Source organism: Nicotiana sylvestris, chromosome 8, assembly GCF_000393655.2.
Source record: "Nicotiana sylvestris chromosome 8, ASM39365v2, whole genome shotgun sequence".
Classification (NCBI taxonomy): domain Eukaryota; kingdom Viridiplantae; phylum Streptophyta; class Magnoliopsida; order Solanales; family Solanaceae; genus Nicotiana; species Nicotiana sylvestris.
In genome coordinates, this window is record NC_091064.1 from 180684893 (window position 1) to 180756981 (window position 72089).

Sequence of the window (72089 nt, forward strand, 5' to 3'; positions counted from 1 at the left end):
GAGTCATTCTTCTATGGTTGGATATATTTGAATTGTTGCGCATTGGTGCACGGATTGCACGACTTGTGGTTTAAGGTCGTATTGGTGTGGCATGTCTGTAGAGTAGATGGTATTTGATAAGGCGAGGTCGTTGGATCTAGGATGGGTGCTATCAAATTTCATTGTGGTATATTTTAAAGGATAATATCGGAAGTCGGCTTAGAAATTGGCTACAGTTCTTATCGAAGGAGAGAGAGTTCAATGACTTGTTAATCTGATGATTGGTTTTGAGTTTTGCATGTTAGTGTACGGAGGTCTTAGAAGAAGGCTTTGTTTGATATGATATTTATTACTAGTATTGGGTTATTTTGAGCAGCAATTGTGATTTGAAATTATCGCTATGAGTATTTGAGTTATGTGGTATGTCATATGATTACATCTTGGGTTATGATTATGGCTTGATACAGCTTGTTCAGACTTATACAGTGTGTAGATGCTAGATTCTTATCTTGTAGAGATTCCGGATGTTGGAAATTGGTTTTAAGGTTTTAGGGCTATGGTGAATTGAAAAATTTCAGTTAGGTTGTGTTATTAGACCTATATGGGATGAGGTGATATGGGATCACCCCCGAGTATGTGCATGGTAAGGTTACACGGCAGTTTGATGGCTTTGGGAATAACTCCGGGCACGTTCGAGGATGAAGGTAACAATGGTTTCAAACATTAATTCTTTTCTTCATTTCTTAGATAACTCAGTAAAATAATTACTTTCAAAAATTGATTTCTAAGGCTTAGGACCTCGGAATTCATTTCAGGACATACGCCCAAGTCCCATATTTTACTACGGACCTCTCGGGATCGTCGAAACATGGATCCGGGTCCGATTTCTCAAAATGTTGACCAAAGTCAACCATAATCAAATTATAACTCTAGAAATTTCTCATATTTTCACATAAAAGACTTTCCGGATATAGGTTCGGACCACGCACATAAATCAAGGTAAGGTAAAAGGGAGGTTTTTAGGCCTCAAAACGATAGGGATAAAAGATAGGGATAACGGCTCTGCCTATCGAACTCGGACTCCCAGGTCGATGCCTCAGCAGGCTGACCTCTCCACTGAACACGAACAGAAGGGAAACTCTTCGACCTCAACTAACGAACCTGTCAGTCTAGAATAGCTACCGGCTCCTCCTCATATGACAAGTCCTTGTCCAACTGGACAATGCTGAAATCTAACACGTGGGATGGATCGCCATGATACTTCCGAAGCATGGACACATGAAACACTGGATGTACGACTGATAAACTCGGCGGCAACGAAAGTCTGTAAGCCACCTCCCCCACTTGATCAAAAATCTCAAACGGGCCAATGAACCTAGGGATAATCTTTCCCCTCTTCCCAAATCTCATCATGCCCTTCATAGGCGACACCCGAAGCAATACCTGCTCACCGACCATGAATCCAAATCACGAACCTTACGGTCTGCATAACTCTTTTTGCCTAGACTGAGCTGTACGAAGCCTATTTTGAATGATCCTGACCTTGTCCAAGGCATCCTGCACCAAATCCGTACCCAACAACCGAGCCTCTCCCAGCTCAAACCATCCAACCGGAGACCGACACCGCCTACCATATAAATCCTTATAAGGAGCCATCTGAATACTCGACTGGTAGTTGTTGTTGTAGGCAAACTCTGCTAAAGGCAAAAACTAATCACACGAGCCTCCGAAGTTGATGACACTCGTCCATCTGAATAGTCCGCTCGGACTGCCCGTCCGTCTGAGGATGAAATATTGTGCTCAACTCAACCCATGTGCCCAACTCTCGCTGAACTGCTCTCCAGAAATATGAGGTAAATTGCGTACCTCGGTCCGAAATGATAGACTCGGGCACACCATGAAGACGAAAAATCTCCTGGATATAGATCTCAACTAACCTCCCAGAATAATAGGAGACAACCACAGGAATGAAATGCGCTGACTTGGTTAGCCTATCAACAATAACCCACACTTCATCGAACTTCCTCTGATTCCGTGGGAGTCCAACAACGAAGTCCATAGTGATTCTCTCCCACTTCCACTCAGGTGTGACGACTCGGCCGGTCGTCTTAAGAATTAACGCCCCGCTCCCCTATTAACTTCTTTCTCCAAGTTTATTTCTGCTATTTTGATTTACCGGGATGTTCGGTTTAAATTTTCAAAGGGTTTTGTGACACTTAGTCCCTAAATGAGAGCGTAAGTGTTGTAAAGTTGACCGTAGTTGGAACAATGTGAAGACGACCTCGGAATGAAAATTTTATGGTTCCGTTAGCTCCGTTGGGTGATTTTGGTGTTAGAAGCATGTTCGGATTGTGTTTTGGAGGCCCGTAGCTAATTTAGGCTTGAAATGCCGAAGGTTGATTTTTTGAAGTTTCCGATTCAATTGCGAGATTTTTAGTCGAGGGTCGGAATGGAATTCTGGGAGTTGCAGTAGTTCCATTGTGTCATTTGGGATGTGTGTGCAAAATTTCAGGTCATTCGGACGTGGTTTGGTTGGGTTTTTAATCAAAAGCGGAATTCGGAAGATTTTAAAAACTTAGGCTTGAATCTGATGTATTTTGGTTGTTTTGATGTTGTTTGAGGTATTTTGAAGATTGGTATAAGTTTGAATAAGGTTTTAGGATATGTTGATGCTTTTGGTTGAGGTCCCGGGGGCCTCGGGGTGATTTCGGATGGTTAACAGGAAAATTTAGAAAATGTTGTAGCTGCTGTATTTTTGTTGCTTCTGGTATTTTTGCATTTGCGGTTTGGGGACCATAGATGCGGAACCGTAGAAGCAGCTAAGGGACCGCAGAAGCGGATTTTGGCCTTTCCTTCAGGTTCCGCATCTGCAGACGGGACACCGCAAAAGCGGTATCGCATCTGCGAAAATGTAATCGCAGATGTAGTTTCTGGTATTTAAATGAAAGTCGCAGATGCGACGAAGTTTCCACAGAAGCGGGACCGCAGATGCGGTCTCAGGGTCGCAAATGCAAAAATCGCTGGGCAGAACATATAAATAGTTGTCTTCGCGAATTTGAGCTACTTTTTCACCATTTTCATCCGGGTTTGAAGCTTTTGAGAGAGATTTTTGAGGAAAACAAAGGGGAATCGCTTGGAGGTAACATCATTGACTTCATAACTCGTTTTTATGTGATTAAAGACCTAATTAGTGGTGACAAATTGGGAAAAATGGTTAATTAAGGCTTGAGCTTAAAAGGCCTTTAAATGAGGATTTGAGGGGCCATTTGGAGTCCGATTTCAGTGTTCTTGTTATGAATAGACTCGTGAGAGTACAAGGTTTCTGAAAATGTAAATTTCACCCGATTCCGACACGTGGGCCCATGAGGCATTTTGGTTATTTTACATAATTTCGCATACTAGCTTAGACTTTAATTGTAGAATCAGTTATTTGAAGTGTTATTTACATTATGCAATTGAATTAAATAGATTTGGGTCATTTGAAGTCGAGTACTCATGGAAAAAGCGTGGTTTTGGGTTGACTTTGAGCCGGTTCGAGGTAAGTGGCTTGTCTAAGCTTGTGGGTGGGGGGGGGACCTTCCCCTTAGGATATGATATATTTGATAATTGAAATGTCTTGTACGTGAGGTGATGAGCGCGTACTTGAGATAATTGTTGAAAATCCAGTTTTTCCTTAAGTATTTCAATTGAGTTATTTTTCCTATTTTATTCTACTTGTGAATTTAGCATGTTGCTAGTTCAGAAAAGCATGTTTAGTTGACTTAATTGCCTTTTTGCTTAAACTGCCTTAATTACATTATGTGAAGCATGTTATGCTAGAATTAACTGTTTACTGGGTACGAAATTTAGCTTAATCGGGTATTCTTGTGTTGCTACTATGTGTTTTTACTTTGGGACTACGGGACGGCATCCCGGTAGATCCCCTGTATGTATTTATGATATGAACGGAGGTGCAGGATACCAAGAGATCCCTGGCATATATATTGAGGATACCAAGAGATCCTCGGGATACCAAGAGATCCTTAGCCTATATTGAGGACACCAAGAGATCCTCGGGATACCAAGAGATCCTTGGGATACCAAGAGATTCCGGGCACATATATTGAGTATACCAAGAGATCCTCGGGATACCAAGAGATCCACGGTTATCATCCTTGTTATGAGCGGTACTTCCTTGTGGTTTGCCTTCATCTCTGTTTTTGTTATTGTACTCTCATTATCCTATGTAGATTCTTACTGTAGATTCTCAATTGTACTGCTTATCTTTTTCTGTCATCTTTATATTTATTTAATCTCAGTAGGGCCCTGACCTTCCTCGTCACTACCCAACTGAGGTTAGGTTTGGCACTTACTGAGTACCGCTGTGGTGCACTCATGCCCCTTTTGCGCATGTTTTTCATGTGCAGATCTAGGTACCGCTACTCAGGCCTACCATCCTTGAGAGAGGAAACTTCTTAGAGACTTTGAGGTACATCTTCCGCGTCCGCAGACCGAGAAGTCCCTTTCTATTCATGCTTTTAGTATTTATCCCTTCTATACCTCTGTTCTTGTTAGACAAAATTCCGAAGTTAGAGCTATGTAGTATTTCTTTTTCTTAGCTTGTGATTCGTGGGTTTCCGTGTCTTGGATTTAGGTATTGGTTTTGAGATCTATATAAATATGGTGTATGCCGAGCAGCACATTTAACACTGTTATTGCCTTATTTCTGTTTTTAAATTGTTTTACTTCCGCAAGTTTTGGTTATCTTTCGCATGTTTAGGCTTACATAGTCGTAGAGACTAGGTGCCGTCACAATGGTTCACGAAGGGCAAACCAGGGTCGTGACAAGTTGGTATCAGAGCTCTAGGTTCATAAGAGTCATGGATCACAAGCCGGTTTATTAGAGTCTCGTTGATCGGTTATCTACGTGAGGCTATGTAACTGTTAGGAAAATTCCTCTTCATTTGATTTCCTTGTCATGCGATATTTTGACATCACAATTCTAAACTTCTGTCTTTTATTCTCTCACAGATGGTGAGGAAACGTGCTACTCGAGATGATCAGGCACCCGCACCCCCTACAGTAGCCGTTAGAGGCCGGGGTCGGGGTAGAGGCCGAGGACGCGCGCATGGTGGAGCCAGAGCACCTGCGCGAGCTGCCGCCAAGGTACCACCAGCATATCCAGTCGGAGTCTAGGCACTTGATACGCCTACCGCTACCACTAATCTAGCTCTTCAGGAGACGCTGGCACAGTTCATGAGCATGTACACCACTCTGGCTCAGGCAGGGTTGCTTCCCCTTGCTGTAGCTACATCTCAGGCTGGGGGAGGAGCATAGACTCTCTCCGTTCACACTCTTGAGCAGCGATTGCATGTTGATCAGGTCCCTGAGATTATTCATGTACCGCCTGCAGTGCCAGTTTAGCCCGAGGACATGGTAGCGACTTCCGAGGATGAGCAGTTGAGGCTTGAGAGGTTCAAGAAGTACAAGCCCCCTGTATTTAGTGGTCTAGCATCGGAGGATGCTTTGAGATTTCTTGATGAGTGTTACTACATTCTCCGTACCATAGGTATCATAGGATCGAGCGGAGTTTCTTTCACTACCTTCCAGCTTCGAGGAGCCGCTTATGAGTGGTGGCGCACCTATTAGTTAGACAGTCCAGATGAGCCTGCTTCACCGACTTGGGCCTAGTTTTCAGATCTATTTCTGAGGGAGTATGTTCCTTATAGCCTCAGGGATGCATGGCGCACGGAGTTTGAGAATTTGCGCCAGGGTGCTATGACTATTTCAGAGTATGCTGTCTGTTACACTAGTTTGGCTAGGCATGCACCAGCCTTGGTTTCTACTGTTCGCGAGATAGTTCGCCGGTTTATTGAGGGCCTTATTCCCAAAATCAGGTCTAGCATGGCTCATGAGTTGGTGATGGATATTTATTATCAGCAGGTGGTGAGCATTGCTAGGAGGATTGAAGGTATGCATGCTAGGGAAAGAGAGGAGAGGGAGGCCAAGAGGTCTCGAGAGTCGGGCCATTATTCTGGTGCCCATACCCCAAATGTACGTCGTCATGGTAGGGGTTATATGAGTCGTCCTATTTATTCATCTCTTCCAGCAGCCAGTAGTGCTCCAGCTCCTCCTAGGCCTCAGGAGCCTTATTATGCACCTCCGGTTTCTAGCGCGCCCCCTGTGCGTGGTGCTTTCGGAGGTCAGTCCAACAGACCTGGTCCGAGCCAGTCACAACTGCCACGTCCTCCCAGAGCTTGTTTTGAGTGTGGTGACACATGCCATGTGGTGAGGGATTGCCCTAGACTTGGGAAGAGTGCACCTCCATAGACTTCTCAGCCACAACGTGCCCCGCAGAGTTCTCAGGCTATGATTATAGCTCCAGTTGCTACCCCGCCTGCTCAACCAGCTAAAGGTGGAGGTCGGGGAGGTAGAGGTCACCCTAGAGGGGGAGGCCAAGCCAGACACTATGCCCTTCCAGCCCGTACCGAGGCTGTTGCCTCTAATTCTGTCATCACATGTATTATATTGGTTTGCCACAGAGATGCATCGGTTCTATTCGATCCAGGCTCTACTTACTCTTATGTGTCTTCTTATTTTGCTCCGCATTTGGGTGTACCTCGGGATTCTTTGACTTCTCCTGTTTATGTTTCTACTCCTGTGGGAGATTCTCTCATTGTGGACCGCGTTTATCGGTCGTGTTTGGTTGCTCTTAATGGTTTTGAGACCAGAGCCGATTTATTGTTACTCAGCATGGTTGACTTCGATATTATATTGGGCATGGACTGGTTGTCGCCCCATTATGCTATTCTTGATTGCCACGCCAAAACCATGACGCTGGCTATGCCAGGTGTACCACGTGTTGAGTGCAGAGGTACTTTAGATTACACTCCCAGTAGAGTTATTTCTTTCCTTAGAGCTTAGCGTATGGTTGAGAAGGGGTGTGACGCATATTTAGCTTATGTGAGAGATGTCAGTATTGATACCCCTTCAGTTAATTCAGTTCTACTAGTACGGTATTTTCCCGATGTGTTTCCAGCTGATCTTCCAGGCATGCCACCTGATAGAGATATTGATTTTGGCATTGATCTGTTGCCGGGCACTCAGCCCATTTCTATTCCTCCGTATCGTATGGCTCCTCCTGAGTTGAAGGAGTTAAAGGATCAGTTGCAGGAATTGCTTGATAAGGGTTTTATTCAGCCTAGTGTTTCACCTTGGGGTGCTCCTATCTTGTTTGTGAAGAAAAAGGATGGTTCTATGCGTATGTGTATTGATTACCGCCAGTTGAACAAGGTTACAGTGAAGAACCGTTATCCTTTGCCTCGTATCGATGATCTATTTGACTAGCTTCAAGGCGCACGAGTGTTTTCTAAGATTGATTTGCGCTCAGGTTACCATCAATTGAAGATTCAGGAGCCAGACATCCCAAAGACTGCTTTCAGGACTCGGTATGGTCATTATGAGTTCCTTGTCATGTCATTTGGGCTGACCAATGCCCCAGCAGCCTTTATGCATTTGATGCGCAGTGTGTTCCGGCCGTATCTTGACTCGTTCATCATTGTCTTTATTGATGATATCCTGGTGTATTCCTGGAGTCGGGAAGATCATGAGCAGCACCTGAGGACTGTGCTTCAGACTTTAAGAGAGAAGAAGTTATATGCTAAGTTCTCGAAATGTGAGTTTTGGTTGGATTCAGTAGCATTCTTAGGCCACGTGATATCGAGTAAAAGTATTCAGGTGGATCCGAAGAAGATAGAGGCCGTGTAGAGTTGGCCCAGACCATCCTCAACTACCGAGATCCGCAGTTTCCTTGGTTTGGCGGGCTACTACCATCGTTTTGTGGAGGGGTTTTCATCAATTGCATCCCCTATGAGCAGGTTGACCTAGAAGGGTGCTCCGTTTAAGTGGACGGAGGAGTGTGAGGCGAGCTTTCAGAAGCTCAAGATAGCTTTGACCACAGCCCCAATTTTGATACTGCCTACAGGTTCGGGGTCTTATACGGTCTATTGTGATGCCTTGAGGGTTGTCCTTGGAGCGGTGTTGATGCAGGACGGTAGGGTAATTGCCTACGCGTCCAGACAATTGAATATACATGAGAAGAACTAGCCTGTTCACGACCTTGAGTTAGCTACCATTGTTCACGCCCTGAAGATTTGGTGCAATTACTTAAACAGTGTTCCCTGTGAGATTTATACTGACCATCGGAGCTTGCAGCATTTGTTCAAGCAAAAGGATCTAAATTTGCGCTAGAGGAGGTGGTTAGAGTTGCTGAAGGACTATGATATCACTATTTTGTATCACCCGGATATGGCCAATGTGGTGAATGATGCTTTGAGTCGCCGGGCAGAGAGTTTGGGGAGTTTGGCATATTTACCAACATCGGAGAGGCCTTTGGCGATGGATGTTCCGGCCTTAGCCAACCAGTTTGTGAGATTGGATCTTTCAGAGCCCAGTCGGGTTCTAGATTGCGTAGTTTCCCGGTCTTCCTTATTTGATCGTATCAGGGAGCGGCAGTATGATGACCCTCATTTGCTTGTCCTCAAGGACAAGGTTCAGCACGGTGATGCCAAAGATGTGACTATTGGTGATGATGGGGTATTGAGGATGCAGTGTCAGATTTGTGTACCCAATGTTGATGGGCTTCGAGAGTTGATTCTGGAGGAGGCCCATAGCTCGCAGTATTCTATCCATCTAGGTGCCGTGAAGATGTATCAGGATTTGAGGTAGCACTATTGGTGGAGGCAGATAAAGAAAGATATAGTCGGGTTCGTAGCGTGGTGTCTCAACTGTCAGCAGGTGAAGTATGAGCACCAGAGACCGGGTGGGTTGCTTTAGCAGATAGAGATTTCGGAGTGGAAGTGGGAGAGGATCACCATGGACTTTGTAGTTGGACTCCCATGGACTTTGAAGAAGTTTGATGCTATTTGGATGATTGTGGATCGGCTGACCAAGTCCGCTCATTTCATTCCTATGTGTACTACTTATTCTTCGGAGCAGTTGGCGGAGATTTATATCCGGGAGATTATTCGTCTGCATGGTATTCCAGTTTCCATTATTTCAGATAGAGGTACTCAGTTCACATCACGGTTTTGGAGGGCCGTTCAGCGTGATTTGGGTACTCGGGTAGAATTGAGTACAACATATCACCCTTAAACGGACGGACAGTCCGAGCGCACTATTCAGATTCTTGAGGATATGCTCCGTGCGTGTGTGATTGAGTTTAGAGGGTCTTAGGATCAGTTCTTGCCATTGGCGGAGTTTGCTTACAACAATAGTTATCAATACAACATTCAGATAGCATCGTATGAGGCCTTATATGGTAGGCAGTGTAGATCTCCTATGGGTTGGTTTGAGCCGGGTGAGGCTAGATTATTGGGCACAGATTTGGTTCAGGATGCTTTGGAGAAGGTTAAGGTGATTCAGGATAGACTCCGTACAGCCCAGTCCAGACAGAAGAGTTACGCAGACCGGAAGGTTCGTGATGTTTCTTATATGGTTGGAGAGCGGGTTCTGCTTCGGGTTCCGCCTATGAAGGGCGTTATGAGATTTCGGAAGAAAGGAAAGTTGAGTCCGAGGTTTATTGATCCTTTTGAGATATTGAGGCGTGTTGAGGAGGTTGCTTATGAGCTTGCCTTACCTCCCAGATTGGCAGGAGTTCATCCAGTATTTCATGTTTCGATGCTCCGGAGGTATCACGGTGATCTGTCGCACGTGTTGGATTTCAGTTCAGTCCAATTGGACAAGGATCTATCTTATGTTGAGGAGCCAGTGGCAATATTGGATAGGCAGGTCAGAAAGTTTAGGTCAAAGAACATTGCATCAGTGAAGGTTTAATGGGGGTTAGCCGGTCGAGGAGGCGACCTGGGAGACCGAGTAGGATATGCGTAGCCGTTACCCGCATCTTTTCACTACTTTAGGTATGTCTCTATAATCGTTTGAGGACGAATGAATGTTTAAGTGTAGGAGAATGTGACGACCCGGCTGGTCGTCTTAAGAATTGACGCCCCGCTCCCCTATTGACTGGTTTCCCCGAGTTTATTTCTGCTATTTTGATTTGCAAGGATGTTCAGTTTTAAGTTTCGGAGAGTTTTGGGACACTTAGTCCCTAAATGAGAGCTTAAGTGTTGGAAAGTTGACCGTAGTTGGAACAGTGTACAGACGGCCTCAGAATGAAAATCTGATGGTTCCGCTAACTCTGTTGGGTGATTTTAGGGTTAGGAGCGTCTTCGGATTGTGTTTTGGAGGTTTGTAGCTAATTTAGGCTTGAAATGTCGAAGGCTGAATTTTTGAAGTTTCCGATTCGATAGCTAGATTTTTATCCGAGGGTCGGAATAAAATTTCGAGAGTTGCAGTAGTTCCGTTGTGTCATTTGGGATGTGTGTGCAAAATTTTAGGTCATTTGGACGTGGTTTGGTTGGGTTTTTGATCAAAAGCATAATTCGAAAGATTTTAGAAACTTAAGCTTGAATCCAATGTGTTTTGGTTGTTTTGATGTTGTTTGGGGTGTTTTGAAGATTGGTATAAGTTTGAATAAGGTTTTAAGATATGCTGATGCCTTTGGTTGAGGTCCTGGGGGCCTCAGGGTGATTTCGAATGGTTAACGAGAAAATTTAGAAAATGTTGCAGCTGTTGTATTTTTGCTGCTTCTGGTATTTTTGCATCTGCGGTTTGGAGACCGCAGAAGCGGATTTTGGCCTTTCCTTCCAGTTCCGCAAATGCAGAAGGGACACCGCAGAAGTGGTGTCGCATCTACAAAAATGTAATCGCAGATGCAGTTTCTGGTATTTAAATGAAAGTCGCAGATGCAACAAAGTTTCCGCAAAAGCGAGACCGCAGATGCAGTCCTAGGATCGCAAATGCGGAAATCGCTGGGCAGAACATATAAATAGTTGCCTTCGCGAATTTGAGCTACCCTTTCACCATTTTCATCCGGGTTTGAAGCTTTTGAGAGAGATTTTTGAGGAAAACAAAGGGGAATCACTTGGAGGTAACATCCTTGACTTCATAACTCATTTTTATGTGATTAAAGACCTAATAAGTGGTGAGAAATTGGAAAAAAAATGGTTAATTAGGGCTTAAGTTTAAGAGGCCTTTAAATGAGGATTTGAGGGGTCATTTGAACTCCGATTTCATTGTTCTTGTTATGAATAGACTCGTGAGAGTACGAAGTTTCTGAAAATATAAATTTCGCCCGATTCCGAGACTTGGGCCCGAGGGGCATTTTGGTCATTTACATAATTTCGCGTATTATCTTAAACTTTAATTGTAGAATCAGTTAGTTGAAGTGTTATTTACATTATGCAATTGAATTGAATAGATTTGGGCCATTTGAAGTCGAGTACTCGTGGCAAAAGCGTGGTTTCGGGTTGACTTTGAGCCGGTTCGAGGTAAGTGGCTTGTCTAAGCTTGTGGGGGGGACCTTTCCCTTAGGATATGATATATTTGATAATTGAAATGCCTTGTACGTGAGGTGATGAGCGCGTACTTGAGCTAATTGTTGAAAATCCGTTTTTTCCTTAAGTATTTCAATTGAGTTATTTTTCCTGTTTTATTCTACTTGTGAATTTAGCATGTTGCTAGTTTAGAAAAGCATGTTTAGTTGACTTAATTGCCTTTTTGCTTAAATTGCCTTAATTGCATTACGTGAAGCATGTTAGACTAGAATTAACTGTTTACTTGAGGATACCAAGAGATTCCTAGCCTATATTGAGGATACCAAGAGATCCACGGGATACCAAGAGATCCCTAACTTATATTGAGGATACCAAGAGATCCTCGGGATACCAAGAGATCCCTAACATATATTTAGGATACCAAGAGATCCTCGGGAAACCAAGAGATACCTGGCACATATATTGAGGATACCAAGAGATCCTTGGGATACCAAGAGATCCCTAGTTATCATCCTTGTTATGAGCAGTACTTCCTTGTGGTTTGCCTTCATCTCTGTTTCAGTTTTCGTACTCTCATTATCCTGTGTAGATTCTTACTGTAGATTCTCAATTGTAATGCTTATCTTATCCTGTCATCTTTATATTTATTTAATCTCAGTAGGGCCCTAACCTTCCTCGTCACTACCCAACCGAGGTTAGGCTTGGCTCTTACTGAGTACCGTTGTGGTGTACTCATGCCCCTTCTGCGCATGTTTTTCATGCGCAGATCTAGGTACCGCTACTCAAGCCTACCATCCTTGAGAGAGGCTACTGCTTAAAGACTTCGAGGTGCATCTGCCGCGTCCGCAGACCGAGAAGTCCCTTTTTATTCATGCTTTTAGTAGTTAGCCCTTCTTTACCTCTGTTCTTATTAGACAAAATTTCGGAGTTAGAGCTATGTAGTATTTCTTTTTCTTAGCTTGTGACTCGTGGGTTTTCGGGTCTTGGATTTAGGTATTGGTTTTGAGATCTATATAAATATGGTGTATGGCGAGCGGCACATTTAACACTGTTATTGCCTTATTTCTATTTTTAAATTGTTTTACTTCTGCAAGTTTTGGTTATCTTCCGCAAGTTTAGGCTTACCTAGTCGTAGAGACTAGGTGTCGTTACGATGGTTCACGGAGGGCGAACCGGGGTCGTGACATCAGGAATCTTGATCTTCTGGAACAAACCACAAGGCCTCTGATGCTCGTACTTAACCTGGTGACAATTCAAACACCAAGCCATATATACAACGATATCCTTCTTCATTCTCCGCCACCAATAATGCTGCCACAAATCCTGATACGTCTTTGCGGTGCCCGGATGAATAGAGTACCGGGATCTATGGGCCTCCTCTAAAATCAACTCTCAAAGACCATCCATACTAGGCACACAAACTTGACCCTGCAATCTCAAAACTCCATCATCACTTAAGGTAACCTGTTTGGCACCTCCGTGCTGCACCGTGTCTCTAAGGACACACAAATGGGGATCATCATATTGCCGATCACGGATATGCTCCAATAAAGAAGAACGAGCAACCGTGCAAGCTAACATACGACTGGGCTCAGAAACATCCAACCTCTTGAACTGATTGGCCAAAGCTTGAACATCCAAAGCAAGCGGTCTCTCACTGATCGGAATATAAGCAAGACTGCCCATACTGGCTGACTTCCTACTCAAAGCATCGGCCACCACATTGGCCTTTCCCGGATGATATAAGATGGTGATATCATAGTCCTTTAATAGCTCCAACCACCTTCTCTGTCTCAAATTTAACTCCTTCTGCTTGAACAAGTACTGCAGAATCTTGTGATCCGTGAACACTTCACATGTCATGATATACAGATAATGCCTCCAAATCTTCAACGCGTGAACAATGGCTGCCAACTCTAAATCATGAACCGGATAATTCTTCTCATAAATATTCAACTGCCATGAAGCATAAGCAATGACCTTGCCATCCTGCATCAACACCGCACCAAGCCCAATACGAGATGCGTCACAATAAATTGTATATGGCCCTGAACCTGTGGGCAAAACCAACACCGGTGTCGTAGTCAGAATTGTCTTGAGCTTCTGAAAGCTCACCTCACACTCATCTGACCACCTAAACTGGGCACCCTTCTGGGTCAACCTGGTCATTGGGGCTGCGATAAACGAAAACCCCTCCACAAACCGATGATAGTAGCCTGCCAATCCCAAGAAACTCCGAATCTCTGTAGCTGAAGCTGGTCTAGGCCAGTTCTTGACTACCTCATTCTTCTTCAGATCAACCTGAATACCCTATACTAATACAACATGACTCAGGAATGCAACCGAACTCAACTAGAACTCACACTTAGAAAACTTAGCATACAACTGACTATCCCTCAAGGTCTAAAGAACCACTCTAAGATGTTGCTCGTGCTCCTCCCGGCCGGAATAAATCAAAATATCATCAATGAAGACTATCACGAATGAATCCAAGTAAGTCCTGAACACTTGGTTCATCAAATCCATAAAAGCTGCTGGGGCATTTGTCAATCCGAATGACATCACTAAAAACTCATAATACCCATACCGAGTGCGGAAAGCTGTCTCAGGGACATCGGATGCCCTAATCCTCAATTGATGGTAACCAAATCTCAAGTCAATCTTCGAAAATACCTTGGCACCCTGAAGCTGATCAAACAAGTCATCAATCCTTGGCAATGGATACTTATTCTTGATTGTAACCTTGTTCAACTGCCGGTAGTCTATACACATTCGCATCGATCCGTCCTTCTTCTAGACAAACAACATCGGCGCACCCCAAGGCGAGACACTGGGCCCAATGAAGCCCTTATCAAGCAAGTCTTGCAACTGCTCCTTCAACTCTTTCAACTCAGACGGGGCCATATGATACGACATAATAGAAATGGCATGAGTGCCCAGAGCCAAATCAATACAGAAGTCAATATCCCTGTCGGGTGGCATACCCGGCAAGTCTGAAGGAAATACCTTAGGAAACTCACGAACAACAGGCATGGAATCAATAGAAGGAACCTCGACACTAGAATCACGAACATTTTCCAAATAGTCCAAATACCCCTTCTCGACCATACGCCGAGCCTTCATATATGAGAAAACACTACGGGTAGAATGACCAAGAGTCCTTCTCCACTCTAAATGAGGTAAACCCGGTAAGTCTAAGGTCACAGTCTTGTCATGATAGTCCAAGATAGCATGGTAAGGTGATAGCCAGTCCATCCCCAACATGACATCAAAATCAACCATGTTTAAAAGTAACAAATCCATGCGAGTCTCAAAACCCCCAATCATAACTATACATGAACGATGGACACGATCTACCATAATAAAATTCACCCACCAGTGTAGACACATAAATAGGAGCACTCAAAGAATTACTTGGCATGACCAGATACAGCGTAAAATAAGATGACACATAAGAGTATATAGATCCTGGATCAAATAAAACCGAAGCATCTCGACTACAAACCAGAAAAGTACCTGTACCTCCACCTCTAATACCTGTACCTCCACATCTAGCACCTCTACCTCCACATCTAATACCTCTACCTCTACCTCTAGCTGATTGAGCGTGCTGAACGAGTCCCTCATTGAACCTCCCCACTCTCTCTCTCTTAGTGAAAAGTATAAGAAGAGCATGACAGGTCAAATCAATAAACCTGGTCTCGTATTGAGTAACAGTAATAGAACTTTGTTGGAGGCGCTCAAACTACCTCGGATAGATCTCTCTCTGAGTGATAGGAAGAAACTTCTCTAGAAATAGCTGAGAAAAATGATCCCAAGTCAAAGCTGGTGACCCAACTGGTCTATCCAAACAATAATCTCTCCAACAAGTATTGGCGGATCTAGACAAGCGAAAAGTAACAAAGTCGACCCCATTGGTCTCCACTATCCCCATGTTCCTGGGAACCTCGTGGCAACTGCTTAAATAATCCTGGGGATCCTCAGAAGATGCACCGCTGAAAGTGGTAGTAAAGAGCTTAGTAAAACTTACCAAACCTCCAGAAAGCCTCCGAAGACGTAGCTGATCTATCACCAGTTTGTGCTGCTGCTCGGCTGAAGAAACGGTACGTGACCTTGCCATTCGCAAAAGGATAAGAGTAGAGGTTTCAATTTAGCATTGAGAGAACAAAATTGCACGATAGAGAAGAATAGAAGTGAAACTTTCCCTAACTCTATAGCCTTTGGGGGATAAATACAGATGTCTTAGTACCGATCCCTCAGACTTTACTAAGCTTGTCTGTGAATTGTGAGACCTATGTAACCTAGAGCACTGATACTAACTTGTCACGACCCGGTTTACCCACCCTCGGGAGTCATGATGGCACCTACTAGGGAAAGCTAGGCAAGCCAACCAACTGAATTATTTACCTTGTTTCCATTCCAAATCCGTTAACAATTAAGAACTAGTAGTTAATAATCAACAAAATTTAATAAGCGGAGGATTTAATTTCAAGTTTTAATAACACTGCTAATACCATTCCATAACAAATCTACCCAAGACTGGTGTCACAACTTCACAGACTGTCTAAGAGTACTACAATTAAAGGTCTGAAAGAAATAATACAACACTGTCTCTGGGAATACAAAAGAAACAAGAATAATAGATGGAAGGAGATGCCAAGGCCTGCGGACACCTGCACGACTATCTCGGGTCGCCTGATGAACGCGAAGCAGCAATCTCACTATGGTCCAAAGTCTACAGTACTGTGATCTGCACAAAAAGTGCAGAGTGTAGTATCAGCACAACCGACCCCATGTGCTGGTAAGTGCCTCGCCTAACCTCAGCGAAGTAATGACGAGGCTGGGACCAGACTAACAAAAAAACCTGTGGAGTTAAATCATATACAGCGGAAAAGAAGATAAATAATGTACAGTTAAGTATGGGAGGGGGTAACATGTTGAAAGGACATCAAATAATAACCGAAGAACAACAAATAAACATAAGGATCGCCACAGTTCAATTGAAAATAAGAAAAGGGAATCATGCTGCGGGGTACAACAAGTATCAATAGGAAACCAATAATTAAATATAGAGAAACTGTAACTCAGTTATCAATAAAAATTAGGAAATCAAAGACAAGTGCATGGCATCACCCTTCGTGCTTTAACACTCTCTCACCAAAACAACACACGTCATCACCCTTCGTGCTTTAACACTCTCTCACCAAAACAATACACGGCATCACCCTTCCTGCTTTACACTCTTCCTCACCCAAACAACAATCACAAGGAAAATAGGGTAAGGGAATCTATAACACCGAAATAAAATCAAGTAACAACAGAAAATCAGTAAATAAACGTAAAGGACAACATAACCCAATTATCAGTAAGAATCAGGAAAATCAAGGACAAGTGCATGACATCACCTTTCGTGCTTTTACTCTCGTCCTCACCATAAGAATCAATAAAAATTGCACGGCATCACCCTTCGTGCTTTTACTCTCATCCTCACCATAAAATCAATATAATCGGCACAGAATTGTACATCGTGCGGCACGACATCATCGTTCGTGCTTTACACTTTTCCTCACAAAATCATACACGGCATCACCCTTCGTGTTTTAACACTCTTCCTCACCCAAACAACAATCACAAGAAATAAGGGCAAGAAAATAATGAAATCACAATAAAATCCCGGCAAGGGAACAATAGTACAACAATCAAATCCCGGCAAGGGAAACAATATCAAAACAATAACATCTCGACAAGGGAGACAATATCATGATTCTCTCTCTCCTTTCTTCTTTCATATTTACTTCACAACTCAATTCACAACTTGATCCAATGCTCTATAATGTTCAACAATTCTATTCTTAACTTGAGCCAATGCTCTACAATGTTCAACAAGTTAATTCTCAACTTGAGCCAATGCTCTACAATGTTCAACAATTCAATTTTCAACTTGAGCCAACGCTCGACCATGTTCAATAATTAAATTCTCAACTTGAGCCAACGCTCTACCATGTTCAATTAACAATAATACTTCCACAAATCATATTCCTCAATAGAAATTATCATATAGAGCATGAACAATACGAAACAAAGTCACATTAATCATAGTATAAGACTCGCGGGCATGCTTGACACCAACGCATAGATACTCGTCACCATGCCTATATGCCGTACTCAACAAATAACACATAGAAAATATGATACAACTCCTAATCCCTCAAGCTAAGGTTAGACCAAACACTTACCTAGATGCCACGGACCCAATTCAAGCCTCAACTATCGCTTTACCTCTTGATTCCACCACCAACTTGCTCTTATCTAGCCACAAGTTACTTAATTACATCAATGAATGCTAATTGAATCAATTCTAATGCATGAAAATAAGTTTTCTAAAGTTTTCCCCAAAAAGTTAAAAATCGCCTCCGGGCCCGCATGGTCAAAGCTCGAGGTTCGAACCAAAACCCGATTATCCATTCCCCCACGAACCCAAATATATAATTTGTTTTGTAATCGGACCTCAAATCGAGGTCCAAATCCCCAAAATTTAAAAAACGTAGGTTCTACCCAAAACACCCAATTTTCCCCATGAAAATCGTTGAGTCTAGGATGAAATCTTGTAAAAAGAAGTTAAGGAGTAAAGAAAATGAGTTAGAAATCACTTACTAATGTTTTGGAGAAGAAATGTTGTTTGAAAAATCGCCTCTTATATTTTTTGGGATTTTGAAAAATGAAAAATAACTAAAAATCCCATTTTAATATACCCCTCTCAGACCCCCTATGCGGACCGCACAAAATCGAGTGCGCCGCACAACTCTCCATGTGAACTGCAGTGACATGCTTTAGTATTTTAGTCATAACATTCTCTATATATGTCCAAATTGTGATTTCTTTATCTTTCTAGAAACTAGACACAAAGGTCTATAACTTTCGTTTTTGAATCATCTCAAAATTCCTTGTAAATCAAACGATATAGGCTTCCGAAGTCAGACTAGTGAACCTGTGCGGACCGCACAAAATCGAGTGCGGCCGCACAGCCCACACCGCAGACAACACTAAAACCAATGCGGTCAGCACTGGCGGGTTCAGAGATTTGCACTTCTCTGAACCTGTAACATCCATGTTTTAAGCCTAAGACATCCCGGAATCTACCCGAAACTCACCCGAGCCCTCGAAACTCCAAACCAAGTGTGCATACTAACTCAAAAGCATTATATGGACCTACATGTACGATCACATCATCAAAATAACATGTAAAATCATGAATTAAACCTCAAAACTCAATATTTTTATCAAGAGCTCTCAAAGTTCATAATTCTTCAACCGGAAGTCCAACTCACGTCAAATAAACTCCGTTTTTTACCAAATTTCACAGTTATCTTTCAAATACTATAACAAGTTTGTACCGGGATCTGGAACTAAAATACGGGCCCGATAACAATGGTTTCAAACATTAAATCTTTTCTTCATTTCTTAGATAATTCAGTAAAATAATTTCTTTCAAAAATTGATTTCTAGAGCTTAGGACCTCGGAATTCATTTACGGGCATACGCTCAAGTCTCATATTTTACTACGGACCTCCCGGGATCGTCGGAACATGGATTCGGGTCCATTTGCTCAAAATATTGACCAAAGTCAACCATAATAAAATTTTAACTCTAGAAATTTCTATTTCTCATATTTTCACACAGAAGGCTTTCCGGATATAGGTCCGGACCACGCACGTAAATCAAGGTAAGGTAAAAGGGAGGTTTTTAGGCCTTAGAACGCCGAATTATTTCTAAAACAAGTGATGACCTTTTGGGTCATCACATTTATACAGGTGTGGGGTAGAGTATCCTAATAGAAAACCTTAGTGCGCTATTGGGCTTGAGGCTTATGGGCCGATCCATTTGAGGGAAGAATGGGCTAGCCCAATTTTATTGAACTTTTATTTAAATTAATTTAATTAGATTTAAATAATGGGCTCGATCACACTAGCCCATAGTATTTGTTTGGTCTAGTATATGTCTAATTACGGTAAAATCCAAATTTTGTTTGGATATAAAATTTAATTGTCTACGATGCAAAGTTGGAGCAGTACTTATATGCTATGGAATGCATCAGTATAGTATTGGTGGAAAGGTTGTTCCTAAGATTGTCGAAGGAGTTATGATTTTTATTTAAACTTCAAAATACTCTAACCTCAACTATCACTGTCAAATGGCACCCGCCTCACACCACTGCCTTAAAAACTCAACATTGATGGAGCTTTTAAAGAAAAATACAAAAAGGGGGTATTGGGGGGGGGGGTTCGAAACCATCAGGGGGCTGGAAATTAGGATACTATAGCGCAAACTTTGGTTCACACCAATCCATATGGAATTGCTAGATCTCAAATTGGGTTTACAAATGGCGTGTGACACAACCTATCCAACTTGAAAATCGAAACTGATGCCACGGATTTACTAATCCTAATTGATAAAAATAATTGTTCCATTTATACTAACATTATTAATGATTGCAGGTCATTATTGAAGAAACTGGGGAATCCGATGATCCAGCATAACTTCCATGAAGGAAACAAGGTGGCTCACTTCTTGCAACTGAAGGATCAAAGCTACCAAACACCAACTTCTTGACAATCTTGCACCAACCACCTACAAAGTTTTTGAAGCTACTCTATGATGACAAAATTGGTGCCACTATCAATAGAAATGCTTCTATAAATGTACTTAATAGACTAGCGGAACTTGGTAATCCTAATGTTAACTATTCCACTAGTACTAGTAGCCATGATAGCCAGAATACAGGAAATCCCCCGGGGAACTCATCTTTATGTATTAATACTTGTTAATGAATGATAACTTCGTCTTTCTATCCAAAAAAAGAGTTAAGCTGCATCTTCAATCACATAAAATGGTTTTCTTGGAAGATTTGAAAGGAACATTTGATCAATCATCTTAAAATGATGAAACACAGAAACCAAATTATTGTTATATCAAGGGAAAGCAGAGATGGCAGCAAATAGGCACTCTAAAAGGATGTTATTTAAAATTAGCCAATGCATCTTAAATTTTAGTTTTTCTTTTTTGGAATACAAATATCCTAAATTGTACTGCAATTAAAAAAATTAGATAAAATATTCAGGACAAATAAGTATCGACTAAACCCTAAATAACAGCCTTAAGAATGATTGTTTGTGCACTTCGCCTTACACAACACATTGGTTGGGCTGAACTAGACATGTTGGCCCATTTAAAATAGGGTCATCATCCGGGCAAGTGCACAAATTGTTAATCTCAGGAATGCCATTTAGAGATTAGCCAGTACTTATTTTGTCCTGGAATTTTAAACTAAAAATCGTAATTTCTGAATAATTCAGGATATTTTTGTCCTAAAAAATTGAACTAAAAAACTCAAGTTCAGGACATACTGGCTAATTCCTAAATAATAACCCTTTAAAATGGTTACATGGTGTAATTTCTATGTCATCATTTGGACAAGGGTTTTGGCCTTTATTTATTTATTTATTTATTTTTTTGAACAATTTTGGAGTAAATCTCTTATGCTCACTTACAATTTGAGCATAAGAAATCATCATATAAAGATCTCATTTTTAATTTTTTACTGATCTTCTAATAAGCTGGCTTTATAATTAATAACAGTAATAATGAACTCTTGAATAATTTGTTTAAGTTCTTGAAAACTAAGCACTTGCATTGAGATAAATATTTTCGCCATCGGTGTATAAACTAAGCTTATGAATATAAGATATGTGTCTTACTCTTACATAGGGTAGATGTGACAAAATGCTTAAAACAAAATAATTATTCACCTATATTATCCATTAACAATTGGGTTGGATAACGAATGTTTTAAAACGGGTCGAATATGGATAAGAACCATATTATCCACTTAGAAAATGGATAACTAATGAGTTTAACTTTTATATTTATGAAGCCTCAAATTGGGGATTCCTCAAGGTTGGGAGACTAGGAATTCTCCCAAGAGTGATCATATTCAATTACCCATTTTCGACTCGCTCACATTCGACCTGACCCGTCCGTTTGTCACCTTTATATAGGGGTGCTCACAATTTTGGCAAAATATTTATATAAATCAAAATTAGAGCCAAAACGATTTTTAAAAAAATCATTTTTCTTTTGTTTGGGATTTTTTTTAAATAATAGTATTTGGTATTGCATAATTTTATTTAAAATTTGGAAAACTCAGTTAAATTATATACAAAAAATATTTAAAATTATATATATTGTATTAATTTTATAAATAATTTCAAATATTTTTTATACTTTTCATCCTTTTTTTACTATTAGTTTTATCTTTAATAGGCAAGTGGGATTTAGGCCTTAAGCCCATTTCTTAAAAGAAAAAAGAGCAAATTTAATTTGTAGCCGGCCAGTGGAAAGTATTATCATTCGCTAGCCATGAATTGATCCATAAAATTTATAGTCCCAAACAAATTATAATGGCTAGCCTAAATTAGTCTTCTCCACATACCGACAAACATTATTGTAAAGCCTAAATCGTTCATCCACCTTCTCATTAAAGCTGCCGCATGTTCCTTAGGCTACCGTTGGTTTAATCCAGATTAACTTCATCATTCATCTAATTTTCTTATGTTTCTTTTTGAACAAACGTCTCCTGCTCGTTCTCATTAAACAATTGTAAAGCCTAAATCGTTTATCCAGTAGTAGAAAATATGTAACTTAGCCATGATTAATTTTTGTCCTAATCTCATTATATTTGATTTTTGCTTCTGTGCCACACTAAAGCTAATAAGAAGCAAGTTTAAGAGCTGGAAATATTATGTGTTCTTCACTTTGAATGAGGGTTTTATATATGCAAAGTACTTGTAATTAATTGATTTCGTTGATGCTACCTACGAAGTTTCTGTCTTTTCAAGTTGATGGTTAAGGACTCGAAGCCTCATGTATTGTAGACTAGAATAACAAGGGGAAATATTTAATACTCTCTTCGTTTTATTTAACTACTAGTGAATATATCGCGCTCGTGAAAAATATAATTAGAATAGTCCTATAAGTTGACACAGAAGAGATTAAAACACTTCACTTAAGCAATAAAAATTAATTATCAATCACAATACAAAAATTGGAGCTTTGATAAATAACATTTTACACTATCAAAAATTCTTTCGGAAAAGAAGAAATAGAAAAAAATTTAAGCAAAATATTCAGTATAAATATATATTTATACATATATCTTTGGGTGGGGAAAAGGTAAATACATGAGTCTCTTAGTCAAATATATATTAAGGGCCTATCTAAAAGTATTTTATTTTGTTACTCTGGCTAACTGAAAAAGTGCATTACCTGTAACTGTGAGGAGAAACATTTATTTTTCTCCATTACTATTTGGGTGGGGAAAAGATAATTAATGCATTACCATTTTTATGTGATTCTCCATTACACGTGATTCTTTTAATAGTTAATTATCTCCAATAAATGACTAATGACTAGAGGTTGGTAAGTTGAGACTTATTTGGGACATTTGTGCAAGTTTCCTTCAAAAAAATCATTTCAAGTTAAATCAGATTTGAAACTACTCAAAGTAACATTTGTTACTTCCAAAAATGCTTCTAAGAAAGAGGACATTAGTTTATCAAATGCAAGAGTTCTTCTAAGTCTTAAGCAAAATCAATTGAAGATACTCAGTGAAAGAATGTGGTGAAGGAAAATAAGTTCAAATGAAAAAGCAAATAAAGAGCTACTTGCACTGAACAAAGATATGGTCATACAACTACTTCAAGTTAAAAAATAAGTATACAAATATGGATTACAAAAGCAAGCTTTGATGACAGACATATGAAAGAAATTGCTTCATCATTTGTGATATCTATCCAAACCGATTCATTAAATAACTCTTAGATAAACTATTAAATTAAATAGAACTGTGGGTAAATATATACTAAGTTCATTAACTATTAAAATGGAGATAATTCAAATGGAGAAGGAAAGATAGATTTAAGCAGTCATAAAAGAGGCAACCATATGGAAGCATCGCCTCCTGTTCACTAATTTGTAGGAGTATAATAGAAGGCATGCTCTTCACATCAATAAACTCCACATCTTGCTGAAAAAGCTATGTTCTCGATCTCTTTGCTTGCCGCAGCATCCTAGCAAATTACATTAGGTCATGATTCACACTTTTTTGCTTATAACCAAGGAAACATGAAAAGAAAACAACCCAAGGTTCTCTTGTACCTATCCATATATTAAGTCAAATCCCAGGAAGTTCTCAACCACCTAATTCCTACTTATTTTCGCTTGCACTTGAAGCCTATACCAAGATATTGAGGGACTTATAGCCCGTTTGGCCAAGCTGCAAAAATCAGCTTATTTTGAGAAGTGTTTTTCTCAAAAGTACTTTTGGTGAGAAGCAGTTTGTGTTTGGCTAATTAGTTTGAAAAGCACTTCTGAGCAGCAATTAATGTTTGGCCAAGCTTTAAAAAACTGCTTCTGATAATAGGTGAATTTAACTATATTCAGGCCCTAAATAACCGTCTTCTTGCATAGTTTTAATAATAAAAGTGATAATAAAATACTCTTATTAGTGTTTTTCATGATTTGCAGGTTATATATGACTAGGGAAGGCTAGGGAGCACTTTTGGAGTCAAAAAAATGAAGAAAGAGAGGCCAATCGTGAAATGTCCCAAGTGAACCACGCAAAAACAGGCTGAAGAATCAGAAAAATGACTCTGTCGCGGTTCCACCGCGACCGCGGCAGAACCGCGGTGAAGGATGCTCGCGGACAGAAGGAGATTCAGAGGAGCTGTTTGGCCGCGGTTCCACCGCGACCGCGGCAGAACCGCGGCAGGCGCGAGAAAAGTGCAGGGACTAAAGTGCAAACACGGGATTTTTAGCCCTAAAACCTATTTTAAACACTAGACTTCGCCCAAGAGAGGCATGTATTGATTTTTAAAGTATCTTGGCAAGAAAAACAATTGTGAGAGATCACCCAAAACATCTTTCTTCTTTTCTTTGATTTTGATTGCTAGTTTATGATGGATCTTATCTTAGTTTGTTTACCCATAGTTATGAGTAGCTAAATCTTTTGTCTAAGGTTTTGATGGAACCTATTGGGGGATGAACTTCTTGTTTATGTGAATACAAATTGCTAGTTTCAATCTTTATTTATTCAACTATGTTCTTGTTGTAGTTAATTGACAGGATCCTCAATTAGTTGTGCCTATTTAGTGTGCATAACTCGGGAGAGAGTGCATATTTAGGTTATTGTTGAATAACACCACTCCTAAAGTATAAGAGGAATCTATAACTGCGGGTTTAAAGGCATGATTAGGGATAACGAAGCCTTGAGTGCAATCTTAAGTGAACTGTGTTAATTAAAGCTAGCTAGTGTATCTCGGGAGAGTGCAATAGTATATTACTGTGATTACTCGGGAGAGATTTATGGTAAGACGAGCGTTCATGATTGATAGAGAAGTGTTGGTACATTTGTATGAAGCATAAACAGAAGGGATTCCATCAATAGGGGAAATCTTTACCTTAGCTTTATCTCATCATTGTTTACAACCTTAGAGTTTTAGTTTACAGCCGGTTTAATTTACTTGCAATCTTAGTTAATAAAGAAACCATCAACTTGTGATTCAAACATTTGGGAAGCTGGTTCTGAAGAGTTTAGTGGGTCTAAAGATTGTGATTGATAGGTTAACTCTCTGTGGGATTCGACTCCGGACTTGTAAACCGGATTATATTTGCAACGACCGCATTGTCCTTTTTATAAGGCATAGTTGGGCGTGATCAAATTTTGGCGCCGTTGCCGGGGAGTTAACGGAATTATCAATTACCATGGATAGAAATACAAAAATTCTTAGTGTAGGCAGTTTCTCTACACCCAATTTTTGATTGAAACTTTTGACGGTTGTTGACTGGGTTGCACAGGTGTATGCCTAGAAACTCTACCAGGACTGGAGAACTACTTGAAGGACTCTCAGACCCTGAGAAAATATTCAGGGCATTGAACCGTGCCAACAGAAGACTTCAACCACCTCAACAAACAGACAAATTCGAAACTGATATGGGAGACGCAATCGACCCCAACGGAAACGGCAGGCATGAGCAAGTCAACTTGATTGTCAGAGAAGCGGCACCTCTGGTGCCCGAGGGTGCACTGTATGACTGGGCACATCCCACAACTGACAATTTGGCTACTGCCATAGTTATGGCCGCAATACAAGCTGAGTCATTCCAGATCACAAATAACATGCTGCACTTGTTGCAAAACAAGGGACTCTTCTCTGGGACACAACTTGAAGATCCTCAGCAACACCTGAAGAACTTCCTGTCAATCTGCAAGACCCAGAGGCAGCCCAATGTCACTCCAGAGGCTATCAGGCTATTATTGTTCCCATTCTCGGTGACAGGAGCTGAACAGGTTTGGCTAAACTCACTCCCCATAAATTCTATAGCAACTTAGGATGAGTTAATCAAGCAGTTTCATAACAAGTTTCATCCACCCAACAAAACTGCCCAACAAATTGATGAGATCGTGAGCTTCAAGCAGAAACCGATGGAGACACTTCATGAAACATGAGGCAGGTTCAAAGGAATGTTGGTTATGTGTCCACATCATGGTATTCCAGAACAGATGTTGGGACAACGATTTTATATGGGACTGTCAGATGGGTTGAAGAATATTGTGGATGCCTCAGCTGGTGGGGCATTCCTGAGCAAGACATGGAGTGAAGGTCAGAGTTTACTAGATAAAATGGCACAGAATTCGGGATGGACATCCAGGAATGCACCCATAACTCCAGTGGTGCACTCAATGCCTCTTGATCCTTCAAACACTATGGCTGAAAATATGGCGACTCTCCTGACACAAATGAGCATCCTCACCAAAAAGGTGGAGGAATCAGGGCAGAAGCAGCAGGTACACATAGTAGATACTACCAATGGGGGCCTGTGCACATCTTGCATTAGTCAGCCAATTGGTAATCCTTGGAATACAGAGCTTGATCATCATCATCAGCACCCTGAAGATATGAACTATGTTGCTAACTATGGGGGTCAGAGACAGGGAAATCAGAACTGGGGTCAGCAGACTCAGCAGCAGTACAGACCACCTCAGCCACAATATAACGCCGGAAACATGGGAGGTATAAGACCCCCCAACAACATGGCACCGTATTCTAGACCACAGGGGTACAACAATCAGCAGCAGGGGTACCACCCTCTTCAGCAGCAGCATGGTGGAAGACAGGACGATGGGTTTGCTAGACTGGAAGCAATGATGCAGCAGGTTATTGGGTCCACTGCGAAGATAAACGAGAGAGTAGATGCACATGACGCAGCTATCAAAAATATTGAAGTGCAAGTGGGCCAAATTTCAATGTCTCTGAACAATCGTCCTCAAGGGACGCTACCTGCAGATACCCAAATCAATCCTAAAGATCAGGGCCCGAAGCAGCTGATGGCGGTGAGTCTCCATAACGGTAGGGATCTCGACGAAGAGCAAGAGAGAGCTCGTGACAATATACAGGCTGAGACACTCATTCAGGTACCCATTGAGCCATTGAGCTGGATGAATCCACAAGGTTGACAGATGTGACAGTCCAGCCTGCTCAGGAAGAAAAGAATACTAAGCAGGAGACCGAGAAAGTTGCTGAAGCAGTTGAAGAGCCGGTAGTAGAGATAGTAGCCAAGAAAGAAAAGTCCCAAGTGATTGGGAAGAAAAGACCTCCTCCACCATTTCCACAGAGGTTAGCCAAGCATCAAAAGGAGGAGTAGTACAAAAAGTTCTTTGAGATGCTCAAGCAAATTCAGGTAAAGGAGCCTTAAAGGAGATGCCTGGATACGCAAAAATGATGAAAGACTTAATGTCCCGGAAAGTTGATTTTCAAGACTTGGCTACGGTGACACTTACTCAGACGTGCAGTGCAGTGGTAACTAGACCTGTTGCTGAAAAGCTCTCTGATCCAGGGAGTTTTACTATTCCATGTACAATTGGAAACTTTGCTTTTGCGAAAGCACTCTGTGATTTAGGGGCCAGCATTAGTCTTATGCCCCTGGTCATTTATAAGAGGTTGGGCATAGGGAGAGCTAGACCCACCTCTATGTTTCTATAGCTGGCTGACAGGACTGTGAAGCGTCCATTTGGGATCCTGGATGATGTACTTATTCAGGTGGGGAAATTCGTGTTCCCTGCAGATTTTGTAATATTGGATTGCAAGGTGGATGAAGAAATTCCTATCATCTTAGGAAGACCTTTCTTGGCCACAGGGAGAGCTCTTATTGATTGTGAGACCGGGGAGCTTAAGATGAGGCTCAATGACGAAGAGATTATATTCAATGTGCAGAAATCTATGAGGCGCCCAAGTGAGTTCGCAAATTGCTCTCTTATTGATGCCGTGGATGTAATCGTACAGTCTGCTGATGAAGTGTTGACGATTGAGGATCCCCTCGCTGCATGTTTGACGAATTTGGAGGAAGTGAACGGTGAGGACTTGGCAGAATGGGTGTTGGCATTGGAAGGTAAAGGGTTCTGGGATAGAGAACTAGAGTTTGAGCCCCTACACTTAGGAAAGAGAGAAACTCCTCCAGCTAATCCATCCATTGAAGAACCACCGAAGCTAGAACTAAAGCCACTGCCAACCCACCTCAGGTATGAATTTCTGGGACCTGACTCCACTCTACCTGTTATTATCTCATCTAGTTTGTTAGATGTGCAGGTCCAACAGCTTCTACAAGTATTGAAGGAGTGCAAATCTGCCATTGGGTGGACCATGGCAGACATCAAGGGGATCAGCCCCGCTTACTGCATGCATAAAATTCTGCTGGAAGAAGGGCACAAACCTTCCAGGGAACATCAGAGGAGGCTGAATCCAAATATGAAGGAAGTAGTGAAGAAGGAGGTGATAAAGTGGTTAGATGCGGGAATTATTTTCCCAATCTCTGACAGCAACTGGGTGAGCCCAGTTCAATGTGTGCCTAAAAAGGGTGGCATGACGGTTGTGAAGAATGACAACAATGAACTAATCTCAACGAGAACCGTCACAGGCTGGAGAATTTGCATGGATTATCGAAAGTTGAATCTAGCCACCCGGAAATACCACTTCCCACTTCCCTTCATTGATCAAATGCTGGATAGATTGGCAGGGAGGTCACACTTTTGTTTTCTGGATGGGTACTCAGGGTACAATCAGATCTCCATTGCACCTGAGGACCGAGAGAAGACCTCCTTCACATGCCCTTATGGCATTTATGCCTTCAGGAGGATGCCCTTTGGCCTATGCAATGCACCCGCCACATTCCAACGGTGCATGATGGCCATATTCACTGACATGGTTGAGGATATAATGGAGGTGTTCATGGATGACTTCTCAGTGGTGGGGAGTTCATTTGATGAGTTCCTGGTGAATTTGACGCGTGTGCTGAAACGGTGCATCGAGACTAATCTGGTGCTGAACTGGGAGAAGTGCCATTTCATGGTACAACAAGGCATAGTCTTGGGGCACCGGGTGTCTAGCAAGGGAATAGCGGTAGATCGAGCAAAGGTTGATGTAATAGCAAAGCTGCCTCCACCAACTTCGGTCAAAGTAATCAGAAGTTTTCTTGGACATGTCGGTTTCTACCGGCGGTTCATAAAAGTCTTTTCCAAAATCACCAACCCTCTTTGTAAGTTATTAGAGAAAGATCACCCGTTTGTGTTTTTTGATGATTGCAGGGTAGCGTTTGAGGAGTTGAAGCAGAAGCTGGTCACAACACCCATCATTGTTGCCCCCAACTGGGAGCAACCGTTCGAACTAATGTGTGACGCTAGTGACTACGCAGTGGGGGCAGTGTTGGGCCAGCGGAAGGACAAATTAATGCACCCAATCTACTATGCCAGTCGAACGCTGAGTGGAGCTCAATTGAACTATACGGTGACTGAAAAGGAGATGCTAGCTGTGGTGTTCGCATTCGACAAGTTCCGGCCCTACCTGATAGGATCAAAGGTAATTGTATACACTGACCATGCTGCTCTCAGGTACGTAATAGAAAAGAAAGACTCTAAGCCACGCCTGATTCGTTGGGTGTTGCTGCTGCAAGAGTTCGATCTTGAAATACGTGACCGCAAAGGCACTGAGAATCAAGTCGCTGATCACCTATCACGACTTGAGGGAGCTGAAAATGCAATTGAAGTTGAGGAAATTCTGGAAACTTTTCCAGATGAGCAATTGCTCGCCATCACTCATCAGGAAGCGCCATGGTATGCGGACTTGGCCAATTACCTGGCCAGTGGTATAGTTCCTCACAACCTTTCATCGGTCCAGAGGAAGCGATTTTTTCGAGAAAGCCGCTTGTACTATTGGGACGAGCCCTATCTCTTTAGAATATGCCTGGATAACATGATATAGAGATGCGTCTCCGAGATAGAACAATCTTCTATTTTGCAGGCTTGTCATGCATCGACTTATGGTGGACACTTTGGAGGGATCAGGACAGCAGCAAAGGTGCTAGAGGCCGAATTTTTCTGGCCGACTATGTTTAAAGATGCCCACTCATGGGTGAAGGGTTGTAATGAATGTCAACGCACCGGGAACATTTCCCGGCGCCACGAGATGCCCATGAACCCAATTCAGGAGATAGAAGTGTTCGACGTCTGGGGATTGATTTCATGGGTCCCTTCGTCAGCTCTTATGGTAATAAGTACATCCTTGTTGCTGTAGACTATGTGTCCAAGTGGGTGGAAGCTGTAGCATTGCCCACCAACGATGCGAAAGTGGTGGTGGGGTTTCTAAAGAAGAACATATTCACCCGCTTCGGGACACCACGAGCGATTATCAGCGACGGAGGCACTCACTTCTGCAATAGAGCCTTCGAGAAGTTCCTTACAAAATACGGTGTGCGCCACAAGATGGCTACTCCTTACCACCCGCGGACTAGTGGACAGGTTGAGGTATCCAACAGGGAAATCAAGAGCGTGTTAACGAAAACTGTGAACGCTACGAGAACTGATTGGGCGAGGAAGTTAGATGATGCACTCTGGGCCTACAGGACAGCTTTTAAGACACCAATTGGTATGTCACCATACAAGTTAGTGTTTGGGAAGGCCTGTCACCTACCTGTAGAACTTGAGCATAGAGCGTGGTGGGCACTGAAACAACTAAATTTAGACATGGAAGCTGCGGGCACGTCAAGAGTCACAGAACTGCATGAGCTTGAGAAGTTCCGGTATCTTGCTTTTGAGAGCACAAGGCTGTACAAAGAGAGAATGAAGAGGCTACACGATCAGAACATCGTTGAGTGGAACTTCAAACCTGGGAATATGGTATTGCTATACAACTCAAGACTGAGGTTGTTCCCGGATAAGCTGAAGTCACGATGGTCTGGACCATTTCGAGTAGTTGAAGTTTTCCTGTCAGGAGCGGTTGAAGTTGCCACTGAGAATGACTCTCGTACATTTAGAGTCAATGGTCATAGATTGAAGTTGTATGTGGGTATGAGCGAGCCTAAGGAAGGGGCTGAACTGCATCTGACTGAACCACAGAGGTCGAGCGAGCCTTAAATGCGCTCTTCCTGCGTCGTGCAGCGACGTTAAATCAGGCGCTACATGGGAGGCAACCCACGAAATTGTTGTAAGTGTAACATAAAAAAAATGTCAGAATCAGAGACGCGGTCAAACCGCGGTACTGACCCTTCTCTGAACCCAGGCCATCGCGGTTATACCGCGATCGCGGTAAAACCGCGGCCAGGGAGACCCTCTGAACTTGGTCTACCGCGACCACGGTAGAACCGCGGCAGACGCAAACGGGGTCCAGGTAAGTTTTTCGTTTTAATTTTTTTTTCTTTTCACCTTTTACCCAAAATACCCCCCACCTACCACTAAACCCCCCCAATTCGCCCAGATTCAGCAAAACACCCCTCCCCCACTCCCTTCTCTCTAATTTCTCTCCCACTTCTCTCTATCTTCTCTCTTCTCTTCTCATCTTCACATCACTCCATTATCATCCTCCCCTACTATCCACCTTCTTCATCCACTTTCCCTCAACCAAACAAGTAAGTTGCTCTTTCTCTCTCTCTCTATTTCATCTTCTAACTTAGTATAATTTAGCATAATTGTATTTAGTTTAACCCTAGGTAGGGTTAGTATAACTTTTGTCAATTTTTGCTTTCTTTCATGATTTTTATTGTTGTATGGTACTGTTGTGAAATTGTTTGGTGTCATAGTGTGTGGGCCTTCATGGTGTTTATGATGTTTTAGCCTAGAAATCATTTTTTTGGGGTGTAGTTGTTATTATGCACCATGCGGGTCGAAATATTGGAGTTTTTGTAATATTATGGGGCGGGTTATACCCACTCCTAATTAGGGGGTGTTATACTTGGTGATTGGGGGTGTTGTCACTGTTTGATAATATGTGCAGGAGTAGTGTGGGGTGGTGTAGGCCGAATGTTGTACGTAGTTCTGTTGTGAGGCCTCTGTGGAGATTGTAACCTTCCCTACCTTGCTTATGTGGCTAGTCTGCCAAGAAGAACTCAATGGGGATGGTGTTTTGGTGCCATCGGGTGGCGAAGTCTGAGTACCCATCTGACGGACACTAATTAGGATGAATTTGATGGTTATGAATTTTCTTGACTCATTGCAGGTATTATGGCCCGTAAAAAGCAAAAGAGAGGGGTGGGCACATCCCAACAGCCGACATATGACGAGTCCAGGTTTGAATCAGAACGAGCGGAGGACGATTTTCATGCCACTGCTGGTAAGAACTTCATTCATGAGTTGCAAATTGACCGGGCAGACCTCTGCGTGGAACAGGAGGAAATGTATGAAGAAATTCGAAGGTGAGAAATGGAATTCCTCTTTTATGACCCCGGCCCAGCGAACCAGATGATGGTTAGCGAGTTCTACGCGAACTGCCCAGCACATATGCTGAGGGAGGTGACTGTGCGAGGCACAAGGGTAGATGCCTCAATTGAAACTATCCGCCAGGTATTGAGGCTACCCCGGTTCACGGGGGATATTGACTACTACCACGACAGACCAGGTGTCACGTGGGAAGTTATGACTGATGTACTTTATGCTGGTGGGCGACCAACCTGGATCAAGGACCACATCACCCTGAAATCCAACTCTTTCACACACTTGGCTAAGTGTTGGTTGACTGTCATCTGCAGCCGGTTCATTCCATCCAGCAACACCACAGACGTGAACTTCAACAGAGCCCTATTGACTTGGTGCTTCGTGACGAAGAAGGATTTTGATGCAGCACAGGTAATTGGTGACGAAATGGTCTTGCGGGGACCGCTGCTGTCAAAGGGATTTTACTTCCCTTCCTTGGTGACTGACTGTGCTTGCGGAGGAGGGTCCCCACCGATCCTGCTGATGGAGCATTGGCACCTGAAGCACCATTCCAACAATTGTGATAGATGTTGAGGCTGATGACCCGGTTCCTCTTGCACCGTCCAGGAGATCTAATGACAATGCCGGACCCTCTCGGCACCCCCATACTGGGGAAGGCTTTGCCAGATCTCAGTCTACCAGGCCTATGCTGCATTTCATGGAGGAAGAGGTCGCGGATCTCCGCACCTCAGTGGATGGCCTACACACACGGATGGATGCCATGTCTCAGAGGCAGGCCCGGTCTGAGAACAGGTTCATGGCCTGGTTCCGTGCTTTGGGGAGAGCTTGCCATGTCGACCCCAGCACAGTCTCCGACTCTGATTGAGTCTCAGGGAAGTCTTTTTACCCTTCTGCTCTTTACTTTCGTGATATGACATGGGGACATGCCATGATTTTAAGTGTGGGGTCGGAGACTTGCTCTAGTTATATGTGTACTGTACATAGACATTGTGTGTGTTGTAGCATGAAATTGATGTTATTATATATAATTGACTGTAATTATATTAGGAGTCTAACTTGGCCCAACGACGGACACTTGTCGACGGGTCTCTTGAGGGTCCAAGTTGGATATATTTATAAAAAAAATAAAAAAATTTAAAGGTAGAGGACTCTTCCTGAGGACGGACCACTGGGACAGTACTCTTGAGGGAAGTAGTCCATGAAGTTTTTTTTTTATTTATTTATTTTTCTTTTTAGGTAGTGTAGTAAGTCCCCCTTGGTTTTTCTTTTGGCCACGGTTCTTTTCCAAGGGTTTTTCTTGAACCGGGTTAGGTAAATTTTTCTTTTGTAGTTAAGACTAAGATGGGTAAAGGCTAGAATGCTACCTCTGATGTACACACCTGCAACCAACTAAAATGAACTTGAGAGTGTGACGTCTAGGTTCAGATGTGGACTTGTAAATCTATGCCTTAATTTTGCACATCTTGCTTTGCTTGAACGCTCGTATGAGTGTTGATAGATTGATCCCGAACGAGTTACATGCTAAGTGTGTGTGAGATTTTACTTGCATTCTGTGCGTGCGTGCGATACCTAGAACTTGCCCTGTGTGTTTGCAAAGCGAAATAGAAGTTGTTGGGTTTTAGAGATGATTGAGGCATTTCTTTGTGTAAGCCTACATATAATGGTGAATCCACCTGTCTATATTGCCATAGTTAACCCCTTTGAGCCTGAAGCTTGTTCTCTGATAACCCTATAATGACCTATATCCCTATGTTTGAATAGTTGATTGTTTGAACCTATACCTCCGAAAAGCACTTGAATCACTAAAGAACATACAAAAGTTAAAGTGTGGGGTGGTAGGGAGTTAGCGAAAAAAAATGGGGAATCAGGAATGAATTATTTGAATGGTGCACTGGTACCTTAAAAAAAAAAGAAGCCAGTTGCACCTAAAGGAAAGTAGGGGTCACTTGTGAAACAAAAATGTGGAGGAATGATTAGGCTAAGCAGGGAAATTGAGATAAAAGGAAGTGTGTATTAAAAGTGCTTAGGGAGGTTAGTCACTACATCCAAATGTATCCTACCCGTCCCTTAGCCTACATTACAACCAAATAAAGACCTCTTGATCTTTGACTAAAACAGCTCGATTAGTAGAGTACTATACTAGGGGCAAGCTTATGGTGTGTCTGTGCGGCATGTGAATGTTCTTTGCTGAGAGTGAGTGAATTCTTTCTATCTTCAGTTCCTTGTGTTTGAATTTTATGCGTGTGGAACTTCTCTCAGACTTTTGATGTGAGGGAATGTGACTCGGGAAGGAAAAGTAAGTCTTCACCTCTATTAGAGTAACTAGAGTGAGCGCAAGTGTGTCATGGCAGTAGAGTCTGCATCTGGGGTATGACCGACACATTGCTTAGGTTGTTCCGTCAAAATGGTGGGTGTGACATATTTGGGGTAAAGCATCAAACGGTTAGGCTTTTAAGTGTGGTTTAGCTTGCTCGAGGACGAGCAAGGGTTTAAGTGTGGGGTGTTGATAATAGGTGAATTTAACTATATTCAGGCCCTAAATAACCGCCTTCTTGCATAGTTTTAATAATAAAAGTGATAACAAAATGCTCTTATTAGTGCTTTTCATGATTTGCAGGTTATATATGACTAAGGAAGGCTAGGGAACACTTTTGGAGTCAAAAAAATGAAGAAAGAGAGGCCAACCGTGAAATGTCCCAAGTGAACCACGCAAAAACAGGCTGAAGAATCAGAAAAATGACTCTGCCGCGGTTCCACCGTGACCGCGGCAGAACCGCGGTGAAGGATACTCGTGGACAGAAGGAGATTCAGAGGAGCTGTTTGGCCGCGGTTCCACCGCGACCGCGGAAGAACCGCGGCAGGCGCGAGAAAAATACAAGGACTAAAGTGCAAACACGGGATTTTTAGCCCTAAAACCTATTTTAAACACTAGACTTCGCCCAAGAGAGGCATGTATTGATTTTTAAAGTATCTTGGCAAGAAAAACAATTGTGAGAGATCACCCAAAACATCTTTCTTCTTTTCTTTGATTTTGATTGCTAGTTTATGATGGATCTTATCTTAGTTTGTTTACCCATAGTTATGAGTAGCTAAATCTTTTGTCTAAGGTTTTGATGGAACCTATTGGGGGATGAACTTCTTGTTTATGTGAATACAAATTGCTAGTTTCAATCTTTATTTATTCAACTATGTTCTTGTTGTAGTTAATTGACAGGATCCTCAATTAGCTGTGCCTATTTAGTGTGCATAACTCGGGAGAGAGTGCATATTTAGGTTATTGTTGAATAACACCACTCCTAAAGTATAAGAGGAATCTATAACTGCGGGTTTAAAGGCGGGATTAGGGATAACGAAGCCTTGGGTGCAATCTTAAGTGAACTGTGTTAATTAAAGCTAGCTAGTGTATCTCGGGAGAGTGCAATAGTATATTACTGTGATTACTCGGGAGAGATTTATGGTAAGACGAGCATTCATGATTGATAGAGAAGTGTTGGTACATTTGTATAAAGCATAAACAGAAGGGATTCCATCAATAGGGGAAATCTTTACCTTAGCTTTATCTCATCATTGTTTACAACCTTAGCGTTTTAGTTTACAGCCTGTTTAATTTACTTGCAATCTTAGTTACTAAAGAAACCATCAACTTGTGATTCAAACATTTGGGAAGCTGGTTCTGAAGAGTTTAGTGGGTCTAAAGATTGTGATTGATAGGTTAACTCTCTGTGGGATTCGACTCCGGACTTGTAAACCGGATTATATTTGCAACGACCGCATTGTCCTTTTTATAAGGCATAGTTGGGCGTGATCAAATTTTGGCGCCGTTGCCGGGGAACTAACGGTGTAGCTGTAGGTGTACATATACCTCAATTTTTGGCCAAAAGTGCTTTTAGCAAAAAAAAAATACTTTTTGCCAAAAAGAAGCTTACGACAAACAGACTATTAGTTAACTATCAATTGCTTCTCCAGCTAAAAAATGCTTCATTACCATCTTTCTATACCAAATTGGGCGCTTCGACAATCTTTATGAATTTCATTCCAATCCTAAGCTTAAGCCATATAAATACTTCAAGTGAACTTTTAAGCACATGCACATGATTTTGATTCTGAAATTTGTGAAAATGTTAAGGTTCTATACAAACAGACAAATGCCTCTATTAGATTTAAGTGATGGAGAAGAAAATAGATATAGGCTTTACTTGAATAGAATAAGTGCTACCTTCCTTGTTCTTCCAAAGGTGTTGCAGCAGGCTATTAAGAGGGCTCTCAATATTTTGTTCTGCAAAAGAAATTACAGTTAGGATAAGGTAAAAATATTAAATAAACAACGAAGGGGAGGCGGCGCAGAAAAATCTCGAATCTCCTAATAGACTTTGGACAAACAGAAGAATCGTTCGACAATCAAGAGCTGAAGACATCTTGCACTGCAAAAAGACAATGAAATAATCATGTTAAATGAAAGGAAGGTGGCTTTTCTGATGACATAACATGCACTATTTTTCATTGAAAGACTACAGGCAAAGGAATTGGATTCCTGTGATACTCTGCAAAAAATTAATGTAAGAAGCCGGTAAATAAAAGTTTAATAAGGAGACACATGATCAAACACCAATCAAACATGAAGAATTTTGTACCACGGATATTTTTACAGAGAGAAATTGCTTCTCCGCAATTCATTTCTTCCTCTATCTTTAATAGATTTATTCTCCGTCCTGGCTGTAATTGGAATTGAAGACCTCAAGGTTTTGGTTGAAACGCTAATATGTTTAATTCTTTCACCCCTGTTGATTTATTGGTAAAAGCAAACGGCTGCCATATTAGGGAAAAGAAACGACGCTTATTAGAGAAACGGTTTAAAAAATATAAAATTGGGTAGCAACCGTTGTTCATTCAAAACCCCCCAAAAAAGGAGAAAAAAGAGAAAAGCAAATCCTGATAAGTGAGCCTAGCCACGTCACCGGAGCTATGTCCTTCTTTTATATATTTATATAGATTTTAACAAGAAATTTAATAAAGAAAGAAGTATATTCAAAACCTGTAGTCTTAAATACGTCATGTATTTTTGTTTGGATAATAACGTTCGGGATAATTTAATGATATATTAAGGATATATTGTAAAATGTACGATATATTTTATATATATATATAAAATTTATACATCTAGAACAGTCTATACACTTTGGATACATAAAAGCGCTCGAGATACATTAGTGATATATTATAGTTACATTTCAAGATGCACGATACACTCTATATATAAATTTTATGCAATGTATATACTAAATAGACTGTCAATATACAATTTATATATAATAGACTGTCACTATACAAAATATATATAAAATAAACTGTCACTAAATCAAAATATACTAAATAAGCTGTCACTATACAATTTATATATAATAGACTGTCACTATACCAAATATATACAAAATAGACTTTCACTATACAAAATAGACTATCACTGTACAAAAATATACGAAATAGACTATAACTATACAAAAAATATACAAAACAGATTGTCACTATATAAAATAAACATTTTGGGGCTATTAGATGTAATATGTTTGGGCCGAAAGACCATTTCATGCCAGTGAAAAAAATGAGCTATTAAAAGTTTAAGGGGCTATAGAGAGTAGTTTTTTCAAGAAAAAACTAAATCCTAGCACATTTAAGTAAAGAATCAAGAAAAATATAAAGAATTAACTTAAGTAGTCGTTCATCCAATTGCTTAAACTAAAAATAGTTGGTAAATATGTAATATATATAATTTATATTTAATATGTATATTTTTGTGTATAAGTTATATGTACCGATTAAAAAAAGCAAACAATAAATCCCCAACTATTTATGTATAAGATCCAAAAATTATAACTTCAGTGAAGAAACAACAAAAAGCGTTAACTTATAAATTCATATAGCAAATTTACCTTAGCCCATTACCGTCGGCCTGTACCGCTTGTGGTGTTGATCAGTAAAAATAGCACAATATAGTCAATTTTTGGATTGGTCATTCAAAATGGCCAGTGTTTATCAAGTCAATGAAAAATATTCACTATTTTGCTGCAACAGAGACTGGTCCAACATAATATATTGGAGTTCGGTGCACCTGTGTATGAACTCCAGCATATTATGCTGGACCGGCATACTTCGCTGGCTCCAGTATAATATACTGGAGACTGGAGCACCGGTGCTCCAAACTCCAGTATATTATGCTAGACCGATATACTTGCTGGAACTCCAGTATATTATGCTGGAGTTCTAGCGTACTTATGCTGGAACTCCATCATATTATGCTGGAGTTCCAGCATACTTATCCTGGAACTCCAGTATAATATGCCGAGTTCAAGTATACTTATGTTGGAACTCCAGCATAATATATTGGCGTATTTTCCAGGTTTTGAACAGTATTTTCGCTCAAATTTATCTTTACATGAAAAGTGGCTAAATTTCGATTACTTTTGAAACTTGGCTATTTTTGAACGACCAGTTGTAAATCTGGCTATTTTTGAATTTCACCCTGTTGATCATATGGGTGATTTACATGAATAACCTTATAAGGGACTAGTTTTTAAAAATTGTCCATATTTTTAATGTATTTAAAGAATGACCTCCGGCAGCACATACACTTATTGCTTAACAGAGATTTCTCTACCGATTAGCAAATTTTATACTATATTTATTCTATATATTGTTAACTGTTCATAAATTTTACCTAGTTGGCATGATTTTGTGATTGCTCAATCATTTCAGCATGACTTTATATTATTTGCATTCGACATACTTTTTAAATTGTTCACAAACTTTACCCGATTGGCATAATTTTGTGTTTATTTAATATTCACCAAACTCTACCAAATTGGCATGACTTTGTGCTATTCGCAATCGATTTATAAGTTAAATTGTTCATCAAAGTCCACTCGATTGGCACAATTTGTCTATGTTATTCAACAAATTCTTCTATATTGCAATTCTAATTTCGATAAAATTACCCCAAATCTGCTTCAAATAATGTCAAATTTAAAACACAACCTCCAAGTATCAATGCAAACGATCCACAGTCACCAATTTAGTCGAATAATACCAAATCAAGAAGATCCACTTTGTCTACTTCAACACTTTCTAAAGACCAACATTGAAGTTTTGAGATTTCTAAAGCAAATTAATAAATTAGTGTCTGAACTAAAAATTTAAGAATAAATTATCAATATGCAAACGATTTTAATAACAACCAATTATTAACTTCTAGTTTTCACCCTTGTTTGCCCTTAAAACGAATAACAATTAAATTTGCATGCGGTTTTAAGGATATGTTGATTGATTCAATACAAATAATCAAGAATATTAGATAAATAAATTAAAGAAAAAAATAAATAGTCAAACCAACTATAGTGTTTACGGCCTGGCTCAAACTTTTGCCCTTGATCGGACCCTCGGCGCGAAACCAATTGTGAAAGAAGAACAATAATGTACAGTTAAGTATAGAAGGGGGTAACATGTTGCGGTGACATCGAATAATAACAGAAGAACAACAAATAAATACGAGAATCACCACAGTTCAATTGAAAATAGGTGGGGGGGGGGGGAATCATGCTACGGGGTACAACAAGTATCAACAGGAAACCAACAATTAAATGTAGAGAAACCGTAACTCAGTTATCAATAAAAATCAGGAAATCAAAGACAAGTGCACGGCATCACCCTTCGTGCTTTAACACTCTCTCTCCAAAACAACACATTGCATCACCCTTCGTGCTTTAACACTCTCTCACCAAAACAATACACGGCATAACCCTTCGTGCTTTACACTCTTCCTCACCCAAGCAACAATCACAAGGCAAATAGGGTAAGGGAATCTATAACATTGAAATAATATCAAGTAACAACAGAAAATCAGTAAATAAACGTAAAGGACAACATAACCCAATTATCAGCAAGAATCAGGAAAATAAAGGACAAGTGCACGGCATCACCTTTCATGCTTTTACTCTCGTCCTACCATAAGAATCAATATAAACTGCATGGCATCACCCTTCGTACTTTTACTATCATCCTCACCATAAAATCAATATAATTGGCACAGAATTGTACATCGTGCGACACGGTATCACCCTTCGTGCTTTACACTCTTCCTCACAAAATCATACACGGCATCACCCTTTGTGCTTTAACACTCTTCCTCACCCAAACAACAATTAGAAGAAATAAGGGCAAGAAAATAATGAAATCACAATAAAAACCCGACAAGGGAATAATAGTACAACAATCAAATCCCGACAAGGGAAACAATATCAAAACAATAATATCTCGGCAAGGGAGACAATATCAAAATAATAACATCTCGGCAAAGGAGACTATCATGATTCTCTCTCTCCTTTCTTCTTTCACATTTACTTCACACTCAATTCACAACTTGATCCAATGATCTACAATGTTCAACAATTCAATTCTCAACTTGAGTCAACGCTCTACCATGTTCAACAATTAAATTCTCAACTTGAGCCAACGCTCTACCATGTTCAATTAACAATACTAATTCCACAAATACTATTCCTCAATAGAAATTATCATATAGAGCATGAACAATACGAAACGGAGTCACATTAATCATAGTATAAGACTCACGGGCATGCTTAACACCAACGTATAGATACTCGTCACCATGGCTATACGTCGTACTCAACAAATAACACATAAAAAATAGGACACAACTCCTAATCCCTCAAGCTAAGGTTAGACCAAACACTTACCTCGATGCCACGGACCCAATTCAAGCCTCAACTATGGCTTTACCTCTTGATTCCACCACCAACTCGCTCATATCTAGCCACAAGTAACTTAATTACATCAATAAATGCTAATTGAATCAATTCTAATGCATGAAAATAAGTTTTCTAAAGTTTTCCCCAAAAAGTCAAAAATTGCCTCCAGACCCGCATGGTCAAAACCCGAGGTTCGAACCAAAACCCGATTACCCATTCCCATACGAACTCAAATATATAATTTGTTTTGTAATCGGACCTCAAATCGAGATCCAAATCCCCAAAATTTGAAAAACCTAGGTTCTACCCAAAACACCCAATTTTTCCCATGAAAACCATTGACTCTAGGATGAAATCTTGTAAAAAGAATTTAAGGAGTAAGGAAAATGAGTTAGAAATCACTTACTAATATTTTTGGAGAAGAAAGGTTGTTTGAAAAATCGCCTCTTATATTTTTGGGGTTTTGAAAAATGAAAAATAACTGAAAATCCCATTTTAATATACCCCTGTCAGACCCCCTGTGCGGACCGCACAAAATCGAGTGCGACCGCACAGCTCTCCATGTGGACTGCAGGGACATGCATTAGTATTTTGGCCATAACATTCTCTACAGATGTTCAAAGTGTGATTTCTTTATCTTTCTGGAAAGTAGACACGAAAGGCTATAACTTTTGTTTTTGAATCGTCTCAAATTTCTTTGTAGATCAAAAGATATAGGCTTCCGAAGTCGGACCAGTGAACCTGTGCGGACCGTACAAAATTGAGTGCGGCCGCACAACCCCCACCGTGGACAGCACTATTACCAATGCGGTCAGCACTGGCGAGTTCAGAGATTTGCACTTCCTTGAACCTACAACATCCATGTTTTAAGTCTAAGACATCCTGAAACTCACCCGAGCCCTTGAAACTCCAAACCAAGTGTGCATACTAACTCAAAAACATTATATGGACCTACTCGTATGATCACATCATCAAAATAACATGTAAAATCATGAATTAAAACTCAGCATTTTCATCAATAACTCTCAAAGTTCATAACTCTTCAACCGGAAGTCCAACTCATGTCAAATAAACTCCGTTTTCACCAAATTTTACCGTTATCTTTCAAATACTATAACAAGTTTATACCGGGCTCCGGAACCAAAATACGGGCCCGATAACAATGGTTTCAAACATTAATTCTTTTCTTCATTTCTTAGATAATTCAGTAAAATAATTTTTTTCAAAAATTGATTCCTAAGGCTTAGGACCTCGAAATTTATTTTCGGGCATACGCTCAAGTCCCATATTTTACTGTGGACCTCCCGGGATTGTCGGAACATGGATCCGGGTCTGTTTGCTTAAAATCTTGACCAAAGTCAACCATAATCAAATTTTAACTCTAGAAATTTCTATTTCTCATATTTTCACATAGAAGGCTTTCCGGATATAGATCCGGACCACGCACGTAAATCAAGGTAAGGTAAAAGGGAGGGTTTTAGGCCTCGGAATACTGAATTGTTTCTAAAACAAGTGATGACCTTTTGGGTCATCACATTTATACAGGTGTGGGGTAGAGTAGCCTCATAGAAAACTTTAGTGCGCTATTGGGATTGAGGCTTATGGGCCGATCCATTTGATGGAAGAATGGGCTAGCCCAATTTTATTGAACTTTTATTAAAATTAATTTAATTAGATTTAAATAATGGGCTCGATCACACTAGCCCATAGTATTTGTTTGGTCTAGTATATGTCCAATTATGGTAAAATCCAAATTTCATTTGGATATAAAATTTAATTGTATACAATGCAAAGTTGGAGCAGTACTTATATGCTATGGAACACATCAGTATAGTATTGGTGGAAAGGTTGTTCCTAAGATTGTCGAAGGAGTTATGATTTATATTTAAACTTCAAAATCGTCTAATCTCAACTATCACTGTCAAATGGCGCCCGTCTCACACCACTGCCTTAAAAACTCAACATTGATGGAGCTTTTAAAGAAAAATACAAAAAAAAGGGGTATTGGAGGAGGGGGGGGGAGGGTTCAAAACCATCAGGGGGATTGGAAACTAGGATACTATAGCGCAAACTTTGGTTCACACCAATCCATATGGAATTGCTAGCTCTCAAATTGGGTTTACAAATGGCGTGTGACACAACCTATCCAACTTGAAAATCGAAACTGATGCCACGGATTTACTAATCCTAATTGATAAAAATAACTGTTCCATTTATGCTAACATTATTAATGATTGCAGGTCATTACTGAAGAGACTGGGGAATTCGATGATCCAACATAACTTCCATGAAGGAAACAAGGTAGCTCACTTTTTGCAACTGAAGGATTAAAGCTACCAAACATCAACTTCTTGATAATTTTGCACCAACCACCTACAAAGTTTTTGAAGCTACTCTATGATGAAAAAATTGGTGCCACTATCACTAGAAATACTTCTATAAATGTACTTAATAGACTAGCGGAACTTGGTAATCCTAATGTTAACTATTCCACTAGTACTAGTAGCCATGATAGCCAGAATACAGGCAATCCTCCGGGGAACTCATCTTTATGTATTAATACTTGTTAATGAATGATAACTTCGTCTTTTTACCCAAAAAAAAAAGTTAAGCCTGCATCTTCAATCACATAAAATGGTTTTCTTGGAAGATTTGAAAGGAACAGTTGATCAATCATCTTAAAATGATTAAAAACGGAAACTAAATTATTGTTATATCAAGGAAAAGCAGAGATGGCAGCAGATAGGCACTCTAAAAGGTTGTTATTTAAAATTAGCCTATGCATCTTAAATTTTAGTTTTTCTTTTTTGGAATACAAATGTCCTAAATTGTACTGCAATTAAAAAAATTAGATAAAGTATTCAGGACAAATAAGTATCGACTAAACTCTAAATAGCAGCCTTAAGAATGATTGTTTGTGCACTTCGCCTTTACACAACACATTGGTTGGGCTGAACTAGACATGTTGGCCCATTTAAAATAGGGTCATCATTCGGGCAAGTGCACAAATTGTTAATCTGAGGAATGCCATTTAGAGATTAGCCAATGCTTATTTTGTCCTGAAATTTTAAACTAAAAATCGTAACTTCTGGATAATTTAGGATATTTTTATCCTAAAAAATTGAACTAAAAAACTCAAATTCAGGACATACTGACTAATTCCTAAATAACAGCCCTTTAAAATGGTTACACAATGTAATTTCTATGTCATCATTTGGACAAGGGTTTTGGCCTTCTTCTTTTTTTTAACAATTTTGGAGTAAATCTCTTATGCTCACTTACAATTTGAGCATAAGAAATCATCATATAAAGATCTCATTTTTAAATTTTTACTGATATTCTAATAAGCTGGCTATATAATTAATAACAATAATAATGAACTCTTGAATAATTTGTATAAGTTCTTGCAAACTAAGCACTTGCATTGAGATAAATATTTTCGCTATCGGTGTATAAACTAAGCTTATGAATATAAGATATGTGTCTTACTCTTACATAGGGTAGATGTGACAAAATGCTTAAAACAAAATAATTATTCACCCATATTATTCATTAACAATTGGGTTGGATAATGAACGTTTTAAAACGGATCGAATATGGATAAGAACCATATTATCCACTTAGAAAATGGATAACTAATGAGTTTAACTTTTACATTTATGAAGCTTCAAATTGGGGATTCCTCAAGGTTGGGAGACTAGAAATTCTCCCAAGAGTGATCATATTCAATTACCCATTTTCGACTCGCTCATATTCGACCTGACCCGTCCGTTTGTCACCTTTATATAGGGGTGCTCACAATTTTGGCAAAATATTTATATAAATCAAAATTAGAGCCAAAACGATTTTTAAAAAAGTCATTTTTCTTTTGTTTGGGATTTTTTTAAATAATAGTATTTGGTATTGCATAATTTTATTTAAAATTTGGAAAACTCAGTTAAATTATATACAAAAAATATTTAAAATTATATATATTGTATTAATTTTATAAATAATTTCAAATATTTTTTATACTTTTCATCCTTTTTTTTACTATTAGTTTTATCTTTAATAGGCAAGTGGGTTTTAGGCCTTAAGCCCATTTCTTAAAGGAAAAAAGAGCAAATTTCATTTGTAGCCGGCCGGTAGAAAGTATTATCATTCGCTAGCCATGAATTGATCCATAAAATTTATAGTCCCAAACAAATTATAATGGCTAGCCTAAATTAGTCTTCTCCACATTCCGACAAACATTATTGTAAAGCCTAAATTGTTCATCCACCTTTTCATTAAAGCTGCCGCATGTTCTTTAGGCTACTGTTGGTTTAATCCAGATTAAATTCATCATCCATGTCACGACCCGAATTTTCCACCCTCGGGAGTCGTGATGACGCCTACTAATGAGAGCTAGTCAAGTCAACCCTTAACTATCTAATTCTTTACCAAATTACTTCCTTTTAACAATTACGAGCAACAACATAAAAACAGCAGAACTTTAAATAATTAAGCGGAAGATAACCATGAAACTGAAGGCTACATCTATTACAACTTTTAAAACCTCAAATACCCCAAAACCTGGTATCACAGATTGTCTAAGAGTTTCTACATACAAGGTCTGAAGAAATGCAATACACTGTTTCTGGACAAAGAAAATGAAACAGGAAATAGAGATAGAGGGAGACGCCAGGGCTTGCGGACGCCTACAAGTCTACCTTGGGTCTCCGAGTAGACTGAAGGAAGCCCTCCAACTACTGTCCAAAAGCTGCTCCGGGATCTGCACACAGTGTAGAGTGTAGTATCAGCAAAACCAACCCCATGTGCTGGGAAGTGCCTGGCCTAACCCCGGCGAGGTAGTGACGAGGCTAGGACCAGACTCCAGATAAACCTGTGCAGTTATATAACATATGGCGGAAAAGTAACAAGTAATAAGCAATTAAAGCTGGGGAAGGGGAACATGCTTCAGGGGAAGCTGACAAAACAAAATAAGAAGAAATAACAAGGAAACTAACAATATAACTTCTAACACAGATAAAGAGAAGTAAAGACAGCTTTCACTTTCAGTTTCCATCTTGTTGCAGGCATACAACCCGATCCCATTTTTTATATCTTGTGGTAGGCATACCACCCGCTCTAATTTCATAATATCTTGTGGTAGGTGTACCACCCACTCCCATTTCATAATATCTTGTGGTAGGCGTACCACCCGCTCCCATTTCATAATATCTTGTGGTAGACGTACCACCCACTCCCATTTCATAATATCTTGTGGTAGGCGTACCACCCGCTCCCATTTCATAATATCTTGTGGTAGGCATACCACCCGCTCCCATTTCATAATATCTTGTGGTAGGCGTGTCACCCACTCCCATTTCATTATCTTGTGGTAGGAGTACCACCCGCTCCCTTTTACAGTTCATCACACAATCACAAGAAATCCCGTCAAGGGAACATAAGTGAAATAATAACTTCCTGGCAAGGGAACAAAAACAATATAAAAGTTTCCCGGCAAGGGAACAACAATATCGAAATAGTCATCCCGGCAAGGGAGAATCAGCTATAACCAATCTCACTTAGCTGGTACTCAATTCAATTAATGGAAATGCTCAATCATAGAAGCTCATGAATTAAAGCATACAACGTGTCATTCAAGAACACAACAACTTTCAATTTAAGACCCACGGTCATGCTTGACACCAACGTATAGATACTCGTTACCATGCCTATATGTCGTACTCAACAAGAAGCAAGTAGCAAGTATGACTCAGCTCCTAATCCCTCAAGCTAGGGTTAGACCAAACCATTACCTTGAAGCTTTGAACACCACTCAAGCCTCAATTATAGCTTTACCCTTTGATTCCACCACCAATCCACTCGAATCTAGTCACAAGTTACTTAATTATATCAATCAGTGCTAAATGAATCAACCCCAATGCATGAAAATGAGTTTTCCCAAAGTTTTACCCAAAAAGTCAAAATTACCGCCGGACTCACGTGGTTGAAACCCGAGGTTCGGACCAAAACCCGATTACTCATTCCCCCACGAATCCAAATATATTATTTGTTTTGAAATGGGACCTCAAATTGAGGTCCAAATCCCCAATTTAGAAATAACCTAGGTTCTACCCAAAACACCAAATTTCCTCCATGAAAATCTTTGATTTGAAGTTGAAATCATGTTAAAAGATGTTAAGGAGTGAAGAAAATGAGTTAGAAATCACTTACCAATATTTTGGAGAAGAAAGGTTGTTTGAAAAAAATTGCCTCTTATGTTTTTGGGGTTTAGAAAAGTGAAAAATAGCTGAAATTCCCATTTATTTATACCCCTCTCAGACCCCCTGTGCGGACCGCAACAAATGGACCGCGGCCGTACAGGCCTCCCTGAAGACCTGTAGTTTAGCACCCTGTGCGGACCGCACAAAGGCGACTGCGGCCGCACAGCCTTCACCGCGCTCCGCACAAAGGCGACCGCGGCCACGATGGCCCTCCGCGGTCGCACGCGATTTCTCGCAGACTGCACTAAAGGGTTCAGAGACCTGCAACTTCCTGAACCTGCAACATCTGACTTTCTAAGCCTAAGGCATCCCGGAACCTACTCGAAACTCACATGAGCCCTCGAAACTCCAACCCAAGTATACACACAACCTCAAAAACATCCTACGGACATATTCGTGTAATCAAATTACCAAAATAAAATCACGAGCATCGAATTAAACCTCGAGATCAATGAAATTTCTCAAAGCTCTTTTAAACATCAAATTTCTCAATTAAGGTCCGGATCGCGTCAAACTACATCCGTTTTTAACCAAATTTCACAGGAATGACTCAAGTCATATATAAGATCTATACCGGGAGCTGGAACCAAAATACAGTCCCGATAACATTGCTTTCTAATCAGTTTTCATTTCAAATTTCCTTAAACAATTTCTGAAAACAATTTCACTTAAAAATTAATTTCTCGGGCTTGGAACCTCGGAATTCGATTCCGGGCATACTCTCAAGTCCCATATTTTCCTACGGACCCTCCGGGACTGTCAAATCATGGGTCCGGGTCCGTTTACCCAAAATATTGACTGAAGTCAAATTAGCTCATTCTATAATCAAAACTTATTGTTTTTCACAAATTATCATATTTAAGCTTTCCGGCTACGTTCCCGGACTGCACACGTAAATCGAGGCAACTCTAATGAGGTTTTTAGGGCCTCGGAGACACAGAAATCAACTGAAAGCAAGTGATGACCTCTTGGGTCGTCACATTCTCTACCTCTAAAACAATCGTTCGTCCTCGAACGGACAGAAGAAGGAAGTACCTGAGTCGGGGAAAAGATGAGGATAACGGCTACGCATATTGGACTCGGACTCCCAGGTCGATGCCTCAGGAGGCTGACCTCTCCACTAGACACGAACAGAAGGAAAAATCTTCGACCTCAAATGTCGAACTTGCCGGTCTAGAATAGCAACCGGCTCCTCCTTATAAGACAAGTCCTTGTCCAACTGGACAGTGCTGAAATCTAACACGTGGGATGGATCGCCGTGATATTTCCGAAGCATAGACACATGAAACACTGGATGCACGGCTAATAAGTTCGGTGGCAACGCAAGTCTATAAGCCAACTCTCCCACTCGATCAAGAATCTCAAACGGGCCAATGAACCTAGGGATAAGCTTGCCCTTCTTCCCAAATCTTGTCATGCCCTTCATAGGCGACACTCGGAGCAATACCCGCTCACCAACCATAAAAGCCACATCTCGAACCTTGCGGTCTGCATAACTCTTTTGCCTAGATTGAGCTGTACGAAGCCTATCCTGAATGATCTTGACCTTGTCCAAGGCCTCCTGAACCAGATCCGTACCCAACAACCGAGCCTCTCCCGGCTCAAACCACCCAAATTGAGATCGACATCGCCTACCATACAAAGCCTCATAAGGAGCCATATGGATACTCGACTGGTAGCTGTTGTTGTAGGCAAACTCTGCTAAAGGCAAAAACTGATCCCACACGCCTCCAAAGTCAATAACACAAGCTCAGAGAATATCCTTCAATATCTGAATAGTCCGCTCGGACTGCCCGTCCATCTAAGGATGAAATGATGTACTCAACTCAACCTGGGTGCCCAACTCTCGCTGAACTGCTTTCCAAAAGTACGAGGTAAACTGCGTACCTCGGTCCGAAATGATAGATACCGGCACACCATGAAGACGAACAATCTCCCAGATATAAATCTCAGCTAACCTCTCGGATGAATAGGAGACTACCACAGGAATGAAATGCGCTGACTTGGTCAACCTATCAACAATGACCCAAACTGCGTCGAACTTCTTTCGAGTTTGTGGGAGTCCAACAATGAAGTCCATAGTAATCCGCTCCCACTTCCACTCGGGAAGCTCAATCCTTTGAAACAGTCCACCAAGCCTCTAATGCTCGTACTTAACATGTTGACAATTCAAACATCGAGCCACATATGCAACGATATCCTTCTTCATTCTATGCCACCAATAATGCTGCCGCAAATCCTGATACATCTTTGCGGCGCCCGGATGAATAGAGTACCGGGAGCTATGGGTCTCCTCTAAAATCAACTCTCAAAGTCCATCCACATTAGGTACACAAACTCAACCCTGCAATCTCGAAACTCCATCATCACCTAAGGTAACCTGCTTAGCACCCCCACGCTGTACCGTATCTCTAAGGACACACAAATGGGGATCATCAAACTGCCGATCACGGATACGCTCCAATAATGAAGAGCGAGCGACCGTGCAAATTAATACTCGACTAGGCTCAGATATATCCAATCTCACAAATCGATTGTCCAAAGGCTGAATATCCAATGCAAGCGGCCTCTCACCGACTGGAATATAAGCCAGACTGCCCATGGTGGCTGACTTTCTACTCAGAGTATCGGCCACTACATTGGCCTTTCCCGGGTGATATAATATAGTGATGTCATAATCCTTCAACAACTCCAACCACCTTCTTTGCCTCAAATTCAATTCCTTTTGCTTGAAAAAATACTGAAGACTCTTATGATCCGTGAACACCTCACATGCCACGCCATACAGATAGTGCCTCAAAATCTTCAATGCGTGAACAATGGCTGCCAACTCTAAATCATGAACCGGATAGTTCTTCTCGTGAATCTTCAACTGCCTTGAAGCGTAGGCAATGACCTTGCCATCCTTCATCAACACTGCACCAAGACCAATACGAGAAGCATCACAATAAACTATGTAATGCCCTGAACCTGTGGGCAAAACTAACACCTGTACCGTAGTCAGAGCTGTCTTAAGCTTCTGAAAGTTTGCCTCACACTCGTACGACCATCTAAACTGGGCACCTTTCTGGGTCAACCTGGTCATCAGGGATGCAATAGATGAGAACCCTTCCACGAACCGACGGTAGTAGCCTTCCAATCCTAAGAAACTCCGAATCTCTGAAGTTGATGCTGGTCTAGGCCAGTTCTTGACTACCTCAATCTTCTTCGGATCAACCTGAATACCCTCTGCTGATACGACATGACCCAAGAATGCAACTGAACTCAACCAGAACTTACACTTCGAGAACTTAGCATATAACTAACTATCCTTCAGATTCTGAAGAACCACTCTGAGATGTTGCCCGTGCTCCTCCTGGCTGCGGGAATATATCAAGATATCATCAATGAAGACTATCACGAACGAGTCCAAATAAGGCCTGACACTCGGTTAATCAAATCCATAAAAGCTGCTGGGGCATTTGTCAAACCGAATGACATAACCAAGAACTCATAATGCTCGTACCGAGTGCGGAAAGCTGTCTTAGGGACATAAGATGCCCTAATCCTCAACTGATAGTATTCAGATCTCAAGTCAATCTTTGAAAATACCTTGGCACCCTGAAGCTGATCGAACAAATCACCAATCCTCGGCAGTGGATACTTATTCTTGATGGTGATCTTGTTCAACTATCGGTAATCAATGCACATTCTCATCGAACCATCCTTTTTCTTAACAAACAAAACCAGCACACCCCATGGCGAAATGCTGGGTCTAATGAAACCCTTCTCTAGCAAGTTTTGCAACTGCTCCTTCAACTCTTTCAACTCTGGTGGGGCCATGCGATACGGCGGAATAGAAATGGGCTGAGTGCCTGGAGCCAAATCAATGTGAAAGTCGATATCCCTGTCGGGCGGCATACCCGGCAGGTCTGAAGGAAATACCTCAGGAAACTCACGAACAATAGGCACAGAATCAATAGAGGGAACCTCCGTACTAGAATCACGAACATAAGCTAAATAGGCCAAGCACCCCTTCTCGACCATACGCCGAGCCTTCACATAAGAAATAACGCTACGGGTAGAATGACCAGGAGTTCCTCTCCACTCTAAACGAGGCATACCCGGTAAAGCTAAGGTTACAGTCTTGGCATGACAGTCCAAGATAACATGGTAAGGTAATAACCAGTCCATCCCCAATATAACATCGAAGTCGACCATGTCTAGAAGCAACACATCCACACGAGTCTCAAAACCCCCAATCACAACTACACAAGAGCGATGAACTCGATCTACCACAATAGAATCACCCATCGGTGTAGACACATAAATAGGAATACTCAACGAATCACTAGGCATGACCAGATATGGTGCAAAATAAGATAACACATACGAGATGTAGACCCTGGATCAAATAACACTGAAGCATCTCTATCACAAACCAGAACCGTACCTATAATAACTGCATTTGAAGCCTCAGCCTTGGGCCTGGCTGGGAGAGCATAACATCGGGGTTGGGCCCCACCACCCTGAACTACCTCTTTGGGACGGCCTGTAGTTGGCTGGCCTCTACCTCTGGTAGCCTGAGCTCCACCTCTAGGACCTCTACCTCCACCTCTAGCACCTCTACCCCACCTCTAGCTGGCTGGGCGGGTTGTGGAACATCTGGTGCCTGAACCATAGCACGGGAACCCTGATGCGGAGAATTGCTCGAAGCTCGAGGGCAATACCTAGCAATGTGCCTCATGTCGCCATAAGTAAAACAAGCCCTCGGCTGCTGGGGCTGATGACCCTGAAAACTCTGAAGCAGTCGTGCACTGATAGGTGCTGGTGGTGCACTGAAGGACTGTTGATCAGAATACTGTATTGGAGGACCACGACCACCTGAAGCACCGTGAGAAACCTGAAGAGCTGACTGAAAGAGCCTAGGAGGATGGCCTCTACCATATGAATCTCTACCTCCAAACGAGGTACCACTAAATCTGCCTGAATTGCGGGGCCTTTTATCCGACCCATGACCCCCTCCCTACGACAGAACTATCTCAACTCTACGGGCCACATTGGCCGCCTTCTGAAAAGTGATCTCACTCCCGGCCTCCTTGGCCATCTGAAGACGAATCGACTGAATAAGACCGTCGATAAACCTCCTCACCCTCTCTCTTTCAGTAGGAAGTATGACAAGAGCATGGCGAGCTAAGTTAATGAACATGGTCTCATACTGGGTGGCCGTCATGAAACCCTATTGGAGGAGCTCAAACTGCCTTCGATAGGCCTCTCTCTGAGTAACGGGGAGAAACTTCTCCAGAAATAATATTGTAAACTGCTCCCAAGTCAAAGATGGCGATCCGGCTTGCCTAGCTAAGCAATAACCCCTCCATTAAGTCTTGGCGGATCCAGACAAGCGAAATGTAGCAAAATTGACCCCATTGGTCTCAACAATGCCCATGTTCCTGAGAACCTCATGGTAGCTATATAGGAAATCCCGGGGATCCTCAGAAGAAGCACCACTGAAAGTAGTAGTGAAGAGCTTGGTGAACCTATCCAGCCTCCACAAAGCATCGGCAGACATCGCCGCTCCATCGCCGGTCTGAGCTGTGACACTCGGCTGAACTGCTCCAACTGGCTGAACCGCTGGAGTCTAAATCTGGGGAGCTACCTGCTCCGAAGTGCGTGTAGCAGGAGTCTGAGCCCCTCCTCCAGCCTGAGAGACGACTGGGCTACAAGAAGCAAGCCTGCCCGGGTGACACTCTCCATGAGGCCCACTAATCGGACCAGAGCATCCTGAAGAACTAGGGTAGCAATAAATGCCTCTGGGACCTGAGCTGGGCCTACTGGAACTGCTGGAGCCGGAACCTCCTCATCAAAATCAACCTAAGGCTCCGTCATTGGAGCTGCTGCTCAGGGCTGAGATCTGCCCCTACCTCGGCCTCTAACACGGCCTCGGCCTCTGCCCCTCGTGGGAGCTGCTGCTAGGGGCTCGGGCTGCTGAGCGGTAGATGAGGAAGCGCGTGTTCTAGACATCTTCGAAAGAACAGAGTAGAGATTCAATCAGTGTTGGGAAACAAAACCACACGGCAAAAGAGAACAAATGTGAAGTTTTCCTGACTCTGTAGCCCCTGGGGATAAATACAGACGTCTTCGTACCGATCCCTCAAACTCTACTAAGTTTGTTTGTGAACTGTGAGACCCATGTAACATAGAGCTCTGATACCAACTTGTCACGACCCGGATTTCCCACCCTCGGGAGTCGTGATGGAGCCTACTAATGAGAGCTAGGCAAGCCAACCCTTAACTATCTAATTCCTTACCAAATTACTTCTTTTTAACAATTACGAGCAACAACATAAAAACAACAGAACTTTAAATAATTAAGCGGAAGATAACCATGAAATATCTGAAGGCTACGTCTATTACAACTTTTAAAACCTCAAATACCCCAAAACCTGGTGTCACAGTGTCATAGATTGTCTAAGAGTTTCTACATACAAGGTCTGAAGAAATGCAATACACTGTTTCTGAACAAAGAAAATGAAACAGGAAATAGAGATAGAGGGAGACGCCAGGGCCTGCGGATGCCTACAGGTCTACCTTGGGTCTCCGAGTGGACTGAAGGAAGCCCTCCAACTACTGTCCGAAAGTTGCTCCGGGATCTGCACACAGTGCAGAGTGTAGTATCAGCACAACCGACCCCATGTGCTGGTAATGATGAGGCTAGGACCAGACTCCAGATAAACCTGTGTAGTTATATAATATATGGTGGAAAAATAACAAGTAATAAGCAATTAAAGCTGAGGAAGGGGAACATGCTTCGGGGGTAGCTCACAAAACAAAAGAATAAGAAATAACAAGTAAGCTAACAATATAACTTCTAACACAGATAAAAAGAAGTAAAGAAAGCTTTCACTTTCAGTTTCCATCTTGTTGCAGGCGTGCAACCCGATCCCATTTCTCATATCTTGTGGTAGGCGTACCACCCGCTCCCATTTCATAATATTTTGTGGTAGGCGTACCACCCGCTCCCATTTCATAATATCTTGTGGTAGGCGTGTCACCCGCTCCCATTTCATTATCTTGTGGTAGGAGTACCACCCGCTCCCTTTTACAGTTCATCACACAATCACAAGAAATCCCGTCAAGGGAACATAAGTTAAATAATAACTTCCTGGCAAGGGAACAAAAGCAATGTAAAAGTTTCCCGGCAAGGGAACAACAATATCGAAATAGTCATCCCGGCAAGGGAGAATCAGCTATAACCAATCTCACTTAGCTGGTACTCAGTTCAATTAATGGAAATGCTCAATCATAGAAGCTCATGAATTAAAGCATACAACGTGTCATTCAAGAACACAACAACTTTCAATTTAATACCCACGGTCATGCTTGACACCAACGTATAGATACTCGTCACCATGCCTATATGTCGTACTCAACAAGAAGCAAGTAGCAAGTATGACTCAGCTCCTAATCCCTCAAACTAGGGTTAGACCAAACACTTACCTCGAAGCTTTGAATACCACTCAAGCCTCAATTATAGCTTTACCCTTTGATTCCACCACCAATCCACTTGAATCTATTCACAAGTTACTTAATTACATCAATAAGTGCTAAATGAATCAACCCCAATGCATGAAAATGAGTTTTCTCAAAGTTTTATCCAAAAAGTCAAAATCACCCCCGGGCCCACCTGGTCGAAACCCGAGGTTTGGACCATAACCCGATTACCCATTCCCCTACGAATCCAAATATATAATTTGTTTTGAAATGGGACCTCAAATTGAGGTCCAAATCCCCAATTTAGAAAAAACCTAGATTCTACCCAAAACACCCAATTTCCCCCATGAAAATCTTCGATTTGAAGTTGAAATCATGTTAAAAGATGTTAAGGAGTGAAGAAAATGAGTTAGAAATCACTTACCAACGTTTTGGAGAAGAAAGGTTGTTTGAAAAAAATCGCCTCTTATGTTTTTGGGGTTTTGAAAAGTGAGAAATAGCTGAAATTTTCGTTTATTTATAAACCTCTCAGACCCCCTGTGCGGACCGCATCAAATGGACCGCGGCCGTAAAAGCCTCCCTGAAGACCTGCAATTCAGCACCCTGTGCGGACCGTACAAAGGCGACTCCGGCTGCACACGCTCCGCACAAAGGCGACCGCGCTGGCCCCTCCACGGTCGCATGCGATTTCTCGCGGACCGTACTAAAGGGTTCAGAGACCTGCAACTTCCTGAACCTGCAACATCTGACTTTCTAAGCCTAAGGCATCTCGGAACCTACTCGAAACTCACCCGAACCCTCGAAACTCCAACCCAAGTATACGCACAACCTCAAAAACATCCTACGGACATATTCGTATAATCAAATTACCAAAATAACATCACAAGCATCGAATTAAACCTCGAGATCAATGAAATTTCTCAAAACTCTTTTAAACATCAAATTTCTCAATTAAGGTCCGGATCGCGTCAAACGACGTCCGTTTTTAACCAAATTTCACAGGAATGACTCAAGTCATATATAAGACCTGTACTGGGCGCCAAAACCAAAATACGGGCCCGATACCATTGCTTTCTAATCAGTTTTCATTTCAAATTTCTTTAAACAATTTCTGAAAACAATTTCACTTAAAAATTCATTTCTCGGGCTTGGGACCTCGAAATTCGATTCCGGGCATACGCCCAAGTCCCATATTTTGCTACGGACCTTCAGGGACCGTCAAATCATGGGTCCGGGTCCGTTTACCCAAAACGTTGATCGAAGTCAAATTGGCTCATTCTATAATAAAAACTTATCGTTTTTCACAGATTATCATATTTAAGCTTTCAGGCTATGTGCCCGGACTGCACACGCAAATCAAGGCAAATCTAATGAGGTTTTCAAGGCCTCGGAGACACAAAAATCAACTGAAAGCAAGTGATGACCCCTTGGGTCGTCACAATCCATCTAATTTTCTTATTTTTCTTTTTGAACAAACGTCTCCTGCTCGTTCTCATTAAACAATTGTAAAGCCTAAATCATTTATCCACTAGTAGAAAATATGTAACTTGGCCATGATTAGTTTTTGTCCTAATCTCATTATATTTGATTTTTGCTTCTGCGTCATACTAAAGCTAATAAGAAGCAAGTTTAAGAGCTGGAAATATTATGTGTTCTTCACTTTGAATGAGCGTTTTATTTATGCAAAGTACTTGTAATTAATTGATTTCGTTGATGTTACCTACGAAGTTTCTGTCTTTTTCGAGTTGATGGTTAAGGACTCGAAGCCTCATGTATTGTAGACTAGAATAACAAGGGAAAATATTTTATACTCTCTTCGTTTTATTTAACTATTTTAACAAGAAATTTAATAAAGAAAGAAGTATATTCAAAACTTGTAGTCTTAAATACGTCATGTATTTTTTTTTTGGATAATAACGTTCGGGATACATTGATGATATATTAAGGATATATTGTAAAATGTACGATATATTTTATATATATAAAATTTATAAATCGTAGAACAGTCTATACACTTTGGATACATAAAAGCGCTCGGGATACATTAGTGAAATATTATAGATACATTTCAAGATGCACGATACACTCTATATATAAATTTTATGCAATATATACTAAATAGACTGTCACTATACAATTTATATATAATAGACTGTCACTATACAAAATATATATAAAATAAACTATCACTAAATCAAAATATACTAAATAAGCTGTCACTATACAATTTATATATAATATACTGTCGCTATACTAAATATATACAAAATAGACTATCACTATACAAAATATATACAAAATAGACTATCACTATACAAAAATATACGAAATAGACTGTCACTATACAAAAAATATACAAAATAGACAGTTACTATACAAAATAAATATTTTGGGGCTATTAGATGTAATATGTTTGGACCAAAAGGCCATTTCATGCCAGTGAAAAAAATGGGCTTTTAAAAATTTGAGGGGCTATAGAGGGTAGTTTTTTCAAGAAAAAACTAAATCCTAGCCCATTTAAGTAAAGAAACAAGAAAAATATAAAGAATTAACTTAAGTAGTCGTTCATCCAATTGCTTAAACTAAAAATAGTTGGTAAATATGTAATATATATAATTTATATCTAATATGTATATTTTTGTGTATAAGTTATATGTACCGATTAAAAAAAGCAAACAATAAAACCCCAACTATTTATGTATAAGATCCAAAAATTATAACTTCAGTGAAGAAACAACAAAAAGCGTTAACTTATAAATTCATATAGCAAATTTACCTTAGCCCATTACCGTCGGCCTGTACCGCTTGTGGTGTTAATCAATAAAAATAGCACGGTATAGCCAGTTTTTAGACTGGTCATTCAAAAATAGCCAGCGTTTACCAAGTCAATGAAAAATAGTCACTATTTTGCTGCAACAGAGACTGGTCCAGCATAATATATTGAAGTTCGGTGCACCTGTGTATGAACTCCAGCATATTATGCTGGACCGGTATATTTTGCTAGCTCCAGTATAATATATACTGGAGACTGGAGCACTGGTGCTCCAAACTCCAGTATATTATGCTGGACCAGTATACTTGCTGGAACCCAGTATATTATGTTGGAGTTCTAGTGTACTTATGCTGGAGTTCCAGCATACTTATCTTGGAACTCCAGTATAATATGTTGAGTTCAAGTATACTTATGCTGGAAAGCCAGCATAATATACTGGCGTATTTTCCGGGTTTTGAACAGTGTTTTCGCTCAAATTTATCTTTACATGAAAAGTGGCTATATTTCGATTAATTTTGAAACTGGGCTATTTTTGAATGACCGGTTGTAAATTTGGCTATTTTTGAATTTCACCATGTTGATCATATGGGTGATTTACATGAATAACCTTATAAGGGACTAGTTTTTAAAAACTGTCCATATTTTTAATGTATTTAAAGAATGACCTTCGGCAACACATACACTTATTGCTTGATAGAGATTTCTCTACCGATTAACAAATTTTATACTATATTTACTCTATATATTGTTAATTGTTTTATAAATTCTACCTAGTTGGCATGATTTTGTGATTGCTCAATCATTTTGGCATGACTTTATATTATTTGCATTCGACATACTTTTTAAATTGTTCACAAACTTTACCTGATTGACATAATTTTGTGCTTATTTAATATTCACCAAACTCTCTACCAGATTGGCATGATTTTGTGCTATTTGCAATCGATTTATAAGTTAAATTGTTCATCAAAGTCCACTCAATTGGCATAATTTGTCTATGTTATTCAACAAAGTATTCTTCTATATTGCAATTCTAATTTCGATAAAATCACCCCAAATCTGCTTCAAATAATGTCAAATTTAAAACACAACCTCCAAGTATCAATGCAAACGATCCACAATCACCAATTTAGTCGAATAATACCATATCAAGAAGATCCACTTTGTCTACTTCAACACTTTCTAAAGGCCAACATTGAAGTTTTGAGATTTCTAAAGCAAATTATTAAATTAGTGTTTGAACTAAAAATTTAAGAATAAATTATCAATATGCAAATGATTTTAATAACAAACAATTATTAACTTCTAGTTTCACCCTTGTTTACCCTTAAAACGGATAACAACTAAATTTGCATGCGATTTTAAGGATATGTGGATTGATTCAACACAAATAATCAAGAATATTAGATAAATAAATTAAAGAAAAAATAAATAATCAAACCAACTATAGTGTTTACGGCCTGGCTCGAACTTAGATTAAAGAGTAATTTTGCCCTTGATCGGACCCTCAGCTCGAAATCAATTGTGAAAGAAGAACAACAATAAACTAAGAACTTTGCAATAGCCGGAAAGCAAAAAAAAAATGAATTTGTATTGCCTTGGTCTAAGTGGTACTGCAATGACCCGGCAAGTCGTTTTGAAAGTTGTAGCCCCGATTCTCTAGTTATTGCTCATTTTATGCTTAATAGTTGCTATGTGACTTACCGGGATAGTTGATTGAACTCCGAAAAGTTTTGGAATGAGTTGAGACACTTAGTCTCAAGGTTGGAAGCTTAAGTTGAAAAGATTGATCGGATGTTGGCTTATGTGTAAACGACTCCAGAATAGAGTTTTGATGGTTCTGTTAGCTCCGTTGGATGATTTTGGACTTAAAATGTGTCTGGATAGTGATTTGGAGGTCCGTAGTTGAACTAGACTTGAAATGATGAAAATTGCAAATTTAGATATTTGATCAAGAGTTAACTTTGTGATTACCGGGCTCGGATTGGGGTTCCGGGAGTTGGCATATGTCTGTCGTTTCATTTGTGACTTGTGCAAAATTTGATGTTCATCGGGCGTGATTTGATAGGTTTCGGCATAGAATGTAGAAGTTAGAAGTTCAAAAGTCCTTTAGGCTTGAATCGATGCGTGATTCGTGGATTTAGAATTGTTTGATGTGATTTGAAGGCTCGATTAAGTTCGTATGATATTTTAGGACTTGTTGGTATATTTGAATGAGGTCCAGGTGGTCTCGGGTGAGTTTCGAGTGGTTAACAGATCAATTTTTGGGCTTGGAAGACTGCTGAAGATTTCTAGTGTTCAGGTCTGGTTTCCTTATATACGATTGCATGGAAAGGTCCGCGATCGCGTAGGCTTAATTGGGTAGTGGAGGTCTTTGATCTACATGTTTGCAAGATGGGGATTGCGATCACGTAGTTTTAGGATGCAGTGAATCGCGAACGCGTGGCTAAGGTCGTGTTCGCGTAGGGTATAGAAGGCAGCAACTGAGGTCACGCGTGTTGCTCTATGCGAACGTGTGGGTGTTGATGCGATCGCGTAGGTATGGAGAGGTAGTACATCGCGTTTGCGTGGACTTGTCCGCGTTCGCGTAGGTCTGAGTTTGGCAACTTAGGATTTGTGCTTCGCGATCACGAATAAGATATCTGGGCAGACTTAAATATTTCAAAAACGAGGGTTTGAGTTCATATCATAAATTTGATTTTGGGAGCTCGGTTGGAGGCGATTCTTGGAGAGATTTTTGAGAGAGTTATTGGGATAAGTGATTCTTGCTTAGTTTTGGTTAAATTCCTTGATTATGTCTTTGATTTCATCATTTTAATTAGTGATTTAGGTTGAAAAATTGGGAAAAATAGAGGAAACTCCTTAGGCCAAATTTTGGGGATTTAATCGAGATTTTGGTATCAGAATCGAATAATTTTGGTATGGTTGGGCTCGTGGGTGAATTAGCATTCAGAGTTTGTAACTTTCATCCGATTCCGAGACGTGGGCCTTGGGGTTGACTTTTGAGTTGACTTTTGACTTTTCATTAAGAACGTAGAATTTTAATATGGAATTAATTTCTTTAGCTCGTGTTGATTGTATCGAATTATTTGTGGCTAGATTCGAGGCATTTGGAGGCTGATTCGTGAGGCAAGGTCTTATTGGAGTAGAGATTCGCACGAATTAAGGTAAGTAACACTTCTAAATATGGTTCTGAGGGTATGAACCACGAATTATGTGTTATGTGATTGGTGTTGAGGTGACAAACTTGCTAGGTGACGGGTGTGTGGGCGTGCACCATACGAATTATGACTTGGTTGATTCCACAGAACTGTATAGTTGATTAATATTGGCGTTATTCATATTTTTTCCCATGTATTAGGGAAATTAAGCTGCCAGACATGTTCGAAATCATGCTTAGGCTACATGTTGGTACTGTTAGGACCCACAGAGGTCGTGTTACATGTTAAATTATTTTCTTAACTTGAAATATTGTACTCAGTTACAGCCAATTGCATATTATATCTCAGTCTCTGTTGTCCTTTATTGATACATTATATCATCATTGTTTGGGCTGATTATTATGATTCTTGTTAGCCCCGAGAGACTGGAGAGATTGATGACTGAGTGACCGAGGGCCTGATTGTGAGAATACTTATGGGATCGGGCTGCACGCCATAATATGTTTATTTGATTCATGCCACGATTTGCTTATTATAGCGCTTGAGCTGGAATTGCCCTTCCGGATTCTACACATCCACAGTGAGCGCAGGTACCACTGATTGTGAGTGCCGAGCGCAAGTGTCGAGTGATTGGTAGGATGGAGTGACTATGAGGAACGAGTGACTGTGAGGATGGAGTGTATGGGAGGACTAAGCGACGGATACTCTAAGAGCATGCATATGATTTCATTACTGTTTTGTACTTCAGTTGGCATATATGACTGTCATGTAGATACTGAGATATACCATATCTTGTTTCAATTGAATTTGACATGATTTACCTGTTTGGGCTTTAACTATTGAACTTGAAAGCATGCCTAAATATTTGTACTGTAATTCTGTAATTGAACTGTACCTGTGAAGCTCGTCACTACTTTCAACCCAATAGTTAGACTTGTTACTTACTAAGTTGGTTGTACTCACGCTATACCCTGCAATTCGTGTGCAGATCTAGGTATTTTCGGACATGGTGGTTGCTGATTCTCAGAGTTTAATGTCATTCGGAGATATTCGAGGTAGCTACCTGGCATCCGCAGACCTTGACTCTCCTCCCCTATCCCTCAGTCTTATTTATTTAATTTCAGTTTTTCTTATACAGTATTTCAGACTTGTGTTGTATAAATGTTCATGTACTTAGTGGCACCTTGGTTTTGGAATTTTTTTGTGTTGAGTTATGATATTTTATCCAGTTTTATGAGAGTTTTACTTATTTAAACCTGTTTTAGTATCTTTTAAATTTGGAAGAGTGGGTAATGTCTGAATCATCTGCTTGCCTAGTACCATGATATGCGCTATCACGACATGTCGAGTTTTGGGTCGTGACAATTACCATGTCTCCTATTGAATAAAAAGCTTCCCCTTTATATAGTAGGAGACTTTCATCCCTTGTACAATTCTAAAAAAGGTAAAAATCCTCCTTTCTCATTAATTACTGACCCGTAACCGATATCGAGCTAGATCTACACCGTGATAGCCGGTTGGGTGTGGATATCACAGCCCTCTGTTAGTCGTGTGCAACTATTTACCACGTTTTCCGATGTCTTGGAGCTCGTTCTGGGTTCAGGGAGTGTTGCTTCATCACGCCTGACGATGACCACATCGTTCACCAGTTATAGGCCTCGGCATGAAAGACTCTCATCCTCAATTTCAACCTCGTATGTCCGTGCCCTTCTTCCGTCCTCCTCATAGAGAAAATTGGGTAGGCATTACTTCTTATTCACCCTTATACAACCCTAAAAAATTTTAATCTCCAATATTGGGGAATTATGGTATCCTTAGTGAATAAGATATTTTCGCAACAAAAATAAAAACTGAGACAATATTTAAAGACCAGTTCCTTAAGGGAGCAACTAGTGAAATTTTTGTGGTCACAGTAGGCTTAATTAGATTGTATTTTTGTTCTTTAATTAGAGGTTGTGCCATTGAACTTGTAAATCCATATGGTACATTTTTTGTCTATAAACAAATAATTAATGTTGATACTCCAGTAAAGTTTCTTTTTACAATGATTGGATGATTGAGGCGTCTGGCTTTGTGCATTTTACACTAGCTGACTTGAAATCCTGTATTTCTAGTTTTGGGGGTGTACTTTAATATGTCAAAACAATATTTGTTACTAAACCTACTAGTCAACTATCTAATTCATGTATGTATAGTTCGTCAAATTTTCAATCTTCTATACTGATAAGATATGTTATTGTGTGTTTTGATGATTTGCCAAACAATCTTGAAGAACCAGCTGTGATCAATTCCTTTGGTCTGGTTCTCATGGGGAATATGGTTGATTCGTAGGGGGAACACTGTAGAGATCTGGGTATCAGGGGGAATATCAATTCTAAGTTTGTCATCATCAAAAATGAGGAAATTGATAAGTTATGCGTCTCTTGTTTTGATGATTTGAAAAGCTTCACGACAGAACAAGATAAGGAATCTGATACAACTAGCTCCCTTGCATTCAGAGTAACTAGTCAGATGTCTGGTTCAATTCTCAATGAAATCAGATAAGAAAACAGCAGAGGGAACAGATAGGGATCAGTTTCCCTGGTCGTTGTTCAGTCAACTCTACAACTGTAAAAGCTACTACACGGTACCGTCTGGCAGTAGTATAGCAGCACAGCTATAACTTGCTAAGGTCAAACTAAAGGGAACTTTATTACATCACATCACACACACATCATTAATATGAGGCAAGAGATTTCATCTTCTCGATACTTGCAAATCAAAAAAAAATATTCTCTCAAGTGCTAGCCATTACATCTCTAAAAAACAGAGCTACTGCAACCTCAAGGACAGATCCAAAGATTGAAGATATCTTAGGTCCTTAGATCCAAAGATTGAAAATTTTAATCTTCTAATATTGGGGAATTATGGTATCCAAAGTTTGTTAAGTCTTTGTTATTTTGTTCTTCATTTGTAATTCCTACTTAGCTTAGTTAGAAGCATTGTGTAATAAACCTTTGTAAATTATAAACCATTGTGTTTGTGTCTTGGCTAGAGTTAGTTGAGTTGGAAGTCTTTGTAATAGAGGTATTACAAATTGGCTTGTAATAGGTTTGTTACAAGTTAGTGAGAGTTACCAAAGTCTTTCTAATAGAGTAATTACAAAATGGCTTGTAATAGAGTATTACAAGTTAGTAAGGGATTAAGAGGTTAATTCCTAGGTTGCATAGGTTGTAATCTGAAGTTTGCTTGGTTAGTGGAGTTGAAATCCTACTAGAGTAGGTCGTGGTTTTTAATCCCTTGAGCAAAGAGTTTTCCACGTAAATATCGCATGTTCTTTATTTACTACTGATTTACTGTGGGAATTGATAAAGAACCTAGTTCTCTATATAGTTTGGCGGACCCTTAAATTTTATCAATTAGTATTAGAGCAGGTTCTTTCTAAAAGGTTAACAACTAGAAAGGATCTTCGTGGCTGCTCCACCAAACTTCGAGGAAGGATAATTAACATACAGACCACCAAGATTCAACAGCCAATACTATGGTTGGTTGAAAACAAGAATGCATACTTCATAATGGCGGAGGACTCCGAGCTTTGAAATGTGATTTGTGATGGTCCCTTTGTCCCTATGAAAGTTGTTCGTAAGGGAACAAGGATTGTTCAAGAATACAATGGTGCTAACCGAAAAGATATTGAGAAGAACTTCAAGGAAAAGAAGATTCTTATGTGTGGTATTGGACCGGACGAGTATAATCGTATCTCAGTATGTGAATCTTCCAAGGAAATCTGGGAAGCTCTTCAAACGGCTCACGAGGGAACTACTCAGGTAAAGCAGTCCAAAATAGATATGCTTACAACTGAGTATGAATTCTTTAAAATGGAAGAGCATGAGTCCATTCAAGAGATGCATACCTGTTTCACCTCCATAATCAATGAGCTTCATTCTCTTAGTGAAATCATTCTAACCAAAAATCTTGTCTGGAAGATACTCAGTGTTCTACCAGGTTCTTGAGAGAGCAAGGTTAATGCTATCACTGAAGCCAAAGACCTGTAGAAGCTGACTATTGACGAGCTTATTGGAAATCTCAAAACATATAAGATGAAGAGAAAGAATGATCTTGAAAGAAGAGAGCACAATGAGTAGAGGTACCTGGTTCTCAAAGCTGCCCACACTGACTCAAGTAGTGATGAATCTAAAATGACGTATCTCACTCAAAGATTTCAAAAGATGGATCGTAAAAATGGTGGGATCCCAAAGAAAGGAAGTTCCAGTAGGAATTTCAAAGGAAATGATTGCTATCATAAGTGTGGAAAGCCTCGACACTTCATTAAAGACTGCCTTATTCATAAGCAGGATCATTACAAAACCAACATTGCTAAGGCGGCTAAGAGGAATCAGGTCCCTGATAGGAAATTCAAAAGAAGAGATGATGTTGACAACATGGTGAAGCAAGCTTTGGCTGATTGGGGAGATTTCTCCAACGAATCTGAAGGTGAGGATGACCAAGATGATGCATCTATGATGGTTGTTGACAATGAATCTTCAGAATATGAGTCAATCTTTGCACTCATGGCTAAATCTGATGATGACGAGGACAAGGAGGAAGATGAGGTAAGTTTTCTTGATGTTCAAAGAAATTTAAAAACTTACTCTAAGAAAAAAATGGTGTCCTTAGCAAATGTGTTGATTGATGTCTATCATAGCCTCATTAATGAGAAAAATACTTTAATAGAAGAAATTGGTGACATAGAACAAGAGAGGATGATATGGTAATTTCTATTGTAGACTTGAAGGAACAAGTGGAAGAAGTAACTAGAGAAATAACTAGTTGAAAAAACAAACAAAAATTGGATGGACAACACTAAGGGTAAAGAAGTGGCTAGTAAGGCTCAACTTAAGCTTGAGAGTGAGCTTAAGAAAGTTAAAACAAGTCTTGTTGCCGAGCTTGAAAATAATAGACAACTTCAGGAGGATTTGAAAAGGGTTAAAATGATCTTGATAAGTCACTTAGATGTACCAGGTCCTCTGATGTAATAACATCTATGTATAAGAGTAATGGTGGAAACAAGCAAGGAATTAGGTTCCAAAAGACTAAAACCTCCTATAATCCCCATAGCAAGTATGTAACTGTGGATGATAATTGGTTGTGTACTCGTTGTGGTCAAACAGGTCATTACATGGACTCTTGTAAAACTAAAATTCAGTCTTTGCAGAAAAAAAAATTATTGAAAAGAGGCCTACTGATGAGAAACCTGATTCCCTGAAAAGAAAATATGTGCTGCATGGGCAAAAAGAAGTTTGATCCGTCCATTCTATCATTATAAGGGACCCAAGCTGGCTTGGGTTCCTAATTCTAAACATTGATTTAGTGTGCAGGCTGAAGTGAGAGGTAGTAGTCAAAAGATGGTACATGGATATTGGCTGCTCTAAGCATAAAATTAGAAGAATGAATGGTTTCCTCTCACTCTAGGCCTTCCAAGGTGGGAGTGTGTCCTTTGGAAACGACAAGAAGGCTATATTCTTGGTGTTGGAAAAATTGACAAAACATTCTCCATGCTATTGAAAATGTGTACTATGTGAATAACTTGAAATATAGCTTGTTGAGTGTGTCTCAAATCTGTGATAAGGAAAAATGAAGTGAAGTTCTTGTCCAAATCTTCCAGTTTCACCAATCATAAAACTGGTGAAATGGTATTAATAGCCAAGTGATTCAAGAATATCTATGTTGTAGACATTGATTCACTAAATGGTGGTGATATAACATGCTTAAGTGTCATTGTTAATGATGTAGAGTTATGGCACATACGACTGGGGCATGCAAGTTTTTATTTGCTGAACAAGTCAGTTATGGAGGACCTGGTTCGTGGGCAAGCATTCAACACTGATTGCTACTTGATTAACAAATGCATGATCAGATCCCTTCTCGAGAAGACTCTCTATGAATTGCTCAATGGGAGAGACCCAACGATGACTTACACGGGAGCCTTTGGATGCAAAATATTTTGTTCTCAACAATGGTGGCAAATAGTCACATAACAAAGAAGATGAAGATGGAGAATTTACAAGTGCTCTTAATGAAGCTATAGATATTGCAAATGGAAAGACTGATTTTGATGAGTCAAGTCAAGTAAAGCGATTAAGGAGATGCAGTAGAATCTCCAAAAGGCACAGAGGAACCTGGTCCCTCTATCACCTCGACTGAAGCTAAACATAGGGTTGTTGATGCTGCATTAGGTACTCTTGATGCAGAACAAGAGTGGAAGTCATAATTATGTTGTTGTCAATGATGATTCACATATGGAAGAACCTGGTCCTTCAAATTCTGAAGTTCAAGTATCCAACTAGAAGCAAAAGAGTTCACATTCCTTCAAAATGTAATCACACCTTTAGACTCTGGTATTCAACTTAGTTCTAAGGCAAGGAACATGGTTTCCCTCTCAATGTTTCTCAAATCGAGCCTAAGAATATCAAAAAAGCATTGAAAAATGCTAACTGGATAACTACTATGTGAGAACATCAGTTGAGAGGAACCAAGTGTGGCACCTGGTCCCTAGGCCTTCAGATAGAACAATGATTGGGACCTGGCCCAAAAGACTCTCACTTGAAGGCTGCCAAGGGAATTTTGAGGTATCCTAAAGGAACGCAGGACCCGGTCCTCGTCTATTTTTCAGGAGACACTTTTGACTTGGTTGGATATGTTGATGCTGATTATATTGAATATCTGGTGGATAGAAAGAGCACATCTGGAACGGCACATTTTCTGGGGTCATGCTTGATCTCATGGGGTACAAAGAAACAAACTATGTGGCTCTTTCTACTACTGAAGCTGAATACGTGGTTACTACTTCTTGTTGTACTCAACTACTACAGATCAAGCAACATCTTGAAGACTTTGGTGTATTTATAGCTTGAACCCGGTACAACACAAGAGGACAAAGCACATTGATGTACGACATCACTTTTTGAGGGATAATGTTGAAAAGGTTTTGATTTGTATGAAGTTCTGGAAGACGGAGGATTAGGTAGCAGACATCTTCACCAAGGCGCTGAGCAGTGAACACTTTGAAAGAAATTGTCTGGAGTTGGGGAACCTGGTTCCTATGACTCAGGTTAGTAGTCTCTTCAATACTTATATGCCTTTTTAAACTGATGAAGTGTAATGTCATTAATTTATTCTCATCTCTCTCCAAATTTTGAAGTCCAAAATTTTAAAACTTTTCTAAACTGACCTGCTACCCCGGAAACCATTTCCTTCTCTCACACCCAAAACTTATCTCAAAATGAATCCTTCTCTCCAAATATGCCAGAAGTGAACCCAACTCTATCACCTTCCAAAATCCTAAATCCATCTGAATCAAAACCCAAGAAGTTTTTGGTAGATTTTGATAGGACTTTAACTGAAAAAGAACGGGGTAGATCTAATATTATAGAGAGTAAGGCTGAAATTGTTGTTGGGTTTGTAAAGCCTTGAAGGATGGAGGAATCGGTGAATGTGCTAGAAAAGGGGGAACTGAATGACAGACTTGGTCCCTCAAATCCTTCTTAGGATGTTAATTCTGATGATGATCTTCTTCTCTTGGGTTATGTGCTTAAATGAACCTCCAATTCAGTAAAAAGGATTGATGAAAAATAGGCTGCTTGATGATGAAGTGGTATGACCTACTGATGTGGTGATTGTGGAAGAGAGTATGAAGTGGAAAAAATCTTTACTTGTGAGAAAGAATTCAAAAAAAATGAAGAAAAGAAAGTTGGTTGAGAAAGATGCAGCAGATGATAAGGGTGAAAAGATTGAGAAGAAGAAGAGGGAGCAAGGCCGCTCAGGGTAGTGTGAGTGAGGAGCCTAGTTCCTTACAGAAGCAAAAGGTTGAGTTATCGGGTTTGGAGAGGTAGAAGACTCTAAAGTCTAAAAAAAATGGGTTGTTAGGCACAATGTTGACTCTTATATTACTGAAAAATGGAGGAACTTCTTGACATTGTTGAGTTCCAAAAATAGAATCACCTCTTTGTTCCTCCAAGTTCCAACGTTTATGAAGAATAAGTAAAAAACTTCTATGTTGTATGTGATACTCTGATGCTATGTGTGCATGGGATTGAGCTTGTTCTTAATGAGGAAAAGCTTCGAGAGATTCTTGGTGATCTGATTGATGGTTCAGTCTGCCCAGATAGGTAGAGAACCATGTCCCCATGGACCCTTGGAAGAATAGAATGCTAAGTTGAAGGCAGGTGGAGGAATTGAGAGAGCAGATGACCATTGATCAAAGGAGAGTGAATAAACGAATGGACAAGTTCATCAAGGCCTTAGCCTCTTACTTTTCTTCTTGCCTAGTGATCCATGTCTTTCACTCCTTCCAAATTCCCTCAAACGCCTATCGTCTTTTGATCCCTATATTTGATGACATTGGTACTTAGTTGTTTAAATTGTCATATTCTATATTGTTGAAACTACTATGATTTTGTTATAATTACTCTACTATGGGAAATCACTCTATTTTGTACAATGCCATTCACTTGTTGTTCTTGTTATTGTTTATGTTGTGTTGCCCAAGTGGCATGAGTTAATGTTGTTGAACTTCCTTTTGGTTGTGCTTCTTCTATTATTCTTTTTAATGATTCCAAAAAGGAAAGTTACATAAGTGTCAACAAGGGGAGGAACATAATCGAATTGATATATTGTGTTGTGCATGAAAAATAACTCTGTTTCGTAGGGGGAACGTTGCTGATAACATGTTGATTATAGATCTGATCTGCAGGGAAACATGTGAGGAATCTGGTTCTCAAGAGGAACATTAATTTTAGGTTTGTCATCATCACAAAGGGGGAAATTGATAAGTTATGTTATTTTGTGTTTTGATGATTTGCCGAACAATCTTGAAGAACCAGTTGTGATCAGTTCCTTTGGTTTGGTTCTCATGGGAAATATAACTGATTCGTAGGGGAACAATAGGGAGATCTGGTTCTCAGGGGGAATATCAATTCTAAGTTTGTCATCATCAAAAAGAGGGAAATTGATAAGTTATGCGTCTTTTGTTTTAATGATTTGACAAACTTCATGAGAGAACAAGATAAGGAATCTGATACAATTAGTTCCCTTGCATTCAGAGTAACTAGTCAGATGTCTGTTTCAATTCTCAATGAAATAAGTTACGGAAACAACAGAGGGAACAGATAGGGATCAGTTCCCCTGGTCGTTGTACAGTCAACTCTACAACTGTAAAAGCTACTGCATGGTACTGTCTGGCAGCAGTATAGCAGCACAGTTGTAGCTTGCTAAGGCCAAACTAAAGGGCACTTTATTACATCACCCTTGATGACATCACACACACATATTATTAATATGAGGCAAGAGATTTCATCTTCTCGACACTTGCAAATCAAAAGAAAATATTCTCTCAAGTGCTAGCCACCACATCTCTCAAGAACAAAGCTACTGCAACCTCAAGGACCAGATCCAAAGAATAAAGGTATCTTAAATCCGTAGGTTTGTTGAGTCTTTATTATTTTGTTCTTCACTTGTAATTCCTACTTAGCTTAGTTAGAAGTATTGTGTAGGAAGCCATTGTAAATCATAAACCATTGTGTTTGTGCCTTGGCTAGAGTTAGTCAAGTTAGAAGTCTTTGTAATAGATGTATTACAAAGTGGCTTGTAATAGGTGTGTTACAAGTTAGTGAGGGATACCAAAGTTTTTGTTATATAGTAATTACAAAGTGGCTTGTAATAGAGTATTGCAAGTTAGTGCGAGATTAAGAGGTTAATTCCTAGGTTGCATAGGTTGTAATCTGAAGTTTGCTCGGTTAGTGGAGTTGAAATCCTACTAGGGTAGGTCGTGGTTTTTAATCCCTTGAGCAAGGTGTTTTATATGTAAATATCGTGTGTTCTTTATTTACTGCCGATTTACCATGGGAACAGATAGAGAACCTGGTTCCCTATACTGTTTGGTTTTATAGTCTGTTTCTTACTGTGGGAATTGATAGAGAACCTGATTCTCTATATAGTTTGGTGGACCCTTATATTTTATCATACACATTTTGGTTATTAGGTTTGTGCTTTTAATAATTAAAAGGACATGATGATAATTATCCTTTTTTCCCAATTGTTTTATCTAGGTAGAGAAAGTAAGAATCTATCATTTTCACCTTGTCTCCATTACTTGATTAAGTCAAATAATTTAGGATGTGAGACGAGAATTTGTATTTTTCTTGCTAAAACAGTAAAAAAAATTAGTTTAATTGTAAATATTGGCCCAAGTGAAGGTTTGCTTTGAAGATTGACAAAGGAAGCTCAGGCATGAACCAGGTCCATCCCTTGGGTGCATAGAAACGGGAAGATTCGATCATGTGGGATGCACGTGAAGGAGATAATCTTAACTTGGTATATTTGAGATCTTCTGATCGAAAAGGTTACATAATTGATAAGGAGAAGGACTCCTTACTCAAAGAGAATATTATCCAAGATAGGGAAGGAGTTAGAAGTTGATATCAACTAGAACTCTTCCACCAAGGAAGAATAGCATTAGAATTCTAGTTATTTCTTCACCTACTAACTCTATGAATTGCAGGATATTCTCACTTTACAGGTGATGCACAAAAACGCAGAAGTTAAACGTGAATTGAGAGCAAAATAGCAAGGATTTTTGCAAGCACTTTATGTGTGATTCAAGTGTGCAAACCTGAAGCTACGTGAACCAGATAGAAGAATCTGTTCCAAGTGTTTGTCTTTTATCCTAGGTCAATTGTAGTAGGAGTTTTCATATCGTACCTTTCAACTTTATCTAGAGACAATTGTAATAGGTACTCAGAGTATTCAAGTTAGAGTTAACTTGAGATTGTCGCAACAGTTAGAGGTTGTTTGCTACAACGGGATTAGAATTAATCCTAGGTTTACAAAAGTGTTTTGTAAATGCAGTTTTTGGCTCAGTGATTTAGTGAAGAGTTTGGGAAAATCCTACTAGGAAGTAGGTCGTGGTTTTTTTAGCTTTTGAGTCAGGTGTTTTCCACGTAAAATACTTGTGTTCTTTACTTTCCGCATTTACTATTTCTGCAATAGTAGGTTAAGGAACACTTAGAAGAACCATGTCCTTCCATAATCAGTTAAGCAAAAAATTGGACACCACACAAATCAGCCCCCCCCCTCTTGTGTGGTATTGAAGTTAAAACATCAATTGGTATCAGAGCGGTTTATCCTTGAAGAGGCTAACACCTTAAGAACAGATCAAGATGAGCGCACCACCTGGAAACTAGGAATGGAAATTCACTGCTAGGCCTCCACTCTTTAATGGCCATTACTACTCTTGGTGGAAAAACAGGATGAGTGATCACATCTTGGAGAAGACTATGAGCTATGGGACATTGTCACTAATGGTCCCCTAGCTACCATGAAGAAGAATGCTGGAGGAGTAGATATTCCAAAAATGAGAGTTGACTGCAATGCTGGGGACTTGAGGAAATGAGAGAAGAATGCTAAGGCCAAGAAATGACTTGTGTGTGGACTTTGTCCAGACGAGTATAGCAGAATTCAAAGTTGTACCACTGCT

General features: G+C 40.2%; 1 protein-coding gene and 1 long non-coding RNA gene across 3 annotated transcripts; one reads left to right on the forward strand and one right to left on the reverse strand.

Moving 5' to 3' along the window:
- Positions 1-23105: 23105 nt before the first annotated feature.
- On the reverse strand, positions 23106-37027 carry LOC138876475 (uncharacterized). 2 transcript variants are annotated; one of them, XR_011401770.1, is made up of 3 exons: positions 36795-37027; positions 36380-36584; positions 23106-23476 (listed from the first exon to the last, which is right to left on the reverse strand). It is a non-coding gene; the product is annotated as an uncharacterized lncRNA (long non-coding RNA). The 2 variants fall into 2 exon arrangements; XR_011401771.1 differs by having other exon boundaries at positions 36360-36584.
- A 27158-nt stretch (positions 37028-64185) lies between these two features.
- LOC138876085 (uncharacterized) lies at positions 64186-64569 on the forward strand. Its single transcript, XM_070154978.1, has one exon. It carries the CDS (start codon positions 64186-64188, stop codon positions 64567-64569), a length of 384 nt encoding a protein of 127 aa, XP_070011079.1.
- Positions 64570-72089: the final 7520 nt, after the last annotated feature.

Coding starts and splice junctions, on each gene's coding strand:
- LOC138876085 (XM_070154978.1), top strand. CDS start 64,186: ATGAAAGTTGTTCGTAAGGGAACAAGGATTGTTCAAGAATACAATGGT.